Source organism: Mesocricetus auratus, unplaced genomic scaffold (assembly GCF_017639785.1).
Source record: "Mesocricetus auratus isolate SY011 unplaced genomic scaffold, BCM_Maur_2.0 Super-Scaffold_100015, whole genome shotgun sequence".
Taxonomy (NCBI): Eukaryota; Metazoa; Chordata; class Mammalia; order Rodentia; family Cricetidae; genus Mesocricetus; species Mesocricetus auratus.
This window is the reverse complement of record NW_024429198.1, coordinates 50,706,710-50,766,432: the sequence shown is the minus strand read 5'-3', so window position 1 is coordinate 50,766,432 and position 59,723 is coordinate 50,706,710. Positions and strand designations below refer to the sequence as shown.

Genomic DNA, 59,723 nt, shown 5'->3' with positions numbered 1-59,723 from the left:
CCAAACTAAAATGTCAATTGTGGAATTTTTGAGAACATGAATACTCACCCAAAATTCTTGGACATTTGCTGTGTGCATGAAAGTTTTCTCAAGATTGTTGGGAGAGTATGTCTACTGACATATGTAAGCTCTCAGCTAATTTTGGTCCTGTTCTGTGTAGTTTAAGGACATATAAGAACAAATGTTGTGTGTTACGTGTCATGAGTAGGTTGACAGTAGAGACGAGTTCTTAGCTCAAAATACACACAGTTCCATAAAACAGACCTAGGTGACACTTCATTGTCACAAGCACAAACACATGAACAGACTTCTGCATCTGTCTGCTTAAGTGCAAGACTATTTTGTTTTGCTTTACACACAAATATGTTCATAAATAAAGAGAAATTCTTTAGTCATAGGTATCTTCCAATCTGAGTTATGGAAATGTGTGTTTATAAGAACTGTATTTTGCCTCTGTTGGTTTTATGACTTTGTTGACATAACATTTAATATTTACTTTAGAGCAAGGAAAAGAGGCACCGGGAATACGTGGAAAAATCAATAAAATTCAGAGGAGAAAAAGATGTTAATGTTTAACACTCCCAGTGGTTAGCGTTGCCTTCAGTCCCCTGACAGCCTTTGGGGCCTGTAGCCTCCAGCCCACCAGGGAAGGGTCTTTCTAAGGGCTGCCTGCCCTGAGACCTGGGCTTGGGATCGTAAGTGTAGTCCTCACAGGCTCTGGCCAGTCTTCCCCAGGGTGCTCCCTGCTTCCCTCACGGCTCTGTCCATTGCCTCCTCACCAACACCCGACCCATGTGAGGTGAGCTCTGACCTGGCTGGTCCCTCCCTTGCTTATGCAGCCTTCCAATGACCTCGCCTCTCTAAAAAGACCTCCTACATCTTCTTCTCTGCCCCACTACTTCTGAGGGGCAGGCATGGGAGATAAGCTTTCTTTCTCTCCCTCCCCCTCCCATCCTCTCCCCTTCCTCCTCCTCCCCTTCCCTTCTTCCTTCCTCTTCTTCACTCCAGTGTTTAATGACACCCCCCCCACGGCCTCCATCTTGTTGACTTTGATGGCTTCTTTGTCAGAGCTGGCCTCCATTTTCAGAGTAAGTGCTTTATGAGCCCGGCTTTCCTCTCCGTTGTGAGCAAGAGGGCCAGAGCTGGACTTCACTTTTGCAATCACGAAGGAGCTCTCTCTCCAGAGTGGGACCACAGCCAGTGTTTGCCTGGTCCAATGCAGTTCTGCTGAAGAAGTCAACATCCGTTCTCAAAATCTCCCCCCCCCCCCCAACCAGGCTGTGTGTCACTTGTCTGTCAATCAGCGTCATTTTCCTCAATGGCAGCGTTTAAAAGATGATCGACCGGCCATGACGGACCTTTTAGGAAGCACTTTGTATTTCAGCACCAAGAATGGTGCAGGTATCATTTGACTCCCGTATTGGGGCTTCATTTCACAGGGAACTTGTTTTTAAAATATGTTTTCCTTTGTGGCGTGCGTGCTTGCGTGCGTGTTCATGCGTGCGTGTGTGTGGTGTGGAAGTACAGGAGCAGACCTGGCACTGCCTGTGTGGAGGTCAGGGGATGACTTTCCGCACTCAGGTCTGTCCTTCCACTGAGGAAGGAAGCTTGATCCAGATTGTCAGTGTGGTGTGACGAGAGCCTATGGTCTACGTCTCAGGCCCATCCCTTTGGGTCCCGACTCTGGCTCTTCACTGGCAATGTAAAAGCACCTCACATTGTCTGGGAGGCCCACACTGAAGGAAAACATCCACCTCTGCCAGTTTGCATTGCTCATGAACCTAGAAAATTGCTTAATTTTTGACTCCTGGATTGCAATGTGTGACTTTGCCTTTTTCCTGCGTGCACAGTGCCATCTTGTGGCCGTGGGGTGCCTAGCACCTATATTTGCTGTTGCTACTTGGATAAATCTTTTTTTTTTTTTTCCTCCCATGCTGGTGATTGAATGCAGCTCTTCCACCGAGTTCCACCACTCTCCTGATCTTTCATGTGAGTTATTTATGTATGAGGTAAACATCCTCATAGCTAATGCTAGGATGACTCCAGGCGGGGCTTATCTAGCAACATATATTTGGAAGCATTTATAATTTTTGTGCGTTTTCCAACCTCTCTCATTGAAGTACCCTAAGGACTATCAACTTAGTGTTGTGTCTTTAATCCTATGTAAACTCGGACTATGAAAGATGTGGCTATTGGAGGGGTGGGGTATGACAAAGCTCAGAAAGGTCCAATGCCAGAGGGGGATCGTAAAAGTAAAGACACTTGAGTTGTAGTATGCATCAGTTTCTTTTCTTTTTGCTGAGAGTACATATTTGAGCATAAGAACTTAGGAATGCTCATGGTCTGAAGGCACGGCCCTTGATGGCAGGGAGGCTATGGAATTGAAGGCCACCCTTAGCTATGGCGGCAGGAGCTGCCTGTTCATATATCAGAGGTCAGGAAGTGGAGACGAGATAGGAAACTGGGCCAGTTACGCCCTCTAAGATCCAGTCTCCAGTGACTGACTGTCCTCCACAACTTCCCAAAGGTTTCACAAGCCCTCAAAACCGCGAGCTAGAGATAAAGTGTTGTGACACACGAGGACATCTTACATTCAAATATGACACAATAAAGCGTGAGACATAAGAAGCAAACTCACTTGAAATCCTTTGGCTATGTCTAATTGCCTTTTCCTCGTCCCTTGAGACAGGGGTCTCATTGCTACTGATCTCAGCTGATATTAGGGTTCGGTGGGTACCACATCGTCTTGGAGCGAAGAAAAGCTCAGAGACAGAAGTCACAGCATAGTCAGGGACAGTTCATCAGGACAGCAGCTACTTCTACGGGAGGAAGCGGGCTCCAGCAAAGCGTGTAGAGCTTAGTGGCCATGGCTGTGCATTAAACTGGAATGTTTATGCCATGGAGTGTTAAGCTTTTTGGTTCATTTCAGTGGCATGAGCATTCTCGTGTTTGTGCTCTGTCTGTTACATGTTGTTGTACATAGAACTTCACACATTGCATATCCAAATAGCATCTTAGCTCTCTACCCAAGGGTATGTGTCTAATACTAAAATGAAACACAGATTGCCTGACACTTGAGTATCCTCCTGCCACCGCAGGGTGTCATGGACTTTAGCAAGGGGTCAGGATTTCCCAATGTCCCTCTCTACCACTTTTCTTTTTCTCTGATAAATTGAGGCCACGACACAAGGCTCTTCAGGCCTGAATCTGCCCTATGCCCCTGCCTTGTTGCTTTTCCAGGCTTGCGGTGCCAGTGTCTGGTGGTGACTACCGAGTATCTGGGGTCACAGCTACATGCCTGTCACCATGCCTGTGCAGATCTGGACTTGGAACAGGTGCACATGTGGGGTGCGAGGGGGTTTTGTAATCTGGGACACAGTGCAAGTTCATGCTCACCCTCCTATGGGTGTGTTTCAGGACCATGATAGAAGATGGGAGGGGCTGCCAGGCATGGGAGGCTACATTTGATTAGCATATGGGCGGGCATACGGGGAGAGAGGTTTCATCGTGTAATTACAGCTGTGTGCTGAAGGCTTGATGGAAGAGTCCCATGTTCTCAAGAGAAACGCTCACAGCCTGCCTTCAGCTCCCATACTACCAACCCGTTCCCTCGGGTGATTCGTGTCCCTAGGGGACTGCAGGAGGACACCTGGGTCTGACTCCAAAGAAAAGGCTGCAAAAGCCTCCCTATTGACTTGTCAAAGGAATGGACCCAGGGACAAAGAATACTACCAGACCCAGGGTGGGCGGCCATCTTACAGCCCCAAATATAATCTCTGAAAATTTATTAATTTATTTATGTATTTATTTATAGATTTGTTTGTTTGTTTTTCGAGACAGGGTTTCTCTGTGTAACAGCTATGGCTGTTCTGTAATTCTCTTGTAGACCGGGCTGGCCTCTAACTCACAGAGATCCACCTGCATCTGCCTCCTGAATGCTGGGATGAAAGGTGTGTACAGTTAAGACTTATTGTCTGTTGTTAAAAACAACAGCGCTCTGGATGTGATATAACTGCTTCAGTAGATCAAACAAAGCTTCACAAGAGAACAGAAAACAAATATTTTTGCAAATTGCTCTAAGTAATCAGAGACCAAAGCCGAAAGTACAAATACATGGCATTGAAATGGAGGGATTGTTGTAGGCACAGGTGTAGCAATAATTTCAGGCACTAGGTATGAGAGCAGATAAATGCTCAACATATTGAAAAACCAACCAGTCCTTGGAATACTCCTATATTTGTCATTAAAAATAAATCTGGAAAATGGAGAATGGTAACAGATCTGAGGGCTATATACAAGGTGATTCAGCCAATGGGCTCTTTACAGCATGGATTTCCCTTGCCTTCTTTACTGTCTAATGAATGGTCTATTATAGTGATTGATTTAAAAGATTGATTTTTTACTATACCTTCACAAGAACAGGATAAAGAAAAATTTGCCTCCACAGCGCCAATCTATAATTTTTCTCAACCTATTAAAACTTATCAGTGGAGAATTCTTCCACAAGGAATGCTACACAGCCCTACTTTGTGTCAATTTTGGGGCAATAGCTGTTAGAAGTAATTCATTAACAGTTTTATCATTCTCTAATTTACCATTATATGGATGGTATCTTACTGGCTGATACAGAGGAAGACACTTCATAAAAATGTTTGATGGAGTAAAGAGAATTTTGCTTTGTAAGGGGTTAAAAATTGCTTCTGAAAAAAATACAGAAAATACAAATAAGGACAGATAAATTACAAACTCTTAATGATTTTCAAATTTTTCTGGGATGTATTAACTGGCTACAGCCCACAATTGGATTACTACTCAAATGTTAAGCAACTTATTTCAAACCTTAGCAAATGATTCAGACAAATAGTCCAAGAAGATTATCGGCTGAGGCTGAGAGAGAGTTGGCTTTGTCTGGTAGAAAAGCAAATACAGGATGCACATGTGGATTGTTTGGATCCAGAGCTTGATTCTATTCTGGTCATTTTAAGCTCTACTCATTCTCTCACGAGAATTCTTATGCAGAGAGAAGATAATGTCTTAGAATGGATATTCTTAGTACACAAACAGAGTAAAGAACTAATACCTATGTAGAAAAGTTTTCTGAAATCAGTATGGAGATTCCTCAGGAAAATGGGAATCAGTCTACTACCATACCCAGCATTTCCACTCTTAGGCATATATCCAAAAGATGCCCATTCATACAACAAGGATGTCTGTTCCACTATGTTCATAGCAGCATTATTTGAAATAGCCAGAACCTGGAAGCAACCTAGATGCCCCTCAGCTGAAATGTGGTAGACAAAATGTGGTCCATTTACACAATGGAGTACTACTCAGTGGAAAAAACAATGGAATCTTGAAATTCACAGGCAAATGGATGGAACTAGAAGAAACCATCCTGAGTAAGGTAACCCAGTCACAAAAAGACAAAAATGGTATGTATTCAGTCATATATAGATTTTACACATCGATCAGGGGAGTGCCAGCCTACAATCCCACCACCAGAGAGTCTGGGAAACAGGGAGGACCCTAAGAGAGATATGCATGGTACTCCAGAGAAGAGGAATGGAACAGGATCTCCTGAGCAGGTTGGGAGCATGGGGGGGAGGAGAGAGGGAGCTGGGAAAAAGAGAGGTGGGGGGAAGAGGAGGAGAAAAGAAGACATGGGGGAACAGGAAGTTTGAGTCAGGGGAAGAACAGAGGAGAACAGGATGAGAGATACCATAGAGGAGTCATTATAGGTTTGAGGACGGATCTGGCACTAGTGTGATTTCCAGATATCTACAAGGATGACACCAACTGGCAAACTAAGTAATAGTGGAAAGGCTACCTTAAAAGCCCTTCCCCAATAACGAGATTGATGACTACCTCATATGCCATCCTAGAGCCTTCATCCAGTGGCTGATGGAAGCAGAAGCAGACACCCACAGCTAAACACTCAACTGAACTCCTGGAACCCAGTTGCAGAGAGGGAGGAGTGATGAGCAAAGGGGTCAAGACCGGGTTGGTGAAACCCACAGAAACAGATGACCTGAACAAGAGGGAGGTCATGGATGGACCCCAGACTGATGACTGAGAGGCCAGCATGGAACATATCCAGACCTCCTAAATTTTAGTGTCAGTGAGGAGGCCTTGGAAATCTATGGGACCTTGGGTAGTAGATCATTGTTTATCCCTGGCGTATGATACTCTCTCATCCTGAACACATGGGGGGAGGGCCTAGGCCCTGCCCCGGATGAAATGACAGACTCTGGAGATCCCCCATGGAGGGCCTCACCCTCCCTGGGGAGCAAAGTGGGGATTGGGTGGGGGGCTTGGGTGGTTGGAGGGGGTGGAGGAGGAGAGGAGGAATAGGGAGCTGGGATTGACATGTGAACCAAGCTTGTTTCTAATTTAAATTTTAAAAATCTAAAAAGAAAAGTTTTCTGAATTGGCTCTGGAAGGAAAAATGAGATTTCATCAATTAACAAGAATTGAGCCAGCAGAAATTGTGGTTCCTTTTACTAACGTTGATAGCCTCATTATGGGCAGGAAATGAACACTGGCAAAGGGCTTACAGAAACTTTTTGGGAGAGGCTGGCAACAAATATCCCCAAAGCAAGAGACTTCAGTTTATAAAAAGAACTAATTGGACTCTCCTTCGTGCAGTGAAATGAGCGCCGATTTTTGGAGCCCTACATTCTATACTGATGCAAACAAACCAGGGAAGGCAGGGTATAAGTCAGGAAACGTAAGTAAAGTGGCTCAAAGCCCTCATGATTCAGTTAAAAATCAGAATTATGGGCTATTCTCATGGCATTATTAGATTTTCCAGAACCTCTTGGAGTAGTTACTGACTCTCAATATGCAGAGTCATTTTATACATAGAAACCATTGAATTTATTCCAGAAGATTCAGAGTCAACTTTTTTATTTATTCAATTACAACAAGTAATCAGAAGTAGAAACCATTCATTGTATACAACACATATCAGATCTCACATAGGCCTACCAGGTTCTCTACCACAGGTAATGATGAAATTGATCAGATATTGGTAGGAAATGTGCTAAAAGCCTCAGAGTTTCATAAGAAATGCCATGTTAATAGCAAAGATTTGAAGAAAGATTTGAAGAAAGATTTTTCTAGCACTTGGCAACAAGCCAAGGCAATTATAAGGGCACGCACACACACACACACACACACACACACACACACACACACACACACATATATATATATATTCCAGTACCTGTAGAAAGTAACCCAAAAGCTACCTAAAGAAATGAAATTTGGCAAATGGATGTTTCATTTTGCAGAGTTTGGAAAATTAAAGTATGTGCACCATACAATAGATGCATTTTCAGGATTTCAATGGGCAACTGCTTTAAGTTCTGAAAAAGCTGATTTTGTAATTGCACATTTATTAGAAGTTATGGCCATTATGGGGATACCTGTGCAATTTAAGACCAACAATGCTCCAACATATGTCTCTAGTAAAATGAAGCAGGTTTTTTTTGGCACATTACAACATAAAGCATATTACAGGTATACTCACAATCCTATAGGACAAGCAGTTATAGAAAGATCTAAAGGCACTTTAAAGTATATGTTTAACAAACAGAAAGGGTAACAAAGATCCCCTAGAAATATATTACACAGTGCTTTATTAACCTAAAAAAATTAAAGCTAATGAAGAAAGAATAATGGCTGTGAAGAGACAGCGGATAGAAGAAAAAACTGCTGAGTTAAATCAGCCTGTGTATTTTAAAGATGTGTCGATCTCAGACTAGAAACTGGGGTATGTGTTACATTGGAGCAGAGGTTTTGCCTTTGTTTCATAGGAGAAGAAAAGGTATGTATACCATCAAGATGGATAAAGATTCGATTGGAACGGGAGAGACGTCCTGAGTAAGGAGAGAGAAGAGTTCATCAGACAGCTGGGTCATTCAGTTCAAACTAACTTATAAAGACTAACAAATGCCTTTTATTGGATCAGGCATGAAAAAATAAAAACAAAAACTAATAATATTTTGAATGATAATTTATCAAATGCATAATTGCCTTATTGATAAGAAAGGAAAGTGGTTTTTCTTAAACCATGGGTTTTCTTAAACCACGTGTTTTAATTTCATGTTAGAATGTTAGACTATAGATTGCTATGTGATCCACATCATTTTGGATATCAGCTTTTGAATTTTATTTTTAAATAAAAAGGATATTTTTTGTTGTTTGCTATTAAAAACCCAGTTAAGAGATTTAAAGTAAATTCAAAGGGTTACTGCAGTTCAAGCTTGTTTTCTAAATGTCTAAGAGTTGCAATGATTTGGAGCTGAGATAAAATGTTTGAGCAGGGCAGTGATGCCTTAGAGACAAATGGATTAAATAAGTTAGTTGTTTTCTAAATTCTACAGTAAACAAGGTGGTGGTTGTGCATGCCTTTAATTCTACCACCCAGAGATGAAATTCAGATACAGTGCTTAATTGATATGTTGCCATACTAGAAAAATCACATACCATGTTTACAGATTACTGTTTTTAAAAAAACCCTCTACAGGGTTACTAGAAAGATAGGCTAAAATTCAAAATGACTGTCCTTTGATCTAAAAATAAATACACTTTAACCTTGAATTTATATGTATAATGAGAAAGGAAAATTAGATATATTTATCCACACATACCAAGATATATTTAATTTCAAAATTTCAAGACAACTTTTTCAGTTAAAAGAAAATACTTTTTCTGTTGCCAACAAACACTTCGACTTAACAAAGCTATAACCTGCCAAAAAAGGAACTCCTCAAAGTTAGGGTTGGGGCAGGGTTTTGTTTTTGTCTTTCCCGGAAAATAAGAGCATCCAACTAAGGAATCCAGAGGCCATTGGACAAGTGAGGCAGCTGAAGAGCAAGGAGAGATCACCAAGAGAAAATGTCCCAAGAAAAAGAGTAAATTGGCCTAATGGTAAAGCCCACCTCCAACAGGGTAGGATTTCATAAATCTTCCCAAATGTTCATTTCCGCGGCTGCCTACAGACATGAAAGGCAAATGGTCTTTTTGTGGTCCCAATTCAATGAAAAATTAAAGCTGGCTCTCTTCTTCTCCAAACATGCTTATTAAAGGAAAACCCAAAATCTCTGTCTCATGTCAGAAGAGCCACCTGGTATAGGACAGAAGAAAATAAAAAATAAGTGACTATTCTACTGTGATCTGGCCTTGAGGGCGTGAGACTGGGAGAGCAGATTGCACCCCTCTCAACTGCCATGTGGTATCATGGGTGAGGGAGAGACGCTCTCCTCCTCTCTCCCCTCCACCCCTGCATCAGGTGGGGGTCCTTACCCAACCTCTCATCAGCCTGTACTCAGGAGACTGGGCCCTGGGCCCCACCTGAGCTGCACAGTAGAGTTGATCCTATAGACAGGGGCACAGACGGGCCGGCTCTGGAGGTGTGAGGGGGCATAGCTAGTACTACCTCCCTCATTTGCTGTGTGGTGGTGGGGATGAGGGAAAGATGCCTTCCCCTCTTGCTCCTGCTGCCTCCAGCTGAGCAGAGAACTAAACCCTTTGCCAGCTGAACACTTGGGAAAGAGGGCCCTGCACTCTATCTGGGCAGCACTGATGTGAGATAATGCTCTTGTTCACTGTAAATATTTGCCACTTACACTGCTTTAATAAAATGCTGATTAGCCAGTAGCCAGGAGGGAAGTACGGGTGAGGGCTAACAGACTAGGAGACTTCTGGGAAGAGGAAGGCAGAGACAGAGTTGCCAACCAGAAGCAGAGGAAGCAAGACGAGATGCCTTACTGAGAAAAGGTACCAAGCCACGTGGCTAAACATAGATAAGAATTATGGGTGAATTTAAGTTGTAAGAGTTTGTTAGTAATAAGCCTGAGCAATAGACCAAGCAGTTTATAATTAAGAGAAGCTTCTGTGTGTTTATTTGGTATTGAACAGCTGCAGGATGGGGCAGGACAGAAACTTCCGTCTACACAGCACAGTGGAGCTGACTCTGTCGACAAGGCCACAGGTGAGCCAACCCCAAGAATGTGAGTGCGGGGGACCTAGCTCCACCCATCTGCCAGACACTGGCATAAGCAGGGGTGGGGTGGAGGGAGATGCCATCCCCATAAGTACCCATAAGCATCTGAGGTCTTAATAGTCAACCAGACGCAACAGTCAGTAGAACAAGCCCTACTCCTTGCCTGGGCAGCACAGGAGCGTCAACCCTGTTGGCAGAGATGTGGGTGAGCCAGCAGCTCTAAGGATGTGAGCATAGGAGAGCTGTCCCCACTACTCATGTGTCATGGGCACTGTGGGTGGGGAACAGATGCACCCCCTTACTGCCTGCGACAGACTAGCAGGCTGACCGTCCCAGCTACCAGCTATGGCACTTGGGAAAGTGGGTGCCGCGCCTTGCCTGGGCAGCACAGTAGAACTGACCCTGTTGTTAGAGGTGCAGGAGATCTGACCCCGAGGACGTGAAAGCGGGAGAACTGGCCCCACCCTTTACTAATCAATGTAAGGGGTGGGTGAGCCAGAGCAATGCCGGAGAGCTCACCCTGGTGGTGAGGACAGGGGCCAGCTGGCAAGCTGACCAGTCCTGCACTACCCAGGCCCAGAACCAGGGTTATGTGCTGGCCCACCCCAGTATCCACCCCATCTGGGATCTGCTGAAGCATGGGGGTGGGGAGTTGGGGTGAGGCCGATCCTGTGGACCCAGGGTTACAGTACCTCCATAACAGGATGTCCAGGAAGAGTCCCAGTGAGGGCCCAGAGATGGTGGTGTAGCTGCGACCAGGGGCCTCGAACCAGAACCAATGATTTTTTGCAATGAATGTCTGCAAGTAAAGATGTATGGGTGAAGGGGTTCACTGTGTAACTCGCTGAGTCACACCGCAGCATCCATGAGTTTTTCCTTTCGCCCCTCGCTTCCTTTTCTCTTAAATTGTATTTCATTCTGTTCTGTTGGGGGGAGGCAGGTGGGTGGACCTGGCATGCATGATGTGAAAGACATGAAGGAAAAATAAAAAGTTAGAAAGGTAAGTTATTCCCCCATAGAGCAGCTATTGAAGCAGTAAACACAGGGAGGCACAGGTTAAAGGTCAAGAGGCTTTACAGCAGAGCCCTTGTCAACCCCGCTCATGAGAATAAGACCTCTACCACACAGATTGAGCCAGATTTGAAGCAAGGATTCCCGGAGAATGGGCCCGAATTACATTAGTCAGGGGTTTGTAAAGGCAAAACCCACAAGGCTACATACTTCCTGCCTTTATCCAATGGGCAAGCAGACATGCCGATGAACTTCCTGCCTGCATTCCTCCCACCTATGTGTAACCAACCTTGCTTACAGAAGTGAAAACATGTGCCTTGTTCTCTTGTGTGAACAACAGCCCCCAGCATTCCAGGAAGTTACCTGTCCTTAGGCAAGTGGGGCTTACAGTAATTAAACACAGTAATTTAAACTTAAAACATAACTTTAGTCCTTGAATCCTAAAGCAATAAATAAATAAATAAATACATGTATAGTTCTCAAGTCGGCAGAGGAGCTGTGTGGATCCCTAAAGAGAGCATTGCACAAAACGTGCTATTAGCATCACAGACACTGGAGAGTATGGCAGAATGAGGTCTGGAAGGATTTGCACCGAGCCCTACAAAACTACCATACTGAACAAACAAGTTGTCCCTGGCCAAAGCCCGCAGCCACAGAAGTACTCCACAGTGTTCTAGAGTGATCTGTGGACCACCCTAACACCCAAGTGCACACCCCAGCTGAAGATTTAGGATGCTGGCAAGGCATGTGATACTCGAAGTTGTGTGTGGAACCACATACAGCAGAGCATGCCCCAAAGAAGGGTGCTATGCAAATGAGCCCAGAGTTCGTGTAACACGGAAGTCCTGACTTTCTATACATCAGGGCCGTTGGGTATCTCCTCTCTCAGCAGAGCTTCAGCAAGGATCACAGACACCCACATGCCTGAAGGCAGGAGTAAAACGCTGATGAGGCCAAGAGAAAATGTGTGCCAAGACAGAAGGGACTCTCCCACGTGAGCAACTGCCACAAAGCCTACCTACAGTCCCTTTACAAGACCTGTGCTGGAGGCGTAGACAGACCGGCGGCAAGCAGAACGACCAGGGAGCTGAAGGACCAGAACAGTAAACTGCAGAAGCACGGAGCACCAGAAATCTGACTGGTCATTTTAATGATGGGCAAAGAAGATGTTAAGGAAAACGAGAAAACCAGAGATGCAGAGAGATAATGCACAATGCTAAAGAAACCAGGTTTAAAGGAGCATTACTTTGACAGTTCTAAATATCTGTGCCTGCTAGCAACACAGACATAAAACTTCACAAAATTGTAAGATGGAGATTTTAATAGTTTTCTTCCAGTCACATATAGGATAGGAAGTATAAAAGACCCGTGAGCATGGCAGATCTTTCCATCTTCTGACATCTTTTTCAATTTTTTTCTTCAAAGACTTGGGTTTTTGTTGTACAAGTCTTTCACTTGTTTAGTTAGAGTTACTCCAATATATATTATATTATTTGTGGCTATTGTGAAGGGAGTGGTTTCCCTGATTTCTTTCTCAGGCTGTTTATCACTTGTATATAGGGGTGCTACAGATTTTTCTTTGTTGTTGTTGTTATTCTTGAATGCAGCCACTTAACTGAAGGTGTTTATCAGCTGGTAGAGTTCCTTGGTAGAACTTTTGGGGTAACTTATTATTTGCAAGTAATGATACTTTGAGTTCTTCCTTTCCAATTTGTATCATGTGATCTCCTTAGATTGTCTTATTGCTCCGGCTATCCAGCTAGAACTTCAATTACTACATAGAATAGACATGAAGAGAGTAGATAGCCTTATCTTGTTCCTGATTTTAGTGGAATGGCTTTGAGTTTCCCTCTATTTAAGCTGATGCTGGCGATAGACTTGCTGTAAATTGTCTTTATTACGTTTAGGTATGTCCTTTGTATCTCTAATCTCTCCGAGACTTTTATCACGAAAGGGTGTTACCCTGGTGGCCTTCTCCGAGTTTATCTTCCCTGTCTAAAACCCACATGGGTCTTCTTTTGTGTCAGCCCAAGTAGTAACACAGGTAAACTAACTTTGGCTCAAGGTGGCATCCGTAAGTTGAGTCCTTACGCAGTTAACTGCCACCTGGTTTACTAGGTAACCAGAAAGAAGCCTTAGTTTATTTAATTATATTTTTACTTCAGTCAACCACAGCATCACCCCAATGCTGATCTGTGACCAAGATACTAGCTGTGAATCACCTGCTTGCTCATGCTGCCTGGATTCTCTGAGTCTTTCCACGCCATGACTTTGCACAAGGGTTTTGTTAAATGTATTTAAAGCACTGCTCTGAAAAATGGAAATCCAAATTCTATTTTTTCAACCTGCTTGATTCTAAAGTTTTTCTGTGTATTATACACGCTAGCGACCCTCTTTATGTTTCATGTATTTCTTCAGTATCTCAGCATAGAATACTTTTTAAGTTCTTCATCTGCTGTAATGACTCTTATCTTTTCCTTTGTAAAGAGCAACTACAGCAACCTCTCTAAATACAGTAAAAAAATGTCCTCTCTGGCAGATGGGGTGCTTTCTCTTTCTCTGACTAAATGGAAGAGATTCCTGTAGTTTCTTTCTGCGCAGAGTAACAGTCAATGCCTTAAGAATAAAGTTACTGGACTAACTAACAATCACCATACTTGATAAAAACCTAATTTCGGATAAATAATACAGACAGTCACAGACCTGTGATGGTTCACCTTCAGGTGGTGCCCAAGTGACACGCCTTTACTAGGAACTGGATTCCAGTATGAGGTAGACTGGAATATTAACTACATGTTAGTTATTTTTCAATTAATGTTGAGTTTATGGGATACAGTTCTACCCCAAGTCAAGAGCATCTGCATTTATTTTAGACTACTGATGTACAGTAAAGAATCCACAACTAACCAATGGGCCAAGCTCCTGGAGTACAATCAAAGTGAGGGAGGAGCGAACATAAGAATAAAGGAGTCAGGACCATGATGGGGAAACCCACAGAATCAGCTGACCCCAGCTAGTGAGAGATCATTGACTCAGGTCTGACAAATGGGGAACCTGCATAAGACTGAACTAGACTCTCTTAATATAGGTGATAATGGTGTGACTGGGACAATATATGAGGCCACTGGCAGTGGGTCCAAGATCTAACACTAATGCACAGACTGACTTAGTGGAGCCCATTCTATATGGAGAGATACCTTGCTCAGCTTAGACACAGGGGTGAGGGGGTGGAGAGGTGCCTTGGTCCTGCCTCAACCAGATGACAGGACAGAAGACTTCCTAGGGGGAGGCCTTACCCTCTCTGAGGAGCAGATGGGAGGTGGGGCGGGGGAGTGGGGGGAGCGGGAGGAGACGAGGGAGGGGGAACTGGGATTGGAATGTAAAAAATAAATTAATAATTAAAAAAAGAGTATTCAGTTTTGACCTGAAATTTCATCTTAACTACCCTTCCTTGGAAGATTAACCATGCTCTTCAAAGGGGCTGGTCGGGCCAGCAAAGCAGATGATATTAAATAAGGAAGCCCAGGAAGCATCTTCCAAGGCAACTCTCTTCCCCACGCAGCAGCATCCTTTGAAAAAGACAACAGATCAGTAGGGAGACAGGCCACTGTGAAGGAAGGCAGTCTTTTTATTGAAACATCTTACATGAACACACACACAAATACAGTCCTGCCAAGGAACAAATACAAAAACTGACACAAACCACCCTTCTAGGAACGAGGAAGACCATACATGTGACCATGCCCTGTGCCAGCGGGAAGCAGGGCCCCAAACCTAGCCACAGGTAAGTTCCAGACCGAGCTTTGTTATTTGAGCACATGGGCCATATTTGGAGCTCCGCACAGTAGTGTGGTTCCTGCTGCACACCTCGTGAAATAGTTTCAACGTAATCAAAACCAAACATTCCCCATCAAGCTCGCTCTGCAGAAAGTAAACAATTCTAGACTGTAGAAATAAGTTGGCCTCCACCCCACACAGCAGATCATGTGTAAAAATACTTCGCGCATCAGTGAGGTCCATGGTATAAATGTTTTTACAATGCGATGTGTGTAAACATCATTTTAAAATGTCTACAAAGTATAAGTGTAGAATTTCCATTTTCTTAGCAAAGTATCTAGAAATTTAATTGTTTTCAACAGTTTTTTTGTGGGAAGCATGCATATATATTGTTACTGATATACACATAGGCTTTGAAACATTATTGTTTTATTTTTTGCTTTGAAACATTGTTTTTAGAAACTATTCTTATTTGTGTAATACTTCCCACTGACGAGCTGCACAATCCAAACAACTTCCTTAAAGAAACAAGGCAAGGAAGCTGAACAAAACTGATTCAGTTATTCATGGTTTTATGGCAAAATATCTACCTCACGTACATCGGTCAATTACTTTTAGACATTAAGAGTGGTAAACATCCCAATTCAGAATTATGAAAACACAGAGTCTTTTTGATATTTAAATGATTGTAGTAAAGGGCTGGTTTGTGGAACTCAGCTTGACCCACACACACTGGCTGGGCTCCTATGTGAGGCATTGAGGATGAATGGCAAGTGGGAACTGTGGCTGGTCACTTAACGTCACCGAATTGTAAGTGCAGTGCCTCCGGAGTCCACTAGAGGGCATCAGACCCCCTGAGTTGGAATTAGAGGTGGCTGTGAACCAGAAACTAAATTATAGTTCTCTGCAACAGCAGTAACGTGCTCTTTACCACTGAGCCTTCTGTCCAGCCCCTAAGTGCACTAAGTTGTAGCCAAGAAACAAACATATGCTTTTTTTTTTATTATCACATTACAGAAAAACTAAGTATGAATTTTATCCTGGGTTATTATTATTGCTATTTTGAGACGGGGTCTCTTTATGTAGCTCTGGCTGTCCTGGGACTCTTTATATAGAACAGTCTGGCCTCAGACTCACAGAGATCTCCTGCCTCGTAAGTGCTGGTACTAAAGCCGCGTGCCACCACACTTGGCTATCCTGGATTACTTTAACTGAATTTCATGACCGCTGAGAAAGAGGAGAACCATAGAGTCATTTTTAAGCTCACAGGACATGTACGGACACATGGCTTGTGCAGAGAAATGCACGGTATGTATTCTTACCAGGTCAGTGTTAAACTTTCAACAATTTGCACAACTAAAAGGGTACAAGGTGTTTTCATTTCCTTCCTTCTGGACTCAGAAGTGGAGGTCCAGAGTGGAGATGTTCCTCTGGGCAGATGAGCTATTTGGTACCTATAACCTGCAAGGTTCTGTAATGGATGGGATGGAACTGTCCCTGCTGGGTGTCAACTGTGCAGAATCCCATCCTCTGGACCGGAACGAGAAACCAGGCTTTGACTTGGTAAGTTCCTGAAAGCCAATTTATCCTGTCTAGTCTGTGAGTATTGCTTGCACAGTGTGCTAAAAGGCATTTAGGAAACAGCATCTTCATCCCGTCCCACCGAATATCAGAGCATTCCCGAAACCCAGCCCTGCCAGAGGCACTGTGGCCCTCGGGGCATCAGTGACCTCCGTGTGTAAGTCTTTGTATGGCTCACATAAGGTTAGGGGCGTGGAAACACACATCCAGCGAAGCCAGTTAAGCTCTGGGCCAGACTGCAGCCAGCTTCCATTTAGGAGTAAGAATGTTGCACAGTGCTATGCTTAGTGACCCTGGTGGAAGATGTGGTTACAGTAGAACTGGGATGACCAGATTCCTCTAACTCTAAATTGGGCAGAGGGCCCAGACCTCCTACACTAGAAACCGTAGTCTTCCTAGCCTTCATAGAGGTCTCACTGGGGGGGTGGTGACCGGACGGCAGAGAGGAAGCAGGGGCCAGTACCCTTTCGGTCACCGTGACACTCTGTCCCGCTGCCACACTGGGCATTACCAGGGTGGGCTGTGCACCTGAGCTGGGAGCAAGGATGCTCTCTCTCTCCCTCACCATAACATACTGCGAATCTTTCAGATGCTGGCTGACCTCGAGTGGCTTAGGGATACCCCCGTTAGGCTGGACCACTCGTTCAGTGACAATGACATTTTCTTCATTGCCATAGTGCTGATCCACCAAGGTGGATGCTGGCGCGTACACCCTCTCTGTCACAATAAGGCTCTGCGGCTGTCTAGGACCCAGGGTCACAGTGCTGGGTGGTACAGCGGAGCCTGCGGAATAGGAAGTTTCTGTCACTATAATATTACCAGAAGCCACGGGAGCAGGGTGTGGCGGTACTACCTTTTGACTCTGTCTGGAGGACACAGAGCTTTCAGTGACGATTTCCTGTGTGACTTTCTCCGAGTGTGCTTTTGGGAGTTGGAAGCCACTGTCAGAGGCGTATGTGCTCTCTGAGTTGACCATTGTTTGCCCATAATGTGAGCCCGAAGCTAGGTTCACACTGGCTTCTCGGACAGGCTTCTGCTTCTGCTCAACGTCCACATCCAAACTGATCTTTCGACCGAGGCAAACTTCGGCTAGGGTCTTGAATTTAAGGCCCAGGTCATCTAAGAACAGATCATCAAGTTCTCCCTCGATAAAGCTGCAGCAGCCAATGGAGCCTCGGAGAGAGTCTGTGTCTTCCTGGGAGTAGACGAGAAGGCAGTCTTTGGCCGTGTGAATGTCGTCTTCCTCAGCATAGGAGGCCGCTTTCTAACATGGAAATAACAAAGGAGCGGGCTCATTAGTGACACAAATGCATTTAGAAGCAAGGCTTGGCATTTCTGTTTATGATGCAAACACCTGGGAAAAGTTGAGTCTTGTCACAAGACAGCATAAGAGAAACACAATGAGACACCCTACATCAAAGCTGGCCTGTCTTCTCACAAGACATGAATATCAGGAAAGATGAAAAAACGGCGGGGAGCACAATGTCAAAGTGAACAGCGTCGCGGTAACTAAGTTAGACGCCACATAGAGAAGTTAGTTGCTTTGGAAGACAATCGTCATTATCGTGGAATTTATCAGTGAGCAAACTGAAATGTAAACTGTATCCATTTTAAGTGTCCTAGTTCCCTAGCTGTACTGTGGGGACAGAGAGAAGCGCATGCGTTTGTAGGTGTGCACCGGTGTTTATGTGAGTGTGAGACAGACTGGAAAAATGGAAACTAATGGCAAATGTACCTGGCTAAGATCCACGTACACAATGGATAGGCTTGAAAATGTCTACTCTCTTTGAGACGGGGTTTTATGATCCCAGGCTGGCCTCAAACTCAATGTGCAGCTCGGGATAACCTTGAACTCTGGGGTTCTCCCGCCTCTCGTTCTATCTGCTACGGTCAGAGATGTGTGTCTCCACATCCAGTCGTGGACTCTTCTGACAATAAATTCTAGTTCCCTTTCTTCTTTTGGGGGAAGTCTGGAGTTTGAAGCCAGAGCTTTAAGCTCTTCCATTGAGTGAAATTCCTAACCCCTAAATGCCACCAGACCTATTTAAACTTTTGTGACACCCAGAATTCCACGGTGCCAGTTAGATCGAGTCACCTGACAATGCTGCTGGTGTTTCTTGTATCCTTGCCAATTTTCTCCCTGCTCTGATAGAACAGGCTGCACACCCCCAACTGTAATTGTGAGTTTGTCTATTTCTCCAGCAGTTTGGGCTTCAAGACTTTAGATTCCTGTTGTAAGGTAGTGACATACTTAGGAGCATCAGGCTTCTACATGAATTGACTAGTTTCCATCTTGAAATAAGTAGTTTTGGTTCTAGTAATGAATTGTATTCTGGGATGAATTTTGTCTAGGTGGAGCATTTATTTCCAGTCCTGTTTTGGTTGTTAATGCCTGGCCATGAAAACTGACCATCTTTTGTGTAATCGCTTTCATTGTTTCTTCGTGAATTCCCTGCAGAATGACAAGTTTTATCATACAAATAGCAAAACTGTGGAGCTAATGACACGGCTCAGGGCTTGAGAGCACTTGCTGCTCTTCCAGAGGACCCAGGTTTGATTCCCACCACCCACAAGACAGCTCACAACCATATTGTCCTCCAGTCCCAGGAATCTGACACCCTTTTCTGGCCTCAGTCAGACACTGCCCTCGTGTGGTGCATAGACGGATATGCAGGCAAAACATTCACATACATAAAATCAAGAAATAAAGTTAAAACAAACAAAAACCAGCCAACCAAACAAGAATGTCAGTGATTCTAATGCCTGAGTGTTTTAGGCTGTGTTCTCTGTCTTCCTTCCTGTGTCATCCCTCCCCCCATGCCTGCTTCTGTAAAGGGACTGTATTTTCTGACCCAGGGTCACTTTACACTTGCTTTGATGAAAGAAATGTAAGTGTGAAAAGGGAGAGAGTCTGAAAGAGCCCATGCTGATCCATCTTCACTATGGACTGGACCTAGAATCACCTCCAGGTGACTGACAGCCCACCTCTAGGTGTGTCTGCGGGGCAGTTTTCCAAGAGGTTTGAATGAGGACGGAAGACTCACCCACCCTAAATGTGGGTGGTGCCATCCATGGGCTGCATCCCAAACCAAATAAAGAGGAAAAAAGAAAAAAGCGAGCTGAGTACCAGCGTGCTTCTCTCTGCTTCCTGACTGCGGACATAATTTGACTAGTTATCTCGTGAGTCCATTGCTATGCCTCCCCCATGATGGTCTGTAACTAACTTCTCAAACCACGAATTCAGCTAAACTCGCTGCCCTCAGGCTTTGTTTATCAGCTGTGGTGTCTCAGTGATGAGATAAGTAGCTACCGGAGCCAATGTCTGCTTCCACAGCCAAAGTCTGCTTCCACCACTGGGGTTTCCCTGCTCCACAGGAGGGCAGCTTCCCTGGCTCAATCTGTTCTCTTGGTGTGCGTCTTAGAATGAGGGTGACACATTCTAAGCACAGCAGAACAGGAACAAGCTGACAGGCAAAGCCACGAAGAAGAAGGTCGTGGCAAGAACTAGGCAGATTGTGGGGCTACTTGTTACCACTCCGTACCGTGGCTAACACTGTTTCAGTATGTCCCATCTCTCTTTCCCGTTGCCTATAAAAAAAACCCATAAAGCTTCCCCACCAATTATATCTCTCAGAGAAGTCCACTTAGCAATGTAGAACGTCACATTTTGATGTAAACAGTTCCCTCTCCATCCATAAACACCAGTGCTTACCTCCATGAAGTAACTTCTTAAGAATTCCTCATTCATTGCAACAGCAGCTCCTCGAGCCCCACCCGCGTCTCTGGAAGCCCCCGTGGCTCTTGCTCTCCTTAGTGTTTCATTGGCTGCGATGGCTCCTGCTGTCCCTACGAGGTGCGTGGTCTCGGTAGTAAGGAGGCTTCTGTGCTCTTCCCATCTCCCGTCGACGTCGGACAGCTCGTGCTGTCCTTTGGTAAAGGAAGCCGAGCTGCTGCCTTTCGCCATGCTTTCCTTGAGCACAGCACCTCCTACCCCGTTTCTCGCTGCCGAATTTCCGGCATGATCCGTCACCAGGAGCGATGGCACCACCTACGGATAAACACAGCTCAGAGATGAATCCGAAGGACAGAGGTGTAGGGAGAGATCTTAGGTACCTGTGCCGATGACCATGCCCGCTTTGGGCGTGGCTACAGGTGCATAGGGACGGACTTGGGGAATAAAGGGCTGTGCAGCGGAGACGCTCGCTCTCTTTTCCGGGTTCAGGTCGGCTCTCGGGAGCTGCCGAGACCAACCTGGATTCTCCGGTTTCTCTGGTAAGTACCTTCCCACAATAAATAGTCACCCGTACCCTCCATCAAGTGTGCGATTTATATTTCAGTGACACAAAGGGTTGTCAGTGTACTTGGCAGAAAGACATGAGCTGAGTGGACATAAGGAGGGATAGGCATATTAGAAAACACTTAGGGAGGGACACATCCTCTGGAGTCTTGTGAAGGGTTTCTTTTTCCTGCTTCAGAGCTGACTACAACCCATGGGGGACACAAAGCCCAGATTGCCTTATGTGGTCTTGGTTCACTCTCTTTACCAGAACCAACAACATCCACTTCCCCTTTGGGGTCTTCTGTGACAGCTACAAAACTCTGAAATTTCAGCTGGACACATGGCCATTCAAAATAAAGACTCTGTTTCCAGCCTTGCGTTGCTGTCAGGTAAGAGTCTCTTGCCTTCTGATTAAAGAGAACCAGGAGGGCATGGTACATGCAACTGATAAAAAAGTGCCTACAGACCACTCTTTGTGATGTCTCAGCGGCTTGCTCCAGAGTGAGGACAGGAGCTAGTGTCTGCAATGGAACCCATCTGGGGAGCACCAGGAAGGGGTGCTGGGCGGGGGTATGTGTTGAAGGATCTCCGTGTTGACTGATCCAGGACTGTTACATTTCCTCACTTATTTTTCTTTGTTTAGGCAAAAATCTCACTGTGTAGTCTAGACTGGTCTTGAACTTGTGACCACTTCCATTACTCTCCCAAGTACTGGGATTATAGGGCTGTGTTGCAAACTTGAATACGAAATGTGTTTGATCACTTGGTCCTCAGCTGGTGGGATGCTTTGGAACACTGTGGAACCATTAGGAGGTGAAGCTTCACTAAAGGGAGTGGGTCACCGGGCGTGGAGCACTTCCTGTCTGCTCTCTGCTTCCTGACCACAGATGCAGTGTGACCAGCCTCTTCACACTTCCGCTACCAAGCCTTCCTTGCCATGCTGGACTCTGTCTCTCAAACTGTAAGCCAAGTAAGCCTTTTACTTCCTTAATTCGCTTTGTCAGATATTGTTGCTGCCATAACAAGGAAAGTAATTGTGGTGGTTTGAAAGGGAGGTATAGCTTTGTTGGAGTGGGCAAGGCCTTACTGGAGAAAGTGTATCACTGTGGAGGTGGACTCTGAGGTCTTATATACGCTCAAGCCACACCCAGTGTCTCAGACTACTTCCGTTGCCTACGGGTTGAGATGTAGGACTCTCAGCTCCTTCTCCAGCACCACGTCTGCCTGCATGCTGCTGCGTCCCACTAAGACGATAATGGGCTAAACCTCTGAGCTGTAAGTCCATCCACTAAATGCTTTCCTTCACAACAGTTGCCGTGGTCATGGTGTCTCTTCACGGCAATAGAAACCCTAACTAAGAAGGAACCAACTCGGAGATTCACCAGGCTCTTCTTTGCTGATATTCAGTTTCCTGACCCTTGCTGTCGAAACACACGTCCTACAGGCATGGTACTTGTGGCAGATGAAGAGGAGAGAGCCAGGGTGAAGACACAAGGGAAGGCCAGGGGAGCTGACTATTAAATGACTGAAAGGGGATTTGGGCACATGTGGTAAGCATCTTGGGGGCTGGGAGTTTACCTCTGTCAGCTGACTATGCCGAGAACGGAGGCGGTTCAGATCTGGGTGTGAAAGGGCCATTTAGTAGCAGGGCAGAAGTTCCTAGTCTAAATCCCCACTTGCTCTTGCTCTCCCTGTCTCTCGTTCTACACTGTTTGGATCGCCTGCTGGCTCCGGGTCTGCGTTCTTGTTAGCACAGGATGTACCACGGTACAGTCAGAGCCTCTCAAGTCTGCGCTGGCAAACAAGAGAGAACACGCTGCCACTTGAAGCTGCTGTTTAACAAAGGCATGTGCGTGAGGTCTCATGACTGCTGCTGGATAAACACGTGCAGGGGGTGTAATGACTATGGCTCGGTCTTCACCGGCACACTACAACACCGACTCAGGCTCCCGTGACCTTGAAAGATACAGGGCTTTTCCTCACCAGCAAGCAGGCAGTCAGTTTTGCAGTGGACATCAGCTGGGTCCCTCTCTTCAATCAATGCCACCGGGACACTGTCAGATCCCACAGGTGGAGGGCTCAGTCTTCCAGACACCGTTACTTCCTGGATGCCAAGGACTTTAGGGGCCGAACGCTAGCTCTTAGTGCACATGTCTCACAATTCAGTAGCTGTGTCAGTGTCTCATGGCCAAAAAATATTGCAAACACCCTCTAAGTAAGACACCTTAAGATCAGAAAATAAAGCTGGGCACGGTGATTCACAGCCGTAATCCAAGACAGGAGGATTGCTTTGAGTTCAAGGCTAGTCTGGGCTACAGAGTGACACTGTTCAAACTCCCCACATCCCCCAATCAAATCAGAGCAGAAGGCAGATTACATCGCTGTCTGATGAACTGACCTTGTCCTCAGGAGGCGCCCCTTCATTATTCCAAGGGTGCAGCATCTCTATGGTCCCGGGAATGGGGGTGAAGCCTTTGGCGCCCTCTCCACAGTGGCAGATCAGCAGCAGCAGCGGCACAACTGTACAAAACAAAACAGAGCCCAGAGTCTGGTTTCCAACCCACAGCACGTCACTCAGGACTCTCGCTGCACCTCTTGGAGCCCAGGCTTCACTTACTTGAAGCTTCGACCTGTCCAGCCTTGCTTTGGTTGAATTACAGCACAGCTGAAGGCAGACAGAGCGAGCCCTCTGACTCAAACGGCTTACTCACCACAGACAGCCTGTCTCCGGCTAGCGAGTCAGATATTGGGATTGAATGAGATCATATGGAAATCAGAAAAACCAAGGTAAAGGTGGAATGTTTTTAAACTCCTGTCCAAAATTTTTTTTGTAAGTGTACGATCTAAGAGATACGTATCAGAGTGATCAAAAGCAGCCAAGATGGCGGCACATGCCTGTGAGCCCCCAGCACTTAGATGCTGGGGCGGCTGAAGCAGGATTGCTGGGAAACTGAGACCAGTCTGGGCTACAGAATGAAACCTTGTCTCTAAAGTCCCATCCAAAACAAACACATACAACACAAACCCTGTGTGTGTGTGTGGGGCGGGTAGACAGACATAGAACATGATCTGGAACACCAAAGCTGTTGTACTTTACCTCAGAGGGGGACTTTGCACAAGACCAGACTCTTGTATGCTCCAGCTCACCTTTCAATCACCTAAGTTCCTTTTTCTTTTCCTTGGCTTTTACTTTATTTTTTTTTTTCAGGCAGGGTATTATATAGCCCAGGCTGGCCTCAAACTCAATATGTAACTGAGAAGGATCCTGAAGTCCTGACCCTTCTGTTTCCGCTTCCTGAATTCCGGGGTCACGAGTGTGCTGTCCCACCAACGTTGAGTTTTGTGTAATTTGGAGGCTGAGCCCCAGCATGCTAGGTAAGCACTGTAGCACTGAGCTACACACGCAGCTCCTATAGCAGTCAAGTGTCCTGGGCCATGCGACAGGTTAGGCTTCAGGGAAGCTGGATGGGGAGCCAGGGCACGGAATCCCTGGGTAAACGATGCATACCCAACTCCTTGGCAAGTCAAAACAAGTCACTCGCCAGCGAGGAAACCGAAGGGCTGGAGGTCCACTGTAAATTGTCGAGTTCTGTGCATTTAACTAGCTTTCTACAAGTGTCTGCAATGGCCCCTCCTCTTTCCATGGGGACAGCCCACACTGCCTGAGAAGTGGTGCTCTGCCCACATGCAAGTAGACTGGGACTCCAGGCGACCCCAGGTCTTTGCTGGACTGGAGGGCCGGCAGGACTGGCTGGGCGGAGCTTGTTACTGCGAGGACACACGGAGCGCTTGGCTGCAGAAAAGGCTTGGCTGCAGCTGGTGCTGGCAGAGGCAAGCCGAGCAGCCAGGAGTGGACTGAAGCCCCAAGAACTTGAATGTGCAAAGCATGCTGGGATGGGAACACACTACTTCTGTAAAAGTAACCTTATATCCACATGGCACACGCACGTGGCAAGTCTTTTCTGAAAACCTATTAACACTACTCCAGCCATGGGGAATATAGCTTAGCAACCACCCCCTACCCTCAGAGGCTTATTGAGATAGCCCTAGGAGTTACCCCAAAAGGCGGGAAAACACTCAATGGTCTCCAGCTATGTTAATATTCACTCTATGAAGTGTTCTCACGAGGTTAAAGCGGGAGTGTAGGGAAGTCTCTGGGGTTAAGAAGTCACCCTGGACTGAAGACACTCAAGACAGGCTCTGAAGACTTACGCAGCAAGAGCAGGAGGGCCAGAATCATGAGAGCGATGGCGGCGGGTCCCAGGCCAACGTAGTTGTCATACTGGGCTTCTGCACAGCCACCGCCCCCCAGACACTCACACACCGTGAGCTGAAGGACCTGCTTCTCGGGGCAGCTGAAGCCCTGGGTGTCCGAAATGAGGAAGGGGACCTCGCTTCTCCCCAGCTTCCGCTCTCTTTGCTGCAGCAGCACGCTGGTACCTGGGAGAGGGGAGGGGCGAGGCAATGAAAACCCGGACTGCTGGGGAAGAGAAACTGACCCAAGGCAGGGTCTTAGTGTGTGGAGCTCCAGGTGTAAGCTTTTTGCCCCCCCAGCTCCTCATGGAGTTCGGTGTGTGTGCCATCACATGCGTCCACAGATGGCAAACGAAGTTTAGCTAGCAGAGGGTTAGGGTTAGACAACTTTCCTGAAGACTTTCACTAATGTGTATGGTCTGCTAAACGCTAGGGACAGCCGCCACACTGTGCAGTCGGTGGGAATGCAGCCATGCATGAGGTGACATTCACATGAATAACATGTTCACTCAACGATGCTCATCTTACTAATTAGTAAAAAAGAAGCTACCAAAGCAGTTTTTAAGTGTTGCCGAAACAGCACTGTGTCACCCCCAGTTTTGATCATTTTCAGCAATGGTCCATTTATTTTTATCTGGTTTCTCTCTATATACCTAGTGATTAGTTTATCTTCTTAAGAAGTTCGATGATGGCATTTCACATTATCTAAACAAGCATTTGAATACAGTGAGAGACATTAAAAAGTAGTGGGAGCCGGGCGGTGGTGGCGCACGCCTTTAATCCCAGCACTCGGGAGGCAGAGGCAGGCGGATCTCTGTGAGTTTGAGGCCGGGCTGGACCGATAGCCCCCCGAAACAATACAGAGAAACCCTGTCTCGTAAAAACCAAAAAAAAAAAAAAAGTAGTGGGAAAATCCAACAAAACCTTTCTCTGAACTATTTTAAGGTAAGCTACAGTAAGTGATAAGACAGTTGCTGGTAATTGTGCTGTAAACCCTGCTGGCTAACTAGTCTTCTGGGTAGTGTTTTCTGCATCTGACACTGTCCCAAGGACACTCAAAAGACCACATCAACAAGAGGAATAATGCCTCTATCGTGCTTACTATTTCATTTTGATGTAGTTCAAAAATCTGCTTACTTTCTTGGCGTATTATTTTCCAGTTCTCTGCCGTTCCAGGCGTTTGGTCAACGATGGAGAAACTGAATGGCCCACTGTTCTGGGGTCCATCCAAATCCTTTGCAGTGACATTCACATATGGTGCATCCTCACAGATCCGTTGTATCGGCTCCACCAGTGTGGGACAGTTGTCATTGATGTCTTCAACGGAGATAAGGACGGTGCCAGTGATGGTTTTCTGAGGATGATCTTGAAAATAAGCAGGAGAGAGTTCAGACTTCTGAGTCTGTCACTGACTATCCACACAGTTTCAATACAGAAGCCAGTCAGGTAAGGAGGGGGTGCTAACCACTGAGGGCACCTCCCATCCCAGCTGGGTCTCAAGTTCGAATCAGTTCTAAGTCACTAAGTAAGCGAGAATCTGAGGGCTTAACCACTGAAGAGATGAGCCCTTTACGCACGGAACACACGTTCTGGTGCTGGAAGACGACATCTGAATGCATTCAGTCACACAAAACGTCTGTTTAACGGCTTACCACTGGATATAGCCACGACCTTTACAGTGTAGGTGCCATTCTGGACATATCCGGATTCAAAATCGGGAATCTTCACAAGCTTAATTTCTGACGTGACAGAATCCACGGAGATCCAGTTGTCTATGTCTTCCACTTTTGCATATCTGTTACAAAACAAACACAAAATTCATTTTCAGCTCTGGATACACTGACACTAGCATCTGTACCTCCTCCAGACTTGGCTATATCCCCTGTATATGTCCTTGTTTTACATACTGGATTTGAATGTCACAAGGCGGTGCAGTAGGCTTATACTGGGATACTGTCAATATTTAAGAATAACTTAAAAACAACAGTGGTTGCCTTAGATTGAGGCACCTAAACATTTGAGATATTGCACGTTGTTAGGAACAATGCCTTTCACCAGAATGGGTTAAAAGTGAAAACAATGTATATCTGTGTTTCTTCTCTGGAAGTGAGGGAAATCAGGGTGAAAAGCCAGCTGTAAGAAGGCACAGAGAATATGCTCACATTGTTTTCAGAATTATACACAGTGAGCACTATTGAGTTTAACACGTAAAAATACAAACACAAGGCAAACACATGAGTCTCTTGGTTCAACCAATCAAATCAGTAATTTATTTCCTAGTAAGTAGCTATTCAAGGAGACAAGAGGATGGCTGATTTGTAGTAGTATTTGTGTACACTATTTGGAAATAATCCATTTATATACTTGATCTGCATTTTTATACCTATTATTGTTACTAGTAAATGATTATAGACAGAGGTATGATCCAAAATTTGGGAGATGAAGGCAGAAGGATCAGGAGTTCAAGATTATTCTTGTCTACATAGTGAGTTCAAGGCCAGCCTGGACTAGTGACGTCCTGTCTTAACAAACAAACAACACCTAAAACCGTAAAAGTAAAACTATAAAAAATAAAATGTAGAAAACAAATGGCAGCATATTTGGATTTTTACAAGTACTTCTGAGTGTCCTACAGGAATTTGAAAGTGGGCATTGATTTGCCTGCCACATTTTTTCCATTTTCATAGCCATTACATAATAACGTTTTCTAATCTACTCATTATAGGGGATATGTTATGTGACATGATTTAAGGAGCTTTGCAACTCATTTATTGTGGAACTCAGCATTGGGGTAGCTCACGTTATATCAAATACCCATAAACTACAGAATGAATAATCAGTTCAGTATCTTATTACGGCAAAATGAATGACGTGATTCTTTTGCTGTCCTCATTAAGTTTTTAAAGGCTTTCAGTATTTTTATATTAATTATGTGTAAGTGTGCTCATCTGTGCAAAGCTACGTGCGTGTACAGGCACTCTCTGAGGCCAGAAGAGGGTGTCAGGACCTCCGGAACTGGAGTGACAGGTGACTCTGAGGCATTCGAGGCTCCAGGAACTGCAAACGGGGTCCTCCACAAATGCCGCAGGTGCTCTGCAGTGCTGAGAGTCTCTCCAGATCTCGCTGTCCTCATGAAGAAGACTTCAAAAGTGTCAGCTACTAAGGAGCTACATGATTTAACTTGGCTGTGCCTCCCAAAGCTTGCAAGAACTCCCAGGTGTGACCTGATGGCAAGGTCTCTCCTGTCCTCACATTCTATGACTGCATGCTAAAGAAGGAAGACACTTCTGGAAAAGAAGCAACTCTCATCATTCTTCGAAGAACACACACCATTCCCATAAGAGTCACAGGCCCTGATAAAAATAGCAGAATTAAAAAGAAAAACTGTCAGGAGGCCATTTTCAATAGGTTGGTATTAGAACATGCAAGCTTCTCAGGGAATGCAGAGAAAAATCACACAGAATCCCCTATTCTGGGGACCCGGTGAGGGGCTGCCCTGTCAGGTAGACCCCTGTGGAAGTGTGGGTGAAAGATGGTCACAGACATTTAGCGGAAGGTAAATTTATGAGTATTAATTTGGGGAGGTCATCTACTCGATGGCCGATAGATTCCATTAATGGAGACTCAGGAAATGTAAACAGACAGTTGGGAGCTTCCTGTCACGCTGGCCCTATTTTTAGATGTTTTACGATGCACCAGCACCCAGGGACACAGGACAGCACCAGAGCATCTTGGGAACTGAGCAGAAGGTCCCCAAAGCCATGTGTCTGAGCAGTGCACATGACTTCATCAACAGCAACTTTGTAGAGGGGTCCTGCCATGGAGTGACCCTAGAGCTAGGACAGAGATTCACTTTGAAAATCCTAGAGTCTGCCAGTGGAAGCTGACACTATAGAGTCTGGACACAATCACATCCTTTCAGCACAGTGACAACACCCACTCAGTTCCTAACAGATGTATTTTACTAATGACCACTGTCACCCACACACACCCACCCGCGTTCACTGGAAAGACGGCTCAGCGGTCAGGAGTGCTTAGCCATCTTGGAGAGGACCTGGCTTCCATTCCCAGCACCAGTGGAGTGGTTCACAACCACCTGCAACTTTGGGTCCAGGGACCCCGGCACCCTCTTCTGATCTCTGTGGGCTTACACGCCCATGTGGTGCACAGATATACATTTGTGCACACACAGAAAAGTTCACCCCCTCCCTGAACTAAGTAGAGTGGCTTAAATAAAGATTAAATCTCAAGATTTATTTGTACATAAAACAAGTTCTTCCATATTAAAATGTGTGAATAGAAGCCTGCCCCCCCCAACTGAGGACCTAATCCCGGGCCTTGAATTTGCTAGGCAAGCACTCAACCACAGAGCTAAACCCCAACCCCAGGAACGTGTGAAACTATTTTTAAAAATGAGTGTGCAAAGAGGCATTTATGGCAAGATTCTTCATTTCCCTATTTGATACAGGGTCTCACTGTATAGCTCAGGTTGGCTAGGATCTCGGAATCCCCCTGCCTCAGCACTGGGTTATAATCGTGTGCTAGCATCCTTAGCATGTAGTTTATCTATCTGCTATCTCCTCACCCCCTAGTGTGCAAGAAATAAGAGAATTTTTCAGTTATTTTCTGAGGTGCTTTCAGATCTCTCTAGTAGAGCTGTCTTGGAGGTGACCAGTCTGGCCTCTACCTTCACACACAGGCAGAGCCTCCTCCCTCCCTCCTTCAGCTACAGGCTCAGTTTGGGGAGTACTGATGTCACAGGCCTTCGAAAACTGGAATTCTGGGGTGTAAGAAATGGGCTGCTTAGATTTTGTAATGAGAAATTGACATTAAAAAAGAATGTGGCGCACGCCTTTAATCCCAGCACTCAGGAGGCAGAGGCAGAAGGATCTCTGTGAGTTTGAGACCAGCCTGGTCTACAAGAGCTAGTTCCAGGAAAGGCTCCAAAGCCACAGAGAAACCCTGCCTCGAAGAACGAAAAAAAAGAAACAAAGAAAAACAAAACAACAAAAGCCAGACATGCATGGTAATTAAAACCTGGAAATACACGTGTAACCAAATCTTACTTTACTTTAGTTGCTGCTTGTCCAGTGTCTTCATCAAAAACTTGGAATTTTCCAATCGACCGGGTGAGGCTGGACCTATCCATTGCCTCACTAGCTCGGACGGAGACTACGCTGTTCTTGAAATGAATGCCCTCAACCATGTTCTTGACCTTGACAGTGATGGGGATGGGCGTAGGCTTGAACTTGTTCTGAACAGACTTGTGGAAAGGTGCTTTATTGGTGACAAAGACGCTGAAGTTGAGATTCCTCATCGTTTCATAGTCTACTTCCTAGAGGGACAGAGCCAGAGTTACCGTGGAGGAACCAGGGCACGTGATCTGCTCTGTGACTGTTTCTTTCCATATGATGTGGGCCAGGAAGGATGTGATGTCCCCGATCCTGAGCAAGGCTGGTACCAGCTGACATCCTCTTAAAGGCAGTAGGGGACCCAAAACAGCTACGGTCCTGCCCTGGTGGTGAACACTCACAACTCACCTTGACGAGGGTCACAATCCCTTCATTAGTCTGCGTGTCAGTCTCGATGTGGAAATAACCCCCTTCATTTCCTGATGCAAACGTAAAGTTTGCCAACCAGTTATCCGAACCCACTTCATCTGCGTCGGTCACTTTGATACGCATGACTTCCACATTGACTCGGTTTTCTTCCACCACCCCTTCATACTGCAAAACAGAAAGAAACACACAGTTTTTTTTTTATTTCATTAATGCACTAAAACATTTTTAGTTGGGACTCAAGAAACAGTAAATCTACGATAAAAATAAGTTACCACTTTATTTTCCACTACAGGTATGTTGTCGTTGACATCCAAGATCTGGATCTGAACTTGTGCTTGCTGGACCGGCTTGTCTGTTATCTGCCCATTACCATCTCTTGCTTCCACCGTTAAAGAATAGCTGCTGTATTCCTGAAGAATGATAAAATAAGAAGACCCATCTGAGGGAGAGACAAATACCCCTGGAGGCTGCCTCTCTGGTTTTGGTTCGCTCTACCCTTAGGAAACGGACCACAGTCTATTTTATTCACAAGTAATCTCCGTAGTCTTCAACTATTGGTGTGAGCATGCTGTTTAGATGGGCAGAAAAACCTAGGGGTATTTTTTGATAATCCTCAACTATGTCACTGAGCTTCTGCAAACAAAGGTGGACTGTTCAAGATGTAGTTTGTTTTGCCCTAGAGGTGTCGTGGGACTAAAGAGGTCACTTTTGTTTTGTTCCTGTACTTTTTCATTCACGTCTAATTAACTTACCTCTCTGTCCAAAGTAAAACTGGCTGTATAAATCTCGCCCGTGTCTTTATTTAGGTAGAACATGGGAGAATTTGCAGGCTCCTGAGAGACAATTCTGTAGGAGATTTTAGAATTCAGGGTGTTGGGCTCATCTGCATCTGTGGCGATGACTTTCATCACGAGTGTATCTGGCATTCGGAAGAAAGGTGTTGAGATAAAGGTACTTACAGATCCCTTCAGCCTTTCCCTACAAGGACCTCGGGTTCTGATCAGAATTACACTGTGCCACTATCAGAAATTTAACTGGCTGGCAACAGAGAGATGGCTCGGGGCTGAAGGCATCGGTTGCCAAGCCTGACGAACTGAGCTGGATCCTTGGGAGGAGAGAACTCACCCTCACAGACTGGTCTCCCACCCCACTCACGTGCCATGGCACTTATGCACATGCATGAAGGCCAAACACAGAACACTAGGAAAGTTCTGCAAAACTGCTGCATGAAGGCCTCACATTTAACCTAATAGCTAAGATGGAGAGCCACTCATGACCCTGGATGCTTGCCTACTCAGATGCAAACAAATTAGGATCAGTACAGCTATTCTTTTTAGTATGATCAAGGAGAAATGGGTCTTTGAGAGAGCATCGCGTTGAACAATGTCATCTCCAGGACAAACTGAGAGAATAATACAAATCAGAGGCCCAAAGCCAGAAGGTTGCTTGATTTCGCTCATGAAGTTTTACTGGAACACAACCCTGCCCACTTTACACATTGTCTACTGCTGACTTCCCCTTCCAGGGCAGGCTCGAACAGTTGCTATGGAGACCTTCCTGTTGTGTCAATCTAATCAATCATCTTTTCTGAAAGACCATAATTCTTAAGGTTCTTTAAATTTCCAATAATGAAAAAAGTCCAAATCTGGAGTGACCTGTGATTAATAATCAACTTTTATTAAAAGATAGAATTTTGTGTTTTTATATATGGGAGATAAATGATCTTGGTTGTACACGCCCCTAAAAAAAGGAAATATATTTGGGTTTGGGTCTGGATAGATTGCTCAGTGGTTAAGAGCACTGGCTGTCCTTGAAGAGAACTCGGGTTCAGTTGCTAACATCCTCATCAGGTGGTTTACAACTGCCTGTAACTCAAGCTCCAGAGGATCTGGCGCCCTCCTCAGGCCTGTACAGGCACCTGCACACAGGTGGTGCACATACACACACACACACACACACACACACACACACACACACACACACACACACACAGAATTGAAAGAAAAGCAGCAATGTGCCCTTACGTGCAGCGCTCAGTTCTTCAACAGAGCCAACGAAGACTTCCTGTTTGAACACTGGCTCGTTGTCATTGATGTCAAGAACTTTAATGCGTAGCTCTAAAGGTTTCTCCAGCTGGTTTCCTCTGGAGTCCATCGCATAACCTGTCAGCTGAATCGTGCCAGGAACAGCAACAGATTTTAAGCTACACTCAATCAATTGCTATAGTATAAACATAAAAACAAATCACAATGATTATCAAAGAAAAACTACAAATAAAGGTTGTTCCTTCTTACCAGAAAAAATGGTGTTTCTTCCCGGTCAAGGATGCTGGTAATGTTCAGGTTTCCTGTGTTCTTATCAAAGACAAATATACCAAAAGGTGGCTCTGTAATCCCCTTCCCGGTGTATTTGTAGGTGATTTTTATTCCTTTTTCTTCTGCAAGGTCAGAATGTATCTAACATAAATAGAACAGAGGGATGTCTCAAGTTAAAACCTTTACAATTTATGTAACATTTTAATGACAATGTCCTTTGAAGGTGTCACGGTATAGATAGGAGGCAGGTGGCCTGGGACATGTGTTGGGGTCAAGGAACCATGTTCTAACCCTGTCTTAGCGTACTCAAATGTGTGACACTGGTTAGTTGTTCACCTGCCTGGGTTTCAGTTCTATCTATGAAATGGAGACTGGAGAGTGCTCATGTTTTATGAATACTGTGGAATTAAGATATAGTTGGGGCACATTAGGAGGGAAGCAGATTTTTTTTCCCTTTGGTGTACTAGGGTAGAAACCAGCAACTTATGCATACTAGTGGAGGGCTCTTACTGAGCTAAACTCCCTGGAAGTGGGTTTTATGAGACAGGATTTCTTATAGCCCAGGCCAGCCTCCAAGTGACCTTGATCTCCTGACCTTCCTGCTTTTATCTCTCAAGAGCTGGGATTATAGGCATGTGCCATGATACCTGACTCAGGGGGTGTATATTTTAAATTTGGTACATATAGTTAAAAACTCCAGAATCAAAAATGACTTTCGTCAACCCATCCGATTGCCTGGAAGGTGTGAAGAAGGCATCTTCCCAGACAGGGGCGAATATAGCTAAACACTTTCTCTGGTTGGAATAAACACTTTGGCAAATCAGCACTGTTTCTAACCTGCGGGGTCCCCTCCAGCCCTCCTCTTCATACTCTGTAAGCCATCTTATTCCTACTGTGTAGGGAGTATTCTTCGTCTCTGCCCTTCACACACACACACACACACACACACACACACACACACACACACACACACGCACGCACGGACACCACATTCCTCTGTAGCTGATACCTTGGCAATTGGGTTCTTTCTGGAAAGATCCTCTCCCTCCCGGAGAGCCACAGGAGCAGTGATCCAGGCCCGCTTTTGCCGAACCAAGTGACTGTGCTTAGGGAGTAGTTTGTCTCCTCTTCTTGTGCTGAAAACCTGTTAACAAGGTTACCTTTAGTTAATTACATCCCTAAAGCTTCAGGGAGACATTCTGTAATTCACTAAACTAAAAATAGTGCATATTTTAGTTACAATAAACCTAATCGATTAAAAAACAAAATAGTGCAGAACTTAAGATATGTATTCTAATTTTTAATAAGCTTCATTTTCATCAAGGAAATGTATATATTCTAGCAAACTCAACAGGCCCATGAGAAAGGGTCTCCAAGCTGGTAAAGTGGCAGGGTTTGTTTTTCATAGTAAGAAAAGTTTTCCAAAGTGAGGTCCAAAAAGGACCAATAAACTAGTCCCTTACAGATTAGAAACAATGCTATGTTGAGGGTTTCCTTTTCTTTCCGGCTGACAACTGAGGTTCACTTTCTGTGATGACTTTGTGTTTTAGGACTTTCTCTTAGAAACGGTTGATATAAATATGTCCCCACCAGACAAGGCTGTACATTCTGTAATCCTAGCACCTGAGAAGTTCAGGCAGGATTCTAAGTTTGAGGCTAGCCTAGGCTATGGGTTTAGCTCCTGCTTAGGAAGCCCACCCCTACCAACTGGTAAATAATTAAGTGTCTGCCTATTCCTTGTTTTTAAAACTTGACTCTGGAAATTCATTTCACATATTTTCCATTAGGTTTCACAGGGAGGTTTTACATGTTTCTAAACATTTATTTGGTTGTTAATTTTGTGTGTGAATGTGTGTGGGTGCATGTGTGCCATGTGGGGGTCAGAGGACAACCTGCAGGGGTCAGCTCTCTCCCTCCTCCATGTTCTTGGGATTGGACTCAGATCTTCATGCTTGACAACAGGTGAGTTTACCTGCTGAGCCATCTTGTTGGCCTCTAAATGTTTTTATCCAAGGGAAATTTCAGTGTAGCTGACTTCGTACCTTCAGATCAGAATATTTCTGCACCAGGTTCATCTCATCATTCTGCCCATTTTATTCTTCTAAACAACCATGCATTTTATTTTAAAAAGTCACTCATTTTTGTTTCTATTTGAAATTTTTCTTAATAAAATGTGAATTATAACTTGAAACATTTTTCAATAAAAATTTTTCATGCAATATATTTTAATCATGTTTTCTCCTCTTCTCTTCCCAGATCATCCTCCCTACCCAACTTTATGCTCATGCTCTCTCCCTCTGAAACAGAAGAGGACATTAAAACTTATATATTATTATTATTATAAAGCTGTATAAATCCTATTCTTTACTCATTCCTTGTTAATGTCTCCAGGAAAACCTCCCATGATCTTCCTGGCCACACAGTTCACAGCCCTGTAGAGAGCTTTCATCTTTACCAGCTGATGGGGTCACCCACCTGCCTTTGCCTCATGAGTGCTAGGACCCAGGAGATATGCTCCCCCATGCTATTTTTAATAAAATGCCAACTGAGTGTTCTTTGATGTGGGTCCCTGCGTGTTTGTTTGAGTGAGAAGGTCAAGGTCTAAGCAGTGTTGATTTCCAATCTAGTAAAACATAGCCAGCTTGTTCACCAGAAAACCAAGGCACTGGGTCCCCAAAATGGAATTAATCCCCTTTAGTTCCTCACCTCTAAGTGAAGTCCATTTCCAAAGTCCAAGCAGACCTGTGAAATAAAATTATAGACATTAAAAATAAGAGTAACTATTATTATCTTTGGGAGAGGAAACAAATTATAATGCTCTCCTTTGCCTTAGGAAAAAAAAAGATTTAGATGGTGAAATCTACCTTCTCCTTGGTCCACAAAGTCTCCTTCAGAGAACACACACATACTATATAGTGTGTACATGTACACCATATACACACATATACTATATACACATACATACAAGGGAAGGCAGGATGTGCCACAGGGTGCATGTTGAGATCAGAGGACAACTTAAGAGGCTCTGTCTTTCCAACACATAGGTTTTGGGGATTAATCTTGGGTCCTCAGGCTTGGCAGCAAGTGTCTTTACCTACCATCTTGCTGGCCCTGAGAACAACTAGCATTCTAATGAATAAAACAGGTCTGGAATGTGCCTCAGGAGTATAGGCAAGAGCTGTGCAAGCCTGCTTGCCCAGGTCTGCAGTGGTGCGCATCTGTAAAGTCAGCACTTCTACAGAGGCCGGAGGCTCACCCAGAGGCTGGGGCCAGCCTGTCAAGGTAGAAACTGTAAGAGAAACCACCTCAACCAGGTGAGGGCTAACTCTCTGAAGTCGTCTCTGACACTCACCTGTAAAATAAATAAATAATAAAAATAAAAACCAAACTTGTTTGCCTCCTGAAGCCTAGACCTTCCTGACTGACTTCTCACCCTGTGGCTTTTATCTCATACGTTCTGGGCCTGGTTACCCGTCTTCAGGGTCGTGGGTAAGCGATGAGTCTGCTGGGGAACCCCCATCACCTCCTGGCTGCACATGCAGGATGCGCCGTGCCCCCCCCCCCCGCCCCTGCCATCTGACCCCTGGTTCATCTTCAGCTTCCCTCACTCATTCTTTGGTGGGCATAGTTACAGTCTAGATGTCGCCACAACACAGAACTGCTCCAAGTACAGCCGGGCTTAGTGTAAACCTGCTTCCTAACTCTCTTCCCACTTCCGAAATTTGGTACAATTTCTTTGCAGTCTGTCTTGTCTTCTATTGGCCTAACTTTTCTCCTGAGCTTTATCCAGATGAGCACCGTCTCCCACATTTATATAAAAATGAAAGCGCTTGGAGCCAGAGATTCAGTTGCTCAGCGGCCACAATGGCCACAGCAGCGACTGCTCGGACGCTGCAGGATGAGAAAACATTTTTATTCCCGGAGACCAGCTGGCAACTGTCTACTGTCCTCACAATGTCACAAGGGAGACTTGTTTCCTTAACCCTCTGCAATTGGTGCCTCAATTCTCTCCAACTCTGGTCCCCCATTATCATTGCTCCAGCTTCTCTCTCTGCACTGGCCATCCTGCTGGGCGAGCTTATGGTGGCCCAGAACTTTAATGGCCAATCCTTGGTTTCTCTGTGGAAGTGGGAAGTCTTTCCGTGGCCTCATTTTCATTTGCTCAGAGTGGCCCAGGCTGACACCTGCTGTTAGGAAACCTGTCTCCTAGTGTTGTTCCCATCTACAAAAGTGTGTTCCAGTCAGACAACAAATTGCAGCCACGGTGGCTTTGTCTCTCCTTACTGTATCCTCACCTCAAACTTCAAAACCCAGGAGTCCCAGTGACTTCTGGACAGACTCACTGTTACACAGTAAGGTCGTGTGTTATCTGAGATCACATCTTCAGCTGTCCCGTCCTCTCTCCCCAGGCGAGAGATGTCCAACTGTGTACTTTGCTTTCAACTCTAGCTTTCTCTCATTCATCCTCTCACGAATCTTCGTCACTCGGCTAAACGTTCGCCATTTTCTAAGGCCAATTAAACATGTTCGTTCTGTTTGCACTGGCTAACCAAACCTATTTGGGTCTTTCTTGCCCAGAAGGCCCACCTTTGCTTCCGCTAACACTGAATTCTCCCGCCTTGGGTCCTTCTAACTCTAAACTGGAAACAGCTTGCATCGATTGCCTTTACTTCCCCATTCTCCGTTTGTGTGTGAATTAACTGTAAGGTGCCTTCAGCCTGAACCTCGGCAGCCATGTTTGCCTTCCCCACGAGTCACAGGGGACACAGATCCATGGAATCCATACAAAGTGGGAACCAAGGCTTTCTCTGAAAATCCATGCTGTCCCACAGCCTTCATGTTCCCTTGAAGGCTTCCTGTGGCGTCTGCTCTGTGTGGACACTTGACCCTGCTTTGTCCCTCTTGCCTCATCTAAAAGAAATTCACGATCTGTTGACACGTGGCTCTAAAGTGAGCCTCTGGGCAGACAGGAGACTATGGTGATTTGTATGAGAGGTCTGCCATAAGTGTCCTGCATTAGAACACAGGTCCCTGGTTGGTGGCTGTTTGCACAGGTCTAGGGGGTGAGGCCGTGGTGGAGGAAGTATGTTGCTGGGGGACAGACCGAGCTTTCCAGACACATGGCATTTTGAGTTAGCTCTCTGAGATTTGAGATATAAGTGATGAGCTTTTGCCCTAGTCGCCTGCTACCTACCTCCACTCTGCTGTCGTAGATCCTAGTCTATGAGTCCCAAGTGAATTTTCTTCTAGAAGTTGCCTTGGTCACCATGCCTTTGTATATATCAAAGTAACTAATACAACAGCCTTAGCCAATTATCTACTTTCTATCTTATAACTGGATACATTTTCTAAATTACTTCTTCTAGTGAGCAGTGGCTAGAGATGTCTAGCCGAGATGTGCTCCCCAAATTTTTACATTTTCAACGACAAGGTGGCAATGCTGAGATACTACTACTCTGCATGTTTCTCTGGTAGGAAATTTGTACAGGAAAGTCTAGTGCCTGGATCCAGGATCACTCACCGTCACATCATCAGGGAACATTCTCACACTTACACTTCCTCGACCAGCCTCCCACTCGCCAATCTTTCTCTTGGGTGGTTCCAGTTTCATTTCCAAAAAAACATTTCTATTTGTTTATTTATTTTGTGTGCGAGTCTCTCTCTCTCTCCCTCTCTCTCCCTCTCCCTCTCTCTCTCTCTCTCTCTCCCTCTCCCTCTCTCTGGTACCTGGAGGCCAGAAGAAAGTGTCAGAATCCCTTGGAGTTGGAGTTTTAGGTAGTGCTGGAAACTGAGCTCAGCTTCTCTGCAAGAGCACCAAGTACTCTTAGCCTCTTGAATCATGCCTTCAGTTTCCCATCTGCTTTCTTGTCTAAAATCTTATTGGCCCTAGCTAAAAGGTATAATTATGTGCTACTATAGTGTTATTCTAACCAAGTAGCACACGTTTTACTTGATAAAAGGAAGTGATTTATCACTCTCTAGTAAAAAAGTGAACTCATCATGTGGGCGTCCATGGTGACTTACTGAAACCTGCTTTCTAGGTGTTTGCTTAGAAATGCAGATTCGAAGGTGACATAAGACATTGTCAAGTATGGAAAAGGCATCTCATGCGAGGGCAGCCATGACTCATTTTTTTTTTTCTTGTAAGGAATTTGATGACACATAAATGTCACATATGCAATGCTTGGATGAGAAAAGTAAGTGTCTATGTACTTAGCCAAAATAATGTTTTTGGATGAACCAGAGAAATCCTTCAAAAGCTTCCTCACTCCATAAAAGTTTAAATGTTTCTACTGTTGGATCTTGTGTCTCACGTAAAACTTGACCTTTCTGGTAACAGGCAATAACCGAAACCAACCAGCCAAAACAAAAGCTTTAGTGGAAAGGAAGGCCAAATAGCACTGAAAAATGATAACAGTGTGCACTTTGTTCTCAAGGTCCGAGACTTCAGAAAGGGGCTCCTGCTCTGGGGCTATTTTGATAAATGCCATCTGGACAATCTGGAGGACTGGGTGTCACTAGTTAACAGCTCTTCCTGGCTGACAAGATCTCTGAAATCTTGCTCCACAGCAGGTGATTCCATGGTGGGCTGCCCCTTGAGTCCCAGCATCTCAAACTAGTATCTTCTCCTGAATGTAGAGACACCGGAAGAATTTCAAATTCTGTCTCAACTTTGAGGCATGGTGGTAGTGTGATGTTTCCATGCTAGCTGGGATGTCTGAGAGGGTGAACCGTGCTCGTGGGAGAGTTTTGGGTTCTGCAGAGGGTTGACCTAGCATGGGTGACTGTTCTGTAAGTTCAGAACTTCTCTGTATTGGTTAATGTTGTTGACTTGACAGGATCTAAACCTCTGGGAATGTCAGTGAGTTCCTAGACTGCCGAATTAGGGAGGGATAATCTACCCTCGTTTGAATGGCAGTGTTTCATATGCTGGGGTCCCAGACAGAGTAACAGGCGAATGGAAGTGAGCACCAGCATTCACCTCTTTGCCTGAAAATTTAATGTGACCTCAAGCTCTGCGGTCTCCTGCTCCAGCCACCAGTGAACTCACTCTCCATTCCTGACAGCAGAACTTCCCCACTGTGACTGGTTGTACTCTCAAACTGTGAGTCAGAGTAAACCCTTCCATCCTTCTAGGTTACAGTGTGTGTGCGTGTGTGTGTGTGTGTGTGTGTGTGTGTGTGCATGTGTGTATGTGTGTGTGCGCTTGTTACAGCAATGAGAAAAGTAACTCCTATTAACTTTCGAGACCATTCTAGAACACCCTCCCTCACCTGTCTAAGCCTGAAGAACATTCCAAAACTCTTTGCGTCTCCTTTGGGCTATATAGAAGGCATCAGACTGAGGATGCTTGGCTCTGCTCAAATCCATTCATAAAATGAGTTCAGCTTTGGATGAAACAAGTAAAGATGCGATAAAATGAAGGCACTGGATACTGCTTGCTTGATTCCCCTGCTCACGGGTCCTGATTTCACGTCTGTCTTAACAGAGCTGGAGATCTGGTCCCTGGATAGCTTTGGAGAAGTTTTGGCACAGGTTCTGTGGCCATAGTACCTTTCATAGCTGACAGGGGCTGGGACTTGGTGCTGTCAAGAGTGCCATGATTTGGAAGCCCTTCTCTCATAAGTTTGATGTGGACCAGGTTTATACTGGAATTTAACACGCCATCCTTTCTCCTTGTTATTTTCTATGGTGTGTGGTTACTCTTTGTAGCTCTCACTTTATAGGTAAATGTTACAACTTAGTTAAAAAAAATTCCAACGCCGGGCCAATGGGATGGCTCGGTGGGTAAAGGTGGAAGGAGAGAGCTTGCTTCATAAAGTAGTTCACTGATTTTCACAGTGTGCCGTTGCATGTGTGCTCCTCATAATAATAATCATAACAAATAAATGAAAACCCCATTAGGTACAGTGGCGCATGCCTTTCATTCTAGGACTCTGGAGGCCGAGGCAGGTGGATGGATCTCTGTGAGTCCGAGGCTAGCCTAGTGAGTTCCAGGCCAGCCAGGGATATGTAGTGAGAACCTGTATCAGTAAGTCAGCCCGTAAATAAATTAAGTAAATGAATAAATAATCCAATTTAAAACTTCAGCTTGTAAGTGACACAGATATGTGCGTGGCCCTCAGTAGTTGGTTTAGGGGTACAACTGTAGTCTTCTCAGTTGTTAATTTCGAAAAATCCTCAATAGCAGAGGGAAGGGGACTCTGAACCCTACTTTCTAGAAGGTGACTAGCGAAGTGGATGGCTGTCATAATCTCCTGCCTGCTCTTCAGATGCTGGGCTGATCTCAGTGCAATGATTGTGACTCACCCATTGAAGTTGGCTCCAACAGGAAGATATCTGCTTGGAGCCATTTTACTGACTCAGAATTTTGAAATATGAATTGAGCCATACCGTGCTACACCCAACCTGTCTCATCCTATCCTGTAAGGAATTTTTCTATCCCATGAAGTTCTGTGTCCTCACGGCCAGTTCCTAGACAAATCAACAGAAACCTCAAGAAAGTAAAAATAAATCCCATTCATTGTTGATTTTACTAGCATCTCTAAATTATTCTCTAAGAAACATCGCAGTGGCTAACAAAGTTAGGCTTTTATAATGTCGAATCTTTTCTACTCCCATTTTTCACCATCCAGAGATGGGAACAGTGTTTTTCACACTTGGGCGGCATCCGAATCACAAGGAAGAATGTTTGACCCCACCCTAGACTTCCTATTCGGTAGGTCGGGGCTTGGCCCTGGAATGTGTATTTCTACTCACTTTCCAGGTAACACTGTTGCTTCGTGGCCTTGAAGGCCAGCTTCAAAAGCCACTTCCTAAAAATCACAGACTAACGGGAGAGAGCACAGATGACAGCCTGAGCCTGCGCAATTCATAAACCAGACAATGAACTCTTTGAAGCAGAGAGCTGTGTGCAGACATGACTTCCAAATGATGAAATTCAAGCATTGTGAGCTAGTTATACAGGAAGACTTCACCTAGTGCCAATCATGTGCCGTAGGCTTGCTTTAGAAACTCTGTGTGTGTGTGTGTGTGTGTGTGTATGTTTGTGTGTGTGTGTGTGCTGGTGCCTGCGGAGGCCAGGAGGTGTCAGATCCCCTCACGCTGGAGTTACAGACAGTTGTGAGCTGTCCCAAGCGATGCTGGCAACCTAGCTCAGATGCTCTTCGAGAGCAGTGGACTCCCAACGGCTGAGCCCTCTCTCCAGGCCCAAGAGTGCTCTAAACCGCATCTTCCTCTGGTTCATTTCTCTCCTTTAAGTTTACAAGTCTCACCAATCTCGGACATTTATCTTTTTTTTAAAAATTACCATTTTATTGCCACATTTCTCTAACAGCCACAAATGCCTTTGGAATCAGGCAAAGCAGAAGTTAAAGTGTGTAGTGTGCTCCACTTAATTGGACAAATAAAAACCGTGGGGTGTTTCTATCTTTTTTTTTATTTAGTTGTAGTATGGCTATCTCTGAAAGTTGCACTAAAAAAACGGAACGAGGGAAACTGGATCCCCCTCAACACCTTAACATTTAAGAATGCAGCCTTCCTCCCACCACTAGATGGCAGTGGTCTGCCAGGAAGGCCGACTCCAGGAACCACCAGAGACTGACTCGCAATTTCTCCAGAGACCTGGACTGGCAGAAGGGCTTGGAGGACTGCACGAAGACATTTGCAGGATCCTAGCCATGCAATTAGGTAGATTTTGTCTTACATCTCCTTGCAGCTCCATGCACTGGCACATGAGGGTGCTGTACGAACACCAGGCTCTCTTGCCCGCACTCCTCTTCCCCGTGGTGAGCTTCATGATCGCGGGGGTGCCAGTGCACCTAGAATACTGCTTTGCACACGCACAACTCATGGGTGACAAGTGTGCGGGAGTCAAATATTTCCTATTTAATCTGTCTGGGCACTCAATATCTATGTGGTCCCCGCCCCCTGTCATCGTGCAGAGTAATGGGTCTCATGTGACATGTTGCATGCACATGCTTGCCCTCTGGTCTACCTTCTTCCTCCACAGTCCCCCCCCTTGCTTGTCCCCCCCTTCCCTCCAAACAGCCGTGGCTTCTACCTTTATGACACATATCCCATAACCCTCTCGTTTCCCTTCCTGTTTTGCTTAGACCTCTTTATTCCCTCTTACAGCCCTCTTTAAACACCAAAACTATGAAACTTTTGTGTTCCACAGAAATACCATTTAAACAGAGAGTCCACGTGTGAGAGGCAACATGCGATTTCATCTGAAGTTGGCCTGTTTTGCTTAACATGATGATCTCCACTTTTATTTGCAAATTCTTCAGTGAAATTCAAATTGCTTTGCTAGCTTCTCAGGCACAGGAAGAAACGAGCTCATTTTGAAGGACCATTTCTGTAGCCAAGGAATTTAGTGAGTTTCTCGACAAATGCAACAAGGACATCACTCTAATGATTCTCACTCAGAGTTTAGTTATCAGAGAATAAGGAAACCATTCTTCCTCCTATGAGGGATGGGTCCACAAACCCCATGGATGCCAGAAACCCCAGATAATCCCAACCTCTGTACCTAAGAGACTATTTCTGACATAATCATACGGACAGAAAGTTATGTTAGGCGTACTCAGAGATGAGCCACAGCTATAATAATGATTACAATCACGTGCAACAATGAAAGTCATTTAAATGTTATGCATTGTTTATGCCTTGAACCCTTCATCTGATAGTTTTCTACCATGGTTGACCAAGGCTAACTGGAACTTCTGGGACTAAAAGCTGTGGGGGAAAGTACATACCACGGAGGGCGGGACAGAGTCTTAACTGTGTAAAAACCATCTGCAAACACGGTTCTGTGGAACTCACTGTGGCAGAAGGTACTTCCTTCTGGGAGGGAGGAGGTGGCAATGGGTGTGGCTTTGGAGAGGGTGCAGACTTGGTCTGTGAAGACAGAAGCCAAATCAAAGGCCGGAGATTGGAAGACAATGCGGAAGCGCTGCTGCGTATAGCGTGTCTAGTGTCCAGCACCCACCCTGTGATGGCGGCAAGCCGAAAATCAGACAAAAGTGTGAAGGACCTTTGCTCACCACCAGCTTCCAATGAGGGTTTGCCACTGTGCTTCTGAATGATTTCCTGGCACTACTGTGCAATGAAAAAGGCAGGAGACAGTTTGAAGACGAAAGGAGTAAGCCAGGAGAAATGGAAGCAGGGTCCATCCTAGGGTAACGGCAGCGAGACAGATGGGTAGAGGCTCATCCTTGGTAAGGCCCTTGGCATACGGACAGCATGGGAAGGAGGCAGGGGAGGACTAAGGCTTAAGGGGGAAGCCTGAGATTTTTCTGGACACTTTGGAGCTACGTTAAGCTGAGGAAGCTGATTAGGGAACACCAGCGGGGGTGCCCAGGTCCAGTGATATCCAGCCTGGTCACCGCTGGTCTCCCAACCTTCTTGCTCATGTGATTCCGGGGTCTACACCCACCCAGCTGCTGCCACCTACTGCCTTCCCAGCCTCTGGCCCCGCATGGTGTCCTCCGGTGAGGTGCCCACTGACTGTCCCTTTAGCCTGTTTGTTCAGAAATGTGGGGATATGGGCAGAACACTCTGGAGCCAGGAGCCACAATAAATCATCCCTTCTTTGGGTTGATTCTATCTGCGTGCTGCTCACAATACTGCAAAGCTAAGTAAGTTGCCTCCCAGAACACCCACTTGGCAAGGAGCCTTTCTGGAGGCTGAAGACTAACATCCTATACATCCTTCAGCCTCAAAGTTTACGTTAGGGCTATGTGGACTCGTCTAGCTCCTTCAAAGAACAGACCTTGGGGCCTGTGCTTAGTCCTCTCAACCTAGAAGGTTCCCCCTCTTTCTGCCAGCTCGTCAATTTATAATTATTCTCGTATCTTGACTGGGACAACCAGGGCTGGGCTAGTTGCTCCTCCTGTCTTGTGTTAATCACTGTTCTTATCTGTACCCAGTAGGAAGTTAGTCATTTCACGGTGCCATTTACAAGACTGCAAGCATCGTGAGGCCAGGACATGTCTGCCTTTGTTATAGACTTCTGTGACTAGCACACCGCCTAGCACTAAGTGGTTATACATAGCTGGTTTCTTTTCTTATAGGCAGTTCTTATCTTACCACCACAAAGTGATATACAGTCTGGCAACCCAAAATCCTGCATACTTATTACCAAAACTTTACCTACAAAAAAGCTCAATGGGTTTTGAAGTAAAAACGTTCAGTGTTGTACAAGATATACTTCTGAAATGTTAGGATAAACGGGGCTGGGACGGCGTCTTTCATCACAGACAGTATCTGGTTAAAAAGCTCTCCAATGCAGCCGAGTGGTACCCATGGAGAAGAAGCTGGGCTGACTGGAGGCTTACAGACATCCATGGCTCATTTGTACTTTCGATTGAGGCTTCTAATTTTGGGGGAACCGGAGAGATGGCTCTGTGGTTAAGAACACTTGCTGCTCTTGCAGAGGACCCGGATTTGGTTCTCAGGGCACTATGTAGTGCTCCACGATTGTCTGTAATTCCAGCCCCAGAGGACCCAACGCCCTCTTCTGGCCTCTGTGAGCGCTGCATGCATGTGGTGCACTTACATGAAGGCACAACACTCATACACAAAATAAATTCATCTCTAAAGACTCTAGGTTTAATAGAATTTGACCTTTTGAAAGAGTGTCGACTCAGGGGCCAGCAAGATGTTTTTTAGTGGTGCAGGTGCTTGATGCAAGCCCAACGTTCTGAGTTCGACCCCTGAAACACACACTGTAGAAGGAGAGAATGATTGAAGTTATCCTCTGACTTCCACATGTACTCTGTGGTATACATATGCACACACACACACACACAAACACACACACACACATGCAGGCACATGCACAAATAAATAAAACTTTCTTATAATAAATAAGAAAAATGTAAAAATATCAATCCACATCTGTAGTTACAGGCTGGTCTGAAACTTACAGTGTAGCCCAGGGTAGCCTGGAACTCACGACTCTCTTGCCTTAGCCTCCTAAAGGCTGCAATTATGGATGTGTACCACCATATCTGGCTCTAATGTGGAACGTTTCCCCCATGTGGGCACTGGTAGACTTTCAACTATTTTGGAAAATGTAGACGAGTAATTCTCACTCTTACACTAGGATCAAATGGATGTTCTGTAAACACATCTTTCTGGACCTCAGCCTCAGAGACTTGAGTTTAGCTTAAGAATCCCTCACCATATGGGAGAATTTTGATGGGCACAGCCTCATTTTTCAGGTAAAGTACTTTGACTTAAACTTATAATTAAGAAAACTGTTAAAGTTGGCATTTCCCCAACTTCTAATTTTTAGAAACCAAAACACATGAGTCGTCCTTTTCAAGAGTCAAGTGTATCTGATTTTTCTTATGAGCATCAATGTTTACTGTGCAGTTCGTACTTCATTCTTAAATCTGTGCAATTCAGTTGTGGAGTAAGATAATAGTAAGCATAATTATCTAATCGCTGGCAGTTTGTGGAGCCCACTTGCTAAGTTGTGTTCCCTAAAAGAAGGTGTTGAAATGTTAATGACTTGGAAACAGATTTACCTGAGGAGCTGAGGCCCTGAGATCTCCCCCTCCCCGAGGCTGGACCTGATGTTCTCACAAAACCTGGACACAGGCACACAGAGGGGGATGGCAGTAGGAAGTGACAAAAGAGAAGATGGGGGACTAGAGTGGTGTGCTGCAGAGGAGTGCCAAAGACAGCCCACCAGCTGCCAAAGGCTGGAAAGATGCACGGAGGGCACGCACCAAACCGGCCCTGATGACCTTCATCCCCCGGGTCTCCCTGCTCTGGAACCGGGAGACTGGCCACCCAGTTTCAGCGCTTTCTTATGAGCTGGTGAAGAAACAGCTGCTAAACACACAGCTCACAGGACACAGGCTGGGTTTGAATCCACGGCATGGAGTCTGACTTTTGAAACACAAACTCAGCTAAGGCAAGAATCAAAGCACGCATGAAACCCCTCCTCCACCTGCCCTCTTAGAATGGCTTTAAAATGTGTACAAGATACTGCATTAGAAGCCCAAGTGTATTACAATTACTTCAGAATTTATTAACTCAAAAGGTTACAGTAATCTCACATATTTTGCTATTGAAACATGAGTTTAAAGAGTCTGCTAGTGGAGTCTCTTAGTGATATTTAAAATAAATGGTATTTTGAAATAACCAGTATATTAAAATGTTGAATTATACTGTGAAAATGCCACAAGTTCTGTTAACTCGGTCACATCGCCATAACTTAAACAAATGAGCCATCTCAGCTAGAGAATAGTGGGAATACACGTGTACAAAAGTCCCCACATTTGGGAGTACATAAGTTCCCGCATTTGGGAGCATGCGTGTACATAAGTCCCCACCCTTAGAAATGCACATGTATGTAAGTTCCTACATCTCCAGACACTCTCAGAATTCTGTCTGTGGATAGCTTTACGGTGGAGGGATCCCAGATGAAAAACACTCGAAGAGGAAGCCTCTTGGGTTTTATTCAGAAACTTTGTCAGTTTGACAGAGTTGGCCTAAATGTGGGTGACAATCAACAGTTACTTTGTGGGTGCCACTGAAGGAGCAAGCCAAAGACCACTGCAGGCTCCTCTGCAGGCTCGGTGCTCAACACGTGGGTTTGGCTGCCACGAGAGCCAAGCACCTGAAACTGCTTGGGACCAGATGTGTATCAGATTTCGGTTTTCTTTTTACAAAACCAATATGCGAGCAGACTTTATTGACAAAGCATTTCCAATCCAAGACTCCAGTCTGAAATGATCTGAAATCCAAAGCCACACTCAGAAAGCCTAGGATCCATGAGCACTTTAGGCGAGGATGCTCTGCCTCTGCTCCCATGGCGCCCGAGGGAGGCTGTGGGGCTGCTGCTTTCCCTGGCCCACAGCCACGGGGTTTCCCATGCATTCCACTTACAGTGTTCTCTAGACTGTGGAAGAGACACTGTGGGTCCTGGCCCGACCATGGGTAGCTTCCTAAGGGGCTGGTCTGTGACTTTGAATTTCCAACAGTTCAAATGGGTGTAGGGTTTTTCAATCCTTTTTCCTTGTAGAGTCAAACGATCATGCTCTAAAATAAATCCCTTTTTATGTGTGCGCCTGTGTGCACGCGCACCTGTTGGGGTGTGTGTGTGTATACTTGTGCAGGGGTTAACCTCATGGGTCGTTCCTTAGGAACCATCCACTTTGTCTTTGGAAAAGTGGTCTTTTACTAAACATGGAACTTGCCAAGCAGGTTAGGCCAGCCAGCCCTCAAGCTCTAGGCAGTCTGCCTGCCTCTGCCTCCTTAGCACTGGGATTGTAAGGGTCGACGTCTACACTAGGCATTTTTTACATGGGTTGTGGGAATTGAACTCAAGACCTCCTGCTTGCAGGGGAAGCGTTTCATCAGCTGAGTTCACTCTAATCCTTTTTTTTTTTTTTTTTGGTGGAACAGGTTAAAGTAAATGCTGCTCTGTCAGCTGAACAGACCAAACTGGCTATAATTTACAGTTCCTATGAAGGACCCTCTGCTCTGCTTTCCCCCTTCACCAAAGCATTGCCAGGCAACCTCACACAAACAGGACAGAATGCCGCCGAAAGGCCTGCCTGTTTGTTTGATTGCCTACTGTTCTGAATAGGTCACCATACCCCTCCGGATTTATATCACAAATACAAACACTCTAGAAATACATAAACTACCTGGAAGATTCTGATCCTTTCCAACAGAGTAGCCCATCACTGTCTAATAAAGTAAAACCATGTATAAAATGCTAAAATGGAAAGCCTAAACTTGCCCAATCCTTCGCCAGCCTATGAGTTGGCTTGGTGGATATTAAATGGAGTTCCTTTTCTTATAGGGAGACACCTTGTATCGAACGTTCCAGGTGAGCCAAGGGCTGTTGGCTTGGCATTCCTCTTAGCCAGAAAGCAAGGTGAGGGATACAGTTACTTCTCAGGCCAAAACAAGTCCAACATTATGTCATAGAAAGATCTCATGAAAAATGACCTCAACAACATAGGAAAAGCAAAACCAAACAGCATGAAGACAAGCTGTACCAACGGCCACAGTTCCTCATTACCAAGCTTTTCTGTGGAAGTGAGTTCATCGAAATCTCTGGATTGAATTGACTCATCTTTTTTTTTTTTTTCTGGTTTCTTCACCCCTATCACCACTTCAGGATCTCTCTCTCTCTCTCTCTCTCTCTCTCTCTCTCTCTCTCTCTCTCTCTCTCTCTCTCTCTCTCTCTCTCTCTCTCCCCCTTCCCTCCCTCCCTCCCTCCCTTGCTCTCTCTCTCCCTCCCCCCTCTCTTTCTCTTCTTCCCTCCCCTACACTATCACACAACTCTAAATTGATTTTTCAGAGGCAAGCATTTCCAATAGGGTGAAAATACTTGCTTTTAAAATTACAATCTTGATATAAGAAAACCAGATGTGATTTTTGTATCTAACTTCTCGAAACCTATTTGTGAAGTTTCCGCGATATGATCCAAACTTAATCAAAATCCAGTTGGCAAATCTCTGAAAGTCCCAGGCAATCCTAAATTATTTGCAATTTTGTTAGCTAACAAACCAACCAACCAACCAACAAACGAACAAACGGGCACAGCCATTTAAAATCCAAATTGAGCATAGAAACCAAAATGTAAGAAAGAAATAGACCTTGGGTCAGAATCTTGCCTCTAGTTCGGAAAGCCCTTCTCTTTAAAAAGGCCTTTTCTGAAAAGCCAATTTGATGATGGTTGCTTCGATTTCCCTCTAGATTATAAAAGCTATTAGATATGCCTATTTAAATACCGGGAAAGTACCAACCGTTCGGGAGAGTGACCAAAGCACCTGTAAACTTGAAGCTTTGTAAACAACGCTTTTAAAGAAGGCATTTTTAGTTATTTTTCACTCTAGGAACTCGGGTCTTTCCTGGTTTCCCGGTTCACTGACGTTATCAGTAGCTCCAGGAGCTGGGAACCTGCGGGAACTTTAGCGAACTTTCAAGAGGGTGCGCATGGGGCTTCCCAAGGCCTCCATGTTTCCCAGTCCAGAATGCTCCAAACAAAATCCCGAGCCCCCAGGAAGCGACTGCCCTGCCCCTGAGCTCACAGCACCCACAGATCACAGTTAGGAAAGGTCACTAGGGTCCGAGTGAGACGGACAAAGAGAGTGAGCGTGAATTCTGCCCACCCTGCTGGCCGCAGGTCTGGCCTAGCGCTCGTCCCACCGCGGGGGACATCGAGTGCGTTACCGGGTGGGGTGGGGTGCGGGGCGGGGGACTAAACTCACCACCACCGCCAGCAGCAGCAGCTGCAGGGCGCACCGGCCGCCCGGGCTCCGCGCCATCGCCTCGCTCCGCCGCACCCTCGCCCCCGGGCCTCGCCGGCGCCCCGCGGATCCTCCTGGCCAGGTCCCTCGGGTGGCCGCCCCTCTCCGCCTCAGCCCTGCCTGGGGTGCGGTTGCAGGTGTGGCCGGGTCAGAAAGGGTAGCCAGGGGCCCGCCGCAGCCTGGAGGTGGGGAAAGCGCTCCGCGGGGAGGTGCGAGCCAGTTCCCGCCCTCCGCACCTGGGGCGGTGACGTGCCCTGCTGGGGACCTTGGGTGGCTGGCCCCGCCCCGTCGTGTTTCCTTCCCGACCCTCTCCTCCCGGATCAGGTCGACTAGAGAACCTCCTAGTTAGCAGCTTGTGAAGACCCCAGGACGGAGGATCTAAGGAGCGGGACTCAGGGAGCCCACGATCGCAAGGCAGCTATGGGAAAGGGCTGGCCATGCGGCAGTGAGCGCAGCTGGCGACGGGGAGACACGCGAGCCAGGCTTCAGTAGTGTCCCTTTAAAGGCCTCTCACCTCTGTGGCCCTTTCCAGCAGGTTTGCAACTTTGCTGGCGCAGCGAGGAGACAGTGGAAGACTCACCAGCAGGGCAAGAGAGACAGGTCTCTGACCTGCTGAACTCGGTTAGTAACCATCAAATATCCTGGGCTGCTATACGAATACAAGCAGAAAACCTTAATCAGTCTTTCTGCAGTGGACAGCACCTAAGGACTCAGTGACGGCTGCTAAGATTAAAGTAATATTATTGCAAGAGTAAGGAAGTACACGTTAAATTGATTTTTATTATTATTATAATTCCTATTAATTTTAGACATAGTCTCACTTAGTAGCCCAGGCTGACCTTAGACGTGAGAGCCTCCTGCCTCGTCCTCCCTGTCTAGTTCTGTGATTGCTGGTGTGCTACCAGGCCTGGCTAAAAGAACGCTTGAAAAGTGGAAACTGAATATGGGCGTCAGGACATAGGAGCCAGCACAGGTTAGGAAAATGCCCTGTTGCACCTAAGAAGTACAGTATTACAGAAAACACTCAGGTACATTTCAATATGTTCGAATATATTTGCATTAGCTAGCCGCACAAATATATTTTGAACTAACACATTATAGCATGCATTAGCTAGCTGCACAAATATATTGAACTAACACATTATAGCATGCATTAGCTAGCTGCACAAATATATTTTGAACTAACGCATTATAGCATGCATTAGCTAGCCGCACAAATATATTTTGAACTAACACATTATAGCATGCATTAGCTAGCTGCACAAATATATTTTGAACTAACACATTATAGCATGCATTAGCTAGCTGCACAAATAGATTTTGAACTAATGCATTATAGCATCTAAAGAAAGGTGTTTACCATAATCATTAGCTAATGGGGGAGCTTTGGAAGTGTTACTTTCACCTTGTTAACATTTCTGTTTACTTCTGGCTGGTGTTACAGTCCTGGAAGATCCTCTATGCACAGAGGGCTGATAGGAAACTGGCAAGACCAATCTGTCACTAAATTTAGCCCAGCTAGCCACACAAGAGTTACTTCTAAAGTCACAAGTGCCTCCCTCTTTTCTTTGAGCGTCCCCTACCGTTTGTCCCTCAGTTTCAAACTGACACGGTTGCACAGTTCAATACCACCCTCATCTATCTTGTTGACGGTCCTTTTCCAAGTTGGCAAAGGCTGGCTTGGAGCTGAGAGGCGCCTCCTCTTGTTTATGGAGTTTAGTTACCGGCCCACTTACCCTGTTTATATATGGTGGTTGGTAAATGAGCTGGGGGCTGAGCTTAGCTCCCCATGCTGCTGCTCACTGCCCTGGGAGTGGAGTGGACCCCCCTCTGCCCAGTGACAGTACAGTTAGATGTAGAGAGAAGATTGTCTTTTGGTTTTTGCTCCTCCCTCTTGAAGTAGATGCAGGTGCCACATATCCGGTTGGTAATTCCCACTCTTCACAATGCTGGAAGAACTCCTAACTGGAGACAGCAGGATTTACCAAAATGTGTTTGCAGACCTTCCCAGGATGCTTCCTGTCAGCTCTGCCTAAGAGTGCTCTTGCCTTTGAGTTCTGTAGACTTGTATTTATGCTTCATTATCAAGACAGCAGGAGCGGTTTCCTAAAGAACATCATGGTAGCTTCCAGGGTAAGAACTAGCTAACACAGGTTTTTATTTCTGTTGACTTATTCAGCAGCCTCTGGGGGCTGTCAAAGCCAGCTTCAGGCAGTATTCTTTTTATCAGGCACCTGTCCCAGGACTTGAGAAGTGTCAGTCCTACCTGGGCCATGTGATGTCATCACTTTGCAAATTCTAAGCACTGGGATCAGTTGAAGGGACCTTTGGAGAATCAGTGAATTCATATCTACCTCTTTAGCCCCTGATTTCTCCACACTGGGGTGAGGCTAAACTTATTCCATAAATCTGCATATGAAGCCAAATGTGGCCATTTCCAATGAAGCGGTCAAGATGGCTTTGGGATAGATGGAATTGTTGACAAGATGTGAAAGTTTTAACTTCCAGGCTCCCTACCTAGAGTAGCTTGAGATTATGGTACACATATTTTCTTTAGATGCTTATAAATCATTAGCTTAGAACGTATTTTGTTCCAATAACCATATTCTGATATATTGAAGTTGGCCTAGAGGAATTTCAGTGGTTGAGACTGTTTGTTGCTTTTTCAGAGGACCTGGGTTTAGTTCCTGACACCCACATGGTGGATCACAACCATTTGTAACTCAAATTCCTGCGGGGTCCATCTTCCTCTTCTGACCCCTCTGGACACCAGGTACACATGTGGTACACATATATACACTCTGTCATCATCCCCTCCCTTTCCTACCACCTCTTGGCCTCAGGGATCTTTTTATACACTGATGCTCCTTAGCTAAAGGTCAGATAGATAGATGGCCATTTCATTCCAGTGGCAACGCTTTTCAGTGCAGTATTAGAGTTAATCTTTGGGACTTTGAAAGCCAGACCTGGCTGTTGTCCTGAGAAAATACCTCTCTAGAAACTCATAGAAGTGTGTGACTTTTAGAAGACACAAGGTTGTTGTGTTCAGTAGGCTTACCCACAGAACTTTGATTATTAAAATGTACCAAGTTGGGGATGTAACTCGGTGGTAGAGTACTTGCCCAACTGGTACTGGTATCTTGGGTTTAAGCCCTACCTTGCCTGGTTGCCATGACCAAATACCTGTCAGGAAGTTAAGGAAGGGAGGCAGGGTTTATTTGGCACACAGTTTGAAAGACAGAGTCCATCATGGCAGAGAAAGCATTGGGGTAGGAACGCTGAGCCCTTTGTGGAGAAACCCACAGGAAGTGGGGATGGGCTGTAAAACCTCAAGGTACACCTCCAGCACCTCACATTCCTTAGCTAGACCCAGTCTTTCAATGGTTCTGCAACTTCCCAGAACAGCTCCGTCATCTGGGGACCAAGGGGTTGAACCTATGATTCTGTGGAGGACATTTGACATTCTATCTATAACATTAACACCACAAAAATAGATTGATAGACAGACAGACAGATAGACAGGTCTAAGTAAGTAAGCGATACAAAGACAGAACAAAATATGAAATACCTCGGAGTAACCTACAGGGAGGAATCTGTCTTTAGTTTAGATTTGTGGCAAAAGAATGATTAACTCATCTTGTTTTTCCCTGCTCTCTCGCTGGCTTTCCCCCTTTGGCTTTTAAAGAATGATCTTACATTTATTTTGTCATTTGTGTGTTGGGGGAAGGTGAGTGTGTCAAGGCAGGAAGTCAGAGGGAATGCATATGGAAGTCGGGGACACCATGTGTGTTTCTGGGAGAACTGAGGTCAACAGGCTTGGAGCAATGCCGTTACTCTCTGAGCCGTCTTGCCCGTTCTCTCTTCGCCCTTCCCCTGCCTGCTTATACAATGATGTGTCTTTGGGGTATGCTTTTTTTTTTTTTTGCCTCCTCCTTGACACCAGACATAATCTGCAGCTATTTTTACTGTGCAGACCCGTCACATTTTTTTTTTCTGCTAAGCTTCAAACATGGGCCGTTACTGTGTGGCTATTGCATGGGAAACTCAAACGACCGTGATGATTTGGCAGTGCTGTCACCTCGGCACACTGACAGGAAAGGACATCTCTGCCTTGTTATCACCTCTTCAGAGCAAGTGTGCTCATTCCTCACATGCTCCTTAGAGTGAGTGGTGGCCTTGTCACTTAGCTACCCAAGCCAGACCCTAGGTATCATCCTCAGTCTCCCGTTAGGACTTTCTGTATTCGTTAGCGATCACTGTGATGTATGGCTAGCTCATCAGGTCAACTGCTCTACCCATTGGGCTATCTTAAGACTGTTAGTTCCGTAGGAGTGGGGTCCATTTGACAGTCATGGTGGACTCACCCCTAGTCTCAGGTTCACACTGCAGAATCAATAAAAATTGGCTGCACCAAGCCTACATACCAGAAGGAATAAATTATAAGTGAAAAATGAGTATTATGGAGGAAAATGCTTTGAATATTCATCACGAATGAATTGATAGCTTAGTTAGAAAATGTTGGTCTATGGTGTGTGTGTGTGTGTTTTTATCTCTCTCCCTGTGTGGATGTGTTCACATGCAAATTCATGTGATTTGTGTGTATGTGTTTCCTTGGCAACCCTGGAGCCAAACAGAGATAGCAGGTGTGAGTCAGGTTGTGGAGCGTTCTGGTTGGTGGTTGAGAGATTGAAGAATCCAGTATGTATAGGGAACCAAGTGTGACTGGACAGGGAGGGGTAGGGTGACACTGTAAGAGTCCAGGAGCCAACTGAGAGCAGAGTTCAGCACCCTGGAGGTGGAGAAATTAGACAGAACTGTCCTTCCCCTCAATCCTGGTGAAGGAGCCATGTCCTGCGCCCCAGAGGCCAAGGTATTCGTGTCAGTGATGGCTGGGTTGACAAGCGGCATCTGGATTCTCCAGCTTGTTGGACCAGCAGCCAAATGCAGTTTAGGGAGTTAGAAGGGAGCACTGATGGGCTGGGTGCCTCTGATGGCAAGGCGATTCCTGAGAATCACAGAGTGGTAAAGCCAGCGGCGGAGGCCGCTCTCTGTTAATAGACAGTCCGCTCCCTGGAGGCAGACACAGCCCTGAAGACACCGATATTGGAGGAGAGCGGTGCAGGCCTACCACAGTGATCGGTGTCTCCCTGGACAGTTTCCCTCAAGGCCTGTGTGAGTCAGTGCACTGGGACCCGTGACTGTGGGCAGAGTCCCTTAACCTACATATCTTAAGGAAATTGTTAATTGATCGTGAGGTAGAGGAGAAATAGAAAAAAGACGCGAATGTGGAGAAGAGGAACTTGTGCAGTAGGGGAAAGGAGTTTACTCTTGGGTCAAAGTGGTTTCCAGTGATCAAAATGTGATCGTGTTGTTTTGCGGTGTCTCCAGAATGGGCCTGGGAAACCCCGGGCAGGTGTTGCTGCTCTCCTAGCCTGACACGCCCTCTGACTGAGTCACACCTGTAGTCATTTAGCTGAAGGCTCCCTCAACATCCAGTGACTGTTGTGGGGAGTGGCATGTTGATTCATTGTCCGTGAACTGCGTATGACTGTGCCACCACAAATATGGCCCCCTGTGTTCTGCCACAGAGCCTCTGTTGCCAGGTCCCTCTCCCCTTTACAATTCTCTGCGAAGCTAACATCTTCATTTTCACTCTCTTTGTACCTCATCTTTACAATTCTCTGCGAAGCTTACTTCTTTATTTTCACTCTCTTCGTACCTCATCTTCCCAGTAAAGTCCTTCTCCGTCTCTGACGTCAGTGTTGTCACTGCCCTTCCGCACGCTGCCCTGTGTCATGTTTCTCCTCGGTACATCACGTCCTAACAGACCGTATTTCTCTTACTACATTGTCCAGAACGCAAATTCCGTATGTACTGGGATGTTTCTCTGTGGACTGTTGTGTACCCAGTTTCTCTTGGAAAAACAGAACTCTGGATGAAAAAAAAAACACCACAGGAGCTTGGAAACAGTGATCGTAGAAGACAGAGATTTCTAGGAGTGGGAGGGAAACTGACAGGAAGGGGTCAAGAGTAATCAGAACCTGCTGTGTACATTCACGAAAATGTCAAACAACAAATTTAATAAAAAACTAAACAGGCCGACTCATTCAGTAGCTGTTAGTTAAATGTGTGAATGAAAAGTGAATAAGCTCTTAACATTATTTTTGGGTGTGTGCATGTATGCGTGCATGTGCGTCTGTGTGTATGCACACGTGTGTGTGTGTGTGTGTGTGGTGTGTGAATATGTGTGCAGGCGCTCATGTGTGTGTGTGCGTGTGTGTGTGTGTGCGTGTATGTGTGTGCTGGTGCTCATGTGTGTGCATGTGTGTGTGAATGTGTATATGTGTGTGTGTGCTCATGTGTGTGTATATGTGTACGGGTGCTCATGTATATGTGGGTGGCCATGTATGTGTATGTATTATGTGCTGGTGCTCATGTGTGTGCATGTGTGTGTGTGAGTGTGTGTGTATGTGTGTACAGGTGCTCATGTATGTGGGGGTGCTCATGTGTGTGTATGTATGTATGTGTGTGTGTAGGTGCTCGTGTGTGTGCATGTGTGTGTGCAATAAGGGCAAAGTAGGAAAGGGGAAAGATATCAGTTTCCTGGAGCCCATGGGTAACTCTCCAATGAGGGAGGGGTTGTGACTGCACCCAGTTCACTAAGGACAAAATTCTCTGGTTTCCCTGTTTTTTCAAAGGTGGCTGTGAGGCTGGAAAGCTTAGAAGCCACCAGCAAGCGTGTCTGTTTTCCACCCAAAGCGTGACAGTCAATCGAGATTGTCCACTTGACAGGACTTAGTGTCACCATGGGAACACACCTCTGAGCGTGCGTGTGAGCGGTTTCTGAAAGATTTAACAGAGGAACATCCCGCAGGTTGGGGTCCCGGACTGGACAATTAGACAAGGGGAGTCGAGCACCAGCCTTCAATCTTTCAGCTTCCTGACTGGGGTATAATTGACCAGCTGCCTCACACAACCGTCTCAATGTCTTCCTATTATGACACACCATGCTCTTCGGCTGTGAGCCCAAATAAACTCTTAAGTTGCCTTTGTCAGGTATCTTGTTACAGCAAAGGAAGAAGTAACTAATACCCAGGAGGACAGAGTGAGAAAACATGAACAATCTGGAAAAGTCCCCTTCCCTCTGGGACCATGCAGAACAGAATTCAATACTAGAAAGGCTGATTTTATCCACTGTGGCTTCGGTTTTGCCCTGGGATTGTTTATGGGAATTCTTAGAAAGATAAAGCCACCAGCTGGGGTCAGGAATGAGACGAGGGCGTCCTTGGCTGCTGACAGTAGCCTGGAATCCATCTGCAGCGTGACAGGGTGAGCAGGGTTTTATGGAAAGCCAACTGCAATGTTTACAGAGAGCACTGAACAGAAACCACTACTGACCGAAGGAGGTGACTAATGGATCCGGTAGGAACACACAGAAAGAAACCCTCAGAAGACAAAAAAGAAATTTTGTGGCTATTTCAATCGCTTGCACACCAATAAGAAACATTCTTCTATATAATAAAAACCACACTAAACAATCAACCACCAACTACAAAACAACAACAAACCCCTCCAAAACAACAGCAAAAAGCTAAATAGATACCATGCAATAACTTTGGAATACAAACCCAGAAGGTCTTGTCAAAATCATGTTGGGTTGAAAAATCTTGTTGAAATAATCTAGCAGGATGGTTATAAAATCTTATATCAGACATGCAGTGTAGGAGTGAACCCCACAAAGCTATCCGCCCATGAGGGCAGGGACATGTAAACTGACACAGGTAGATATAAAAGGAAGTGAAAGGAAAAGGAACGTCCCTTTTCTCTTGGAAGCCAGCCACGCTTTTAACTCCTAGCTAGTGCGACTCTCTCCCTGGTAAATAAATATATTGTTTTCCTTATAGCATTGAATATCCTCAGATGTAAACCTCCCAAGGACTTAAAGAAAGTGCTTATTTTAATCCACTTTAGGGATATTTTTAAAACATGTCAACTTGGATATGATCTTTTCAGAATTTTGATGCCATTATAATGATTTGTTAACACTCAAGTTCAGAAGTCCCTGGATGCTTGACTCTGATAAGCTGCTCGGGTGCAGTTAGGGTTGTACAATAGTGATGGTTCTTCTGGGAGACTAACAATGCTAGACTAGGTGCCTACTATGGCACAGGTTAAGTATAGGTGCTGAAAACAAAGATGTCACTGGCTTGCATTCTTTGGGGGGGGGGGAGGTGGTGGATTCCACCAGGAAACGAGAAAGAAGTGTCTGTGTGTACCTGTGTTTGGGAGGGCAAGAGCTTGTGCTTCAACAGGGAAGACAGCAGAAACCACTGCTTTGAAGGTCATTTGAATGAGCTGTTCTGACTAAAATTATATTCTTGAATTCCAGATAGATATTACGAACGACATTTCTATACAGTAGGTCTCCTTTTGTAACAAAGGTAATTGAGAACCTCAGAGCAGAGAAATGAGTAATTTAGTTAAGTCCACTTCAGTTATAAACACGCGGGGAAGAACACTGAATCTGCCTTTTACACACCATTAGGGAGGACATCACAACCTTGCCTAGCGTTTCAGGAGAGTGGTTTTGGCTCTTCAATACAGGGTTTCTCTGTGTAGTCCTGGCTGTCCTGGAACTCACTCTGTAGACCAGGCTGGCTTCAGACTCACAGAGATCTGCCTGCCTCTGTCTCCCAAGTGCTGGGATTAAAGGTGAGCTCCCAACTCCCTGAGTCGTCCCCGTCTCAAGGGCGAAATTTTATATATTTAAAAGTAAATATATTCAAATATTAAGCAGCCAGTGAAATAAAAATTTGATACAGGGCTGGGGATATAGCTCAGTCGGTAGTCTGCTTGCCTAGCATGCACCGAGCCCTGAGTTTGGTCCCAGACTGTGTTGTGGTGTCCAACTGTAATCCCAGCACCTCAGAGGTAGAGTCAGGAGGACCAGAAGTTCAACGTCATCTTGACTACATAATGAGTGCCAGTCTAGCTTGGGATACATGAGACCTTTCTAAAAAGTTTTATATGAAGGAAATAAATGGAAAAACTTGCTTTCGATGAGTTACCCTTCACAATCTCCCTTCCTAGCTGTGTGAGGATATTGTGGTGATTTTTTTCAATACAAACCATAATGGTTATTACAATACAAACATGACTGTCTACCTTGAAAGGTGACCTGCCATTTAGCTAGGTTAATTGTCAGTTAAGTTTTTGCATAATTTTCTACTTCAACTCTACCAGACTGTCTCTCTTAACTTTTGTGGAAGCCATATCTAAGTGTTGTTGAACCTCTGGAGTGAGTCACACAGGTTTCATGCAAATTCAGTGACAATAATGGTAAACCCAACCACAAAAACTTCTTTTAATTAATTTTCCAATGGGTATGTAGGAGGAAGAAAGTCTGCCATTGTTTTTATTTCTTAACATTGGGATTAGAGCTGTCATCTAAGTTAATTGGTTAATTGAATGTCAAGTGAGCAGGCTAAGCAGAGTGGTATTCCAGGGAAGAACAGACTGAAATCCACCTGAGGCTGTATGGGAAGAATTTCTCTGTGGTTGTGAAAAGCGGGTGAGTTTTCATTGCTTAGCACTGTGAGACAATCAGCCTTTCTCAGAATTTTCAGTAGATGTTGTGGTGGTTTGAAAGAA

At 45.4% G+C, this 59,723-nt stretch overlaps 1 protein-coding gene across 1 annotated transcript; it reads right to left on the bottom strand.

Moving 5' to 3' along the window:
- Positions 1–14,625: 14,625 nt before the first annotated feature.
- Dsg2 (desmoglein 2) lies at positions 14,626–50,382 on the bottom strand. Its single transcript, XM_013124763.3, has 15 exons — positions 50,034–50,382; positions 35,494–35,529; positions 33,797–33,931; positions 32,767–32,928; positions 32,497–32,641; positions 31,225–31,391; positions 30,745–30,882; positions 30,452–30,637; positions 29,978–30,246; positions 26,564–26,706; positions 26,049–26,276; positions 24,870–25,097; positions 23,056–23,177; positions 20,091–20,426; positions 14,626–17,642 (listed from the first exon to the last, which is right to left on the bottom strand). The coding sequence occupies exons 1-15, from the start codon at positions 50,088–50,090 to the stop codon at positions 16,632–16,634; spliced, it is 3,363 nt and encodes a 1,120-aa protein (XP_012980217.1). The 5' UTR covers positions 50,091–50,382; the 3' UTR covers positions 14,626–16,631.
- Positions 50,383–59,723: the final 9,341 nt, after the last annotated feature.

What these genes read in the sequence shown, in the direction of transcription:
- Dsg2 (XM_013124763.3), bottom strand. Translation starts at nt 50,090, where the DNA reads ATGGCGCGGAGCCCGGGCGGCCGGTGCGCCCTGCAGCTGCTGCTGCTG. An exon ending in AAGAAACACCATTTTTTCTG is followed by an intron (nt 32,642 to 32,766) that starts GTAAGAAGGAAC and finishes GGCACGATTCAG; the next exon opens with CTGACAGGTTATGCGATGGA. An exon ending in TAAGAAGTTACTTCATGGAG is followed by an intron (nt 17,643 to 20,090) that starts GTAAGCACTGGT and finishes TTTCCATGTTAG; the next exon opens with AAAGCGGCCTCCTATGCTGA.